Consider the following 71,633-nt stretch of genomic DNA (forward strand, 5'->3'; position numbering starts at 1 on the left):
TTTTTCAGGACATCCTATAAAGCACCCCCCCCCCCCCCCCCCCCCACCTTGCACACACACACACACACACACACACACAACGGCCTTGCCACCAGCACAAGAGCACAGGAGAGGGGAGCAGTCCTGCGGGGCACAGCGCCCGCTTGTCAGTAATAAGAGGAGCTGTGTGTAATGTATGCAGGCTGTTAGCGATGTTAAATGGAGCTTGAAGCCTGGCTGACAGTAGCATATCTCCACAGGCTCTGTGCTGAGGAGAGAGGAGGCGGACAAGGGCGACGTAATGGACTAGGAGAGCCAGGGCCTGGCCCAACGTTCACCGAGGAGGCCCTGGAGGAGCACACACACCATCCCCGAGCAGGAGAAACACCTCCCTTATTAGGCCCATTAGTGTCAATAGTCATACGACAAGGAAGAGCTGACACATAAACAACTTCATTACCATGGGCATCCTTTGAAAGATTTGTCTTTATATGTTAAATACAGCGCTGAAATAATAAGTCGCCACATCATTTGTCTTTTTGGATTTTTAGACTAAGGAGATCTCTGTGGAGAACAGTTTTTAAAGGAAAGGACATGGTTGACTGCAAATGTACAGTTTCTCATGTGACTACATCGTTTGTGGTAAAGAATGAACATAAAAAAAATTAAATACATTTTGTGCCTTTGAAAATACATTTATTGGTCAAAGTCCCTTTAGATCTGTCATCAGTCCTGCTTGGTGCACCTTCCAAAAATTGCTGATTTAGGTTCATAATATGAGTGACCAAATGAAGAATCCAGGAGAACTCCAGAGAAACCAAGGTTTTCATGAACATCCTTATTCCTCTGTGCAGTGACGAAGCATACATTTTCAAATGTAGATTTGTGTGAATGTGTTTTTTTTTTATTGTGCATTTAAATTCGCCATTAATAGATTATATCCCAGAATTCTTCCACATAGAAATTGACTTTCCATTTCATTTTTCTTTGGTCTGTAAAAAATAGATATCAGTGGAGTGCAAAAAAAGTTCAGCAAACTCCCTCAGGTTGCTCTTTCCCCAACAAAACGACCAGTCCAGCAGTGTGTGTCCGAGATTCTACAGTCCAGCAGTGTGTGTCTGAGCATCTACAGGATTGTCGTTTCTTAACAGTTGAGAAAATGTGCGTCTGCCATGATTAATGCTGTTGTGGAATCCATCTCATTGTCCACCAGAGAACCAGTGTCCCCAGTTCACCTTCAACACCACTGATGGACAGACGGACAGACTGACAGACTGATCGCTGTGGCCATCAGGTGAGAAGAGCAGCTTCTACCCCCCGCCACCGTCTCAGATGCGCCAACTCCAGTTGATGTCAGGACACCTGGAAAATGACCAGAAGTTCATGAATGAATAACAATCTCGATCAGATGAGACGGTCGTGACAACAAGTGGGTGTTGTGGCTTACGGTGGTGGTCTTCACTCTTCCCCCGGGCTGTGCACACCGCCAGCCTGATCTGTTTATTAATAAGTCACAGCCCTCGTCATCCAGACAGGGCAACATCTCACACCACTGTCTGCTCCTCACGATGTGAGCTGAGAACAACAACAACAACAACAACAACAACACTGCATTTATAGAAGAAAGGAAATATTTTATGTATATAGATATAAACACAATGCACATTGATTATATACGATATAATCTACAATATATACTATATACAATATATAATATATATCTATCTATATGTAATTTTTTTAATCTAGATTAATCTCACTGAAATCTTGAAATTCATCTAGATTAATCTAGATTAATCTATATTAAAATGGCTCATATGCGTGCTACCCAATTAATGACTAAAAGTCAGTTTTTGAGATAGGGTTTCTTAATACAGAGGGTGCATTAGACCAGGGGCTCATCTCCTGTTTCCAAAATGCATCAATGACTGCTTGAGGAAGCTGTTCTACTTTGATACTTGAAGAAAAAAACATGCTCAATAAAATGTAGGCTACTCGTGTTCAACGGTTTATTCAGTTAAACATGAATTTGTAAGCCTACATACTGTACATTAAAAGGGGTTGTGTCACGTATGACCGTGCCCCCTTCCGTTAGCTGTCACTCCGAACCCCTCGTATCTGTGTTCCGTACCTGTTGTTCCCGCCCCGCTCGTTTATCTTGTGATTCCCTTGTGTATTGCCACGCCCCCGTGTCATTGTTATCACCTGTTCCTTGTTTAGTGTCAATGTATAAAAGTCCCAGTATTTCCCCAGTCTGTTATCCGTGGTTTTGTCTATTCAGTTGTTCATGCTGTTTGTCTATGCCTTGTGCTTACGCGTTGTCTCTGTGTCCTGCCCGTTATCCTGTCTCGTGAGTACTCCCCGTTTGCTGCCCAGTAGCCCTGTTGTCTGTTTGTTTCAGTTACTCTACGTTTTACCCGTGTTTTGTTTTCTAGTCTCTAGTCATGTCGCTCCATGTTTCTCGTTCAGACTCCCTTTTGGCTTTGACCACTGCATTCCTGTTTGGCCCTGATTTTGGTATTCCCTTCATTAAATCTCGCTCATCTCAGCGTTTGTGTCCGTCTCCTCGCTCCGTGGCGCAAGCCACGTTACAGGTTGATAACATGTTTATTCAGCTAAACATGATATTTGAAATGTAAGCCAACATTTAGTACATTTAACCTCACGGACGTAATTTGGGGGGATCTTTTTCAAAAGCCGCTTTTGGTCCTCTGCAGTTTTAACGGTTAAAAAGAAATATTTAAATAGCGACGAATCTAGCGCTAGGACCATGCAGAAAACGACCGCTCCGAGCTCCGCTCCGGTAACACTTTACGTTCCTAAAAATGAATTTTCCATGAAGCAAACCTGGCGACTTCGTGGCCGCATCCATGTAAACACACGTACAATTTGTAATTCACATGTTTGAAAACTCGTTCTCGCCCCTACTGTGCAATTTGGTTAGGAATACAGCCGAGCTAAACTATCAAGTTGAAAGTCATCATAGTTTGCTTACCCATTTTGACCCAGTTCCCAACCCAACTTTAAGAATAGATTAACGGCGACAATTTTTATATCGCCCGATAAGAGTATCAAATTAACGAACGCCGTTAACGGCCCAGCACTAATATAAATACACACACACACACACACACACACACACAATGAACAACATTCATTAATAAATGCAGAGATGTGTAATGGACTTCACTAAAGCACTCTGAAGTCTAAAGGCCACTCAGTGATCTGCCTGTATGTAAACAATGTGAGCACCTTGTAAGAAACAGCACAGAAGGAGGGCAAGCAGGAAAAGCCTCTGTGGATGGAGGTGCACTGTATCACTCATCACCTCCTTACCAGTGCATCCTAACATCTCTACTCCTGCGCTTACAGTAGGTCCAATGTATATCCCACCACTTCAACACTTTGCCCTCTAGTTTTATTCCATGTTCTTAAAATGTAGTGCCAATTTCTACCCACCAACTATGATGACTACCAGCCACAGAGGATGACCCCACACACCCAGAGGGTGACCCCACACACCCAGAGGGTGACCCCACACACCCAGAGGGTTACTCCATACACCCAGAGGGTTACTCCACACACCCAGAGGGTGACCCCACACACCCAGAGGGTTACTCCATACACCCAGAGGGTTACTCCACACACCCAGAGGATGACCCCACACACCCAGAGGATGACACCACACACCTAGAGGGTTACTCCACACACCCAGAGGATGACCCCACACACCCAGAGGATGACACCACACACCTAGAGGGTTACTCCACACACCCAGAGGATGACCCCACACACCCAGAGGATGACCCCACACACCCAGAGGATGACACCACACACCTAGAGGGTTACTCCACACACCCAGAGGATGACCCCACACACCCAGAGGGTGACCCCACACACCTTGAGGGTGACCCCACACACCCAGAGGGTTACTCCATACACCCAGAGGGTTACTCCACACACCCAGAGGATGACCCCACACACCCAGAGGATGACACCACACACCTAGAGGGTTACTCCACACACCCAGAGGATGACCCCACACACCCAGAGTGTGACCCCACACACCCAGAGGATGACCCCACACACCCAGAGGGTGACCCCACACACCCAGAGGACAGCTGACACACAGTTGGCTGGTGTCACAGTGAGCGACGGGGCAGTGTCACCGTCCCCCCCACCTACAGACATACGACCAGTCTGGCCCCCGTGGGGTCCCAGCCACAGCTGTGACATCATCAGAGCTACCAAACTCCAGACGATGGGGCAAGTGCTGTCCTGCCGTGCCTCTCTGGGGCCTGACCTTAATGACATTTATAATATATTATATTATATATTACATTATATATAATATAAATGTAATATAAAGGTGTGAATCACACATGCTGGTTTATTACTCAGGAACCACTTGGCTAAAGTAATATGGCTGCTCGGATCAGCGGCAAAAAACATACTGAACCAGACATCTTCACTTACTACCACCTGACAATTTAATGGCTTAGATAACATTCATAGATTAACGGCATAGTTACTTATTATTACTAATTTATTTTTTCTTCGCATCAGTCACTAAAAACATGATCTTGTTTGCCTGTGCAACAAAAACTACATAAGCCTGCACTGGTTAAGATACATGTCTGTGATTTAGCACTACTGGTGTGGTAGTGTGCTGTAAAAGGGTGCTCATAAATTTATCTGAAAAAGCTGTACAAAAATCCACAATCCACTTGAAGGTTAAGACGAGGGTGAATAGGACATTCTTATAGTGCAGATAAAAGCTGATGAAGCCACACACTAAACCCACACTGGGCTTGATAATAAAAGTCTCTTTCATAAAATAGAACACGGTGGACCAACAGAGAACACATTTTTCCTGAGAACCAATTTTTCACATTTTTCACTTAATCAAACACAAATGTCTATTTATAATAACTAGGGCACCCATATATGCTAATTTGCATACTATGACATATTGTCCCTTAGAGAGAGAGAGAGAGAGAGAGAGAGAGAGAGAGAGAGAGAGAGAAGAGAGATGGAGGAAGTGAGGACTGTATGTGTGTGGTGTGCGTGTGTTTTTGTGTGTGTGTGTGTAAGAGAGAGAGAGAGAGAGAGAGAGAGAGCAAGAGAGAGAGAGAAGAGGGAAACAGGAAAGGGGCCAGTTATTTCTTAGAATAAATAAGCATTACAAATGAAACTACTTGCATGTAGTAAATAAGTAAAGAGTCCAACAAAGGTACGAGGATAAATAAAGACAGAACACTACACAGAGGGACATGCATGCTTATGAAGTACAGTCAGTACATTCTAGATTTATCTTGTCATTACTTTATGTTTTCCAAAGCAGATGCAACACCATATTTAATCTTCTGATGAACAGATGGTAGGAGGGTCATTAATCATACAGGAATTGATTTTTAATCTAAGATTTTTTTTTATGTTTAAAAACACTCCGGTTGCACCTTTAAAGAGTTTTTAGCACGCTTCAAGGCTTAATGCATTCTGCAAAGTCATAAACGCTTGTGAGTCGGGGGACCGGTGTCCCGCTGTGGACTTGCAGCATCTCAAACATACAGCCTCCTCCATAATGGCAGTGGAAAGATACTTTTTATGTCTGGCACATCTTCATTTCAGAGCTGTAACTGCAGGAACTGTGGATCATATGCAATGATATTCTTTCCTAAACAGTCACTTTAACACTGCTGTTGTCAGTGCTAAACAGTTTAATGCTTGTACCAATGTTTGTTATAAAAAGGAACACTATAGAATAAGCCTTGTTTTAATCAGACCCTAAGTAACCCAATCAACTTCTGGTTAAATATAAACTGTTATCCTGTTAGGTATAATTTTAAGGGAAATCAACATCTTACTGTCCATCAGAATTGCATTCATTTATAAGTATCAAAGCTTTTATTGTATGTGATATTGTGAACAGATGTGCATTCACACAAAAAATTTTTTTTATTGAAATGCAGGACAACCGCCCCCTTTTTGCAATTTTGCATTCTGAAACACAAAATTATAAAGAAGTTGTAGATCTCAAAGGAACACATGCCATATAAAAAGAGATTAAAAAAATACAGGGTGGTTCAGCAGAATATTACTTGTGCCTTTATAGTTCGCTTACCCATGTGATAGTAAAAAAATGTGCTTTAAATGCCATTTGAAAATAGACCACATATGCTCATAGTCACTGTGAGCTACTTTTAAACCTAACAACCCCTAAGCTCATGCAACCAGCACCCAACACAGAAGGCTTTCATTCCATAAACTTTTTAGGACTTGTGTCATGCTGTTAACAGTCACCCTGCTGGGTGCTGGAGTAAGGAATGATTCTGAGTAATCCAATGTATTTGATAATATCAATAATTACATTAGCAATGAGACCTTACTCTATGTAATCCAGGCACCACAAACATCCGCCTGGCATCACCCCAGTACTGTCAAATTGGGAACGCACAATCAACAAACCAACAATTGCCAAAGAGTGTCCCATTACCTTTCAGTGTGTAGGTGATGAGTGCTACTCTCACACTGCTCTACTAATGAGCCACAGGCTCTGTGAAGGGATGTGAGGGTACTGCTAGTCTTCTGCCGGGCAGGCACACTGTGGCAGAGTGCCACCCTGCTTTTCCACATCAGTACATCAAAGAGGCACACTCTCCCTGAACTTGGAACTGTCAGACAGTCAAGCCCCATGAACACCTCGCAAAGAGACACAGGAGACTCCGGCAGTCCAAACTCCAGGGACAGCGAGACCGAGCAAGAGAACCCTGGACCCTACCTTGCCAGCTGGGAATGAGTGTTTAAATTAGGCTCCTACACATGTAACTTGCCAACGTGAACCTAGTACATGTTTTGTAACAGACTGAGAAGACGCTAAGCTGAAGAGTGGAAGGTTTAGAAAGCTCATAGAAATTCCACATAGTTTCACCTTCACATCCAACAATGAGAAATCTTCTTATTGCACCCCCCCTGAGAATAACACTCCACACTGCACACAGAAGAGACATTTTTCTTTTGCTGGTCCCAATGGAGAAACCATGTTTTAACCAAGCATCTTAAAGAGTGGACGAACTTGTATTCTATTCTCTGTCATCACAGAACAGCTACTTTAAGCAACTACATACCGTGTTCTCTCATAATGCTTTCATTTATTCAGGAAAAGTGCACATGCAGGTCTGGTGTATCTCCAGTGGCTTTACTTGGATTTGAGAGTGGATAAAAAAACATCTTTTTTTTTTTTTACCAAGAACAGAGAAGGGAATATTATGGGATGTGAAAGGGGCCAGTCACTGCAGTAAGCTTTGCTCCACCCACTCCACTGAGACCAGCATTCTTTAGGCAGATGATGGCATATATAGTTTAAACACTAAAGCAATTTTGAAATGGTTTTGTGTGGTGTGATACCCACAGTAGCAGCTGCTTTCAATCCGTATATATATCTCCATGCCATTTAGCATTTAGTTTAGCGTTTGATAATTAATATCCCCCCTTAGATAAAAGTACAGATCCAGGGGTTCATAGACGAAGGGTTTTATGGTAGACTGGGGCGCTGGTGCTGTCGTCCTGTCACTGCTCGTGGTCACTCAAGTTTGTTGACAGTGCAGTGGACGGATGCCATTGTCTCAGAATGCCCCCAAGCCTATGTTACCTTCTGGTTCTGCCTTTTTAGCTAGGCTGTAATAATTTAACTAAATGCCGGAGTTGCTGCCACACTCCAGAAATGTTTATAATTTTACCTGTCCTGTATATGTCCTCATACAGAGCTAATTTTCCCTGTTTCATTTCTCCACATGGCTGCCCGCCTGCTTGAGGAATAATGAGATGAGGAGACCAGCGATCCATCCTGAGCCAGCCACCTCCTGCCTAACCGGATGCATACATCATGATGGACATTATTACATATTTTTCCTTTTCTTTCTCTTCTTTCTGTCTAAATTGTTGTTGTTGTCATGGTGACCGGTGTCGGCCAGAGGAGGATGGGTTCCCCCCCTGAGTCTTGGTTCCTCTCAAGGTTTCTTCCTCATGCAAAAAACTAGGGAGTTTTTCCTTGCCACTGTCGCCTTTGGCTTGCTCACTGGGGGCTAGGACTCGGCACTTGTAAAGCTGCTTTGTGACAACAACTGTTGTAAAAAGCGCTATATAAATAAAATTTGATTGATTGATTGATTGATTGATTCCATCGTACCTGTGATTGTCTGATAATGTCTGATGATGCTTAGACTTCATTGGCACTATCAGAATATACAAGCTCAAGCAGCAAAGTGAATTCCTGCTGTGCCGGTCACTGTGCTCACAGTGGTCACATGGGGCAAATATCTCTAGTACCATTAACTCCAGGGAGCCTAATGACACACACCACATGGTGGCACATGAGATCACAGGTTTCTGGGCTCTCGTGCTTCTAGAAGCTTCCTCTCCTGGACACAGGACCACTGAAAATGATGATCCGTTATACACTATTTATGCCCTACATGATATGGAGAGAGAACTTTGGCCTACTGGAGAAAATGCTTCAGCACAAGTAATCCTGCCTTCATTTAGCAGCGCATGGGCACAAGTGGCCTGTCAACACGAGCAGTGTATGTGTTAAATATCGACCCGCAGCACAATTACTTCAAACCATATTGCCTGGTTGGGATCTTATTGAGAGCTGTGGCTCCAGTGTTACTATGGTTCATGATGCTTGCTCGTGTAACTGCATTACTAATCACTCACGGCTCTCGTTTCCAGAGTGCGATGACCTACGTCTGAATTGCAGGGCTGCGGTATGATCTGTCATGAATGCCCTGCAGCAAAGTAACCTCCATCGTCTTGGTCAGCGTACCCATCCACATGTGCTAAGTGAGAGGAGCATAACCTCCCTCCCACTCTGAATACAGGGATCACTGGTGTCACGGTCAACTGCCTCTGCGGTCATACTGAGGAGGGTGTGACAGAGATGTAATGATAGATGTTCTTACAAGTTCTGTCAGGTTTGGTATTGCAGTGTATTTCTCCTAATTTTGTTCTCCAATAAACATTATTACAGCCCTTACTTGCAGGTAGTGGGTTTATATCAGACTACCTATGATCCAAAAATAGAGAACAGAACCATGGAAGATAATTAGATACTTTAATTGATGCTTACAGCAGACGCACCATGCATTATCTCCAGGAAGCACTGAGAGAAATGAGGCATATTAATAATCTGTTATTGTGTGGGCAGCACGCCTTAACACCTGCAAATACTTAATCATGACAGAACTGGATTAACTGTACAGGATGTATTCTCCATGTAAATAAAACTCATTTGTTTTTACTAGTGATCAACTATGTGTTGAAAGGAATAATCTGCAGAGTGAACCAGACATCATGGATATTTTCTAAAATAGTTTTCTGCGGATTTAATTTCTCATCAATGTGAATATGGCTTGCTAGTCGTGTTTTTCTGCTGTTAAAAGTGTTGAAGAGCCTTCATAAAAGTCTTTAAGACTGTGGTCAGAATGAGAACTGCTATGATCGGAATGATTATAATTAGAAAAGTCATTACAAACAGCATAGCTTACATAACAGTGTAAGCAGCACACCCATCATAATAGACCTTTATTTACGTAAGAAATGTTTCATGCGTAAATTCTGTAAAACTGCTCTGTATAAGGACAAGTATACCACAAGTACACAGAACATTTCAAAACTGATCACAGGTCAGATGCTACCATCACCATCACATGTGTGTACGTCTGCACTATATGCATCTACAGATCCAGAGCACGGCGAGTCTTTTGCATCAACACCATCCCTCCCCAAATACCCTCACTTTAAATCTCATTCTCTAAGCACGCAGCTTTCCCTAGAAAAAAAAGACTTCAGCCTAGCTTAAAAAACAAAACTGGTCTCCCACACTCCAAACCAAAGTGATTACTAATCAGTCTGTGTACCTTAAATAACCAATCATTGCACTCAGTATAAAACAACAGAGGCATGTAAAAAGTTGCAGATGACACATTTCACACTATACTAATGAGCAGGCCCGCTGACAGTCTTGCTGGGGCCCGGGACAAGAAAGTTTCATGTGCCGCTGAGGTCGTGCACCTCTCGAATTTTGTAACTTTGCGCGCGCCGCGCTTCAGTGCAACGAACAAAGTCATGTTTGCAGGGTTCATACATCTTTATAAGGTGGAATCAAAGCACTTGTACATCACTTTCAAGGTCCATTTGAATAACTCCCAGAACGTTAAATTTAATTAAGTTAAATATGTATACGTATACTCGAAATGATTCGAAATAATTCGCTTTTTATCAAATTACTTAATGGTTGTTTATTTTCAAAATGCCCAATCTTAACGTCTTCACGTTCTCTCATGTTTCGTCCTGGAATTACAAGAGGCTCGTATTTGTTAACGCAGGGTTGCCAACTCTCACGCATTAAGCGTGAGACACACGCATTTGACTGTCTTCACACGCTCTCACACCACACTTCAGATTTCTCACGCCGAAAAAAAAATTCTAGTTTATTTTACCTCTGATCCATATCTATGATTCAATGAGTTACTAGTTCGAGTTACTAGTGATCTTGAAAAGTTGGCCACCCTGGTTAACGTAATACAAGAGAACTGTTCAGTCAGACAGATATTTGTTGTGAAACGAAGTAGTTAACAATTTTCAAGTACTTTAGCCTAAATTCCAGCACTTTTCAAACCTGGAACACAATGCAACATTAAAATTCGTCAGGTAAATGTTTTTCCTTTCCCGCTGTTGGGCGGGTACCAACCGGCTACGGTTGGTGCTGGATCCAACCATTTTTCAGTGGGAGGCGGGGGTGTATGCACTTAATGGAAAATATGCAGATAGGTAAAAAACATATATATTTTAGCCACTGAGCTTATTTTGAGTACAGAGTTCAAGATTATTTAAAATGATAGACTTTAAATAAAAAATAAATTGCTGTGTTCTATGATGGGCCCCCTTGGCCCTGGACAACAGACCCGGTTGTCCCCCCCTATCGACGGGGCTGCTGGTGAGCCAAACACTTCAGTCATTGCCTATTGGGTGGATTTGTGGTTAGCAACCTAGTGCCTCGTCATCATTGTTTGGTCATCATCGTTTTAACCATGGTCCAGTGGACAATGAGAGCCCTTCGTTTTCCTCCTTCATCCCATCATGTGTGACTGAGAAATAGCTCGCCTTCCTACAGCAAGGCATTTTTACCTGCTGCCAGCCATCGCTTGAGTGAACCTGGCAGGAACTCCTGGCACAATGACAGAGAGGAACACCAGGTCTCCCTTTGACTCTAAAGTTGCCCTGATTGCCTGTTTTTCTCACCAGAATCAGATAACGCCATCGAACACAAAGATGAACAGTACACCTTCCTTCAACCACTCTGAAGAGCTAATCCAGTGGAGGACATCACAAGGCCACCAATCAGGCCACTAGCTGTTGTGCTTGTGGGACAATGGTGTCTATTCATCCCCTCTTACCCTGTTCAGAAATCAATAGCTTCACCCTTTCATTTTGTTAGAGATAGCGGAAGGGTCAGACTGCATGAAATTGCACCTTAGAAGAGAATGTGGTTAGAGAGCCTCCTAGCAAGAAATATTGCTTCTCCAAGATTATTACACACTTAGGTTTAATCTTAAATTGAGGAATTAAGATATTAGGCTTTAAAGAGCTGCTTTTTCTCGAAATTCATAGGTTTCAGGCTTTTACCTGTAGCAACGATATTTTGTGTCCAGCTATCTTGTTGGCAAGAGCCAGAGTAGTGTGACATATTATGATAATCCACAGAAGTGTTTCCTATCTTCAGTGTGACTGGCCAGAAATGGCAATATGGGATTTTCTCTATGGGATGTGACCCCCATGGTGATAACAGATAAATATGATATTGAAAACGTAACTACATTTCCATTATACTCAAGACTAATATATAGAACAGTAACTTTATATCTGCACAGCATAACATATAAAGCCTGTTATACACTCAATTGTAAAGCAAATATTACAGGGCAATAATACTGCACAATATTTCCAGTATAAAAAAACAGAGTCACATAAAAAGCTTCAGAAGCAATCTGGATCATGCCCCCAGCGAGCAGACATACTTTTAACTGGATTTTGAGAAACTCTTACCATACAAAACACTTCTCAAAGTTTGACACATACGATAACAAAAACTGACAAAGAAAAGAAAGATGAACACTTTCATCTTTCTGGACAAACTAACAGCAAAAGGACCAAAGAACTCATGCAATTGCAAAGAAAAATGTTCGAATTTTGGAGCACATTTTTATCCGTGTAAAAGGTTGCACTTTTAAGCCTGCTATGAACACGACCAACTGAACTAATCTCAAAAGCACTTGGAATGTATCACTTAAACACAAATAAGAATCCTACTGTGTATAGGAACCATCTTACTCTCAAACTGTTTAGCTCCAACTCTGCTGACATTCTTCCCAAACACTGAGGTCACATTGCATGGGTCCACGTCCCATCCCCACAACATCTTGATTTCCCCGGCATCTAGCACCTAGATACAAATCATCCTTAGGTGGCCACACTTCAGGAGACAGTGATGAAACCCACAGTAACTGTCAGAGTCCTATGAGTGCTGCTTCACACACCCTCTCACTAAGCAGACAGCATGATCTCTAGGATCAGAAACCACTCTGATGCGCTCCGGTCGGTTCCTTATACAGTGCCGCCTGCTTGCAGGTCCTGCCTCTTACCATCTACGCATGCCGGGGAGGCTCTGGTGGTGCCGGCAATCTGGCCCTTCCTGCAGGCACACCTGGCCGTCTGCCTGGCGATTGTCCTCCTCGGCTGGCTGCCGTCCCGGTCCAGGGTGACAATTTCACATGTGCCAGCTGCCAACTGACCTGAATGAAGAGACAACATTGATGGTAAAGATACGAGGTCCTTTTTTTTTACAGGATTACAACAGTAAACAAAAGGTTTGAGGTTGTCAAGCTGTGGAAATGTTTAGCCTATATTACACACCGCAAGAAATAACCTTCAGACCTGATTTCTAGCTTTATAAAAGTTTTGATTGCAATTTTTTTACTTCACTTGAAATGTACATCTATTTTCTGCTGAACAAATGCATTGCTTGCCATCGTTTTGATTAGCCTTCATTAACCTGCATATATATTAACAGTAATATACTTCTACGCCACTCAGATTTGCATCTAATGAACGCGGTATTGTGTAGTAAATCAACTCTTAATAGTTGCCAACAGCGCCAACAAAGACTGTAGTGCAAATACTCAACAATCAGAATAATCTGACATAAGTCAAACCAAATGGCAGCTAGCAGAAGGCCTTCTCTTGAGTCCAGCTGGCTGGTGGGTTAAGCAGCTCCTCAAAAAAAATGAACAAAAGGATCTAAATATTGACTTCTATATTCCAGCTTTTTCAGCTCTGTCATGCAAATAAGAACGAGGGTGTTTCGGGATAATTAGGATGTTTTAAGGATACCAACTCCCTTGATGAATGAGTATTGTACCATCTCCACAGTCTGCTCACAATGAAGGAATCACATACATTCCATGTTCTTCCTCTCTTTGCCTGGTTTGCCAGTTCAGTATACTTGGCCATTTAGGTAACACACAAGTCGCAGACTGTGTTCCTATGTTAGCTATCTAATGTCCCGTCGGGACAGTTAGTTTGTTCCTTGCTTTTATAGCGTGGCAGCTGACAGACTTATGCTGCTCAGGACTGCTACCCAAAGCCTGATTCAGTGATCCAGATTTTTGCCATATCCCTCCAGATTCAAATTTTTGATATCCCAAGAACACACACGTGCATAAGCTATGAGAGTACAAGCTGTGTTTTATATTCAGATATTTTACCTGTGTGTTTGTGTGCATGCGCACGTGTGTCCCTCAGCATTTTACCTAGTAAAGCATCCTAATTCCTCAGAGAGATGCGGAGGCTTCGCTCCTGTCCTACAAGAGAGCGCGCCCTCCTTTCCACTCCTCTCTTCCTCCATCACTGACTCATCAGGATGCAAAGCACCTTTTATGACACTCTGTATTTCAGGCTACGTTTTAAAGCGCAAGAGAAATATTGCAGAGCTTGTCAGAGCTGCCATAAAAATAAAAAAAAAACCCCTTAAAAAAGTTCTCTAGACATCCCTTGTTGCAAGCCACTCTCATCATTAAAACTGAAAGTACTTCTATCCAATCTATTTCAGGCAGCTGAGTTGCTTGAGCGCTTCAGTGATTATTGGAACATTTTCAAGAGTGATTTGATTCTGTCTTTTCCTTCTCCCCACCTCACCCTTCTACCACACGCACTTCCTCTGTTTCACTCTTTCTCCCAAAGCACCTCTCAAAGTTACGGTACTCTTCTACAAGTAAAGTTTCATGGTGCCCTTGGTGCTGCAATATTATACTGCAATGCTCCTTTGTCTGTTGTAATATAAATATCAATCAATCACAAAACCGAAGGCACCACTATTCCTGAAAGCCGTCAATTATCACTGATAGAAGCCGAAAGAGGAAGACATAGATTGAATAAATGTATGTTGTTAAAACTACAATATGGGAATTTTCATAATAGCACAAACTATTATGAACATTGTATATTACTCAGCTGTACTAGAGAGTGGTAATTAATGATGAAAACTGGATTTTCCTTCTGCATTTTTATTTCTTACATGACTCGGGCAGAACTTGAGGTTGCTTCTGGTCACACTCTGTCTCACACCCAGTGAAACACACGTACGTAGTCAATCACCCAGACAACATCAATCCTCTCCCCGACAGTCAGACACCTCCAAGCTCTCGGTCTCCAGCACGGCTTTCTTTGCTCCTGCTTTGTCTTCTTCTTAAGTTCATTAAAACGACCAACTTGTTACATCTCACGTGCTCCCTTGCTCAAAATGTCACACTTCTGGACCAGCTGAATTATATTTGTCTTACAAGCACAACAGCATTACATTTCTGTCAGTGCTCTGATTCATCCATCCAAAGTTGCATTGTGCCAATCCAGTCTAACCAGTTAATGCATCTGGATAATACTCTCTTAGCCCATCAGACTAGGAAAACAACTGTAAATTACCGTTCACTATTTCTGTGCACAGCTGTCACAAATGCTGAAGACGTGAGCCCCACTGTAGAAAAGCACTGTCACTCACTTATAATCGGCCAGCCCAGACAGGCTCTTGTGACGGGGGCCTGCTAGATGCTGGGCTGGGGGAGTCCAAGGGGCTATTCATGTAGCTTCATCAGCATGCTACCAGTGGAGCGTGCCCTGTGATTGAATTCAGACTTCAAGCACTCCTCCTTTAATCTCTCACACATCCATTGAGCTCAAGCCTGGCCCCTGCACTATGACAAACACAACACCCCCCCACCTCCCCACACACACGCACACACTTTCTTTCTCTTGTGTCCACCAGTATTTACTCAACCTCTTCCACCCACTATGAAAGAATGACTTACACAAACATGTATTGTGGTGGTTTGAAAGGAAAATAAAACAATTTTTTTACTGCCAAGCTAAATCCACATCAGTTACTGATATGGACGTAACGTATGGGTTGACTCGTACATACACTGGACCAATCTGCACGGCTACGTGCGACATGTTTGTGGCAGTGAGGAATCTGCTAAATCTGACGCTGCTTGGAGCTCAGAGTCTTGCATACTTCAGCCTTGCATTTAAGAGATGAAAGAGCTGCCAACCACGTATGTCGCAGAAGGACAGTGTGATTCTTCTACTGATCTGAAATTCAAAAGCTATCCCTTACAGACTGTCAACAAAGTGATGGAGTGAAAAGTGAATCTATCACCCAGGGACCAAGCCTAGACTTCACCATAATATCAACACATCAGTCCAGTGACAAACCATGGTTTCCATATATGGCCTCAAAAATACTGAGTATAAACAAAAAGCTTTATACTTTTTTGTGGGTTTTATTGAAACAAACGTATAATGCCATTTGATAGTATCTCCTATTTATTTATTGTAATAAAAAAATGTATCCAGGTAAATCTTCTAGTATTAAATGAACACATTCAGTGTTGGCTGACTTCATCTGCCAATAAAAGTTTAATCTGCCCGAACAGACATGAAACTATGCACAGACATAGCTTCTGCCATAATTCATGCTCATCTTTCTTGGGTCCCTCTCTGGTGTCTCTAGAACGTTCATCACATGCTTCTGAGTCCAATGGGCAAACCAGTTCACCTTAACCAGAACATCCAGGCTCTATGCTCTGACTAATATATCTTACTGGAAGATAAAAACTTCAGCTGAACAGAGGTTTCTTATTTTAAGAACTTTTAAATTAGTTCAGTGAAGATAAATCCCTTAACCTGCCTAAAGTCATAATCTTCATTAACTTCTAAATAGAGTGAATAATCATTTTTGGCTAGTATGTTAGTTAGTTTTTAAACAAATCTTATTTTTTTTACTGAAAAGTCAGAGTCACAGTGTCAGTAGGAAGCTTCCGGTGCCTGCCGTACTTCCTCCAGAAGAGCGCCCCCATGTGGAGTGGAGACCTTTAGCTTACACCCACTCAATGTCTTCAGCTACTGATCTGTGGGTGTGCAATTGGCTACAAGGGTAAGAAAGTCAGCTTTCAAGGAGCATTCTATGATCTCCAGTGATGTGTTGACATCATGGCCTAGATAAATGTTTGTTTTTGAAGCAGTTCGCTGTGATTGACAAACAGCCCATTTTCAACCTTTAATGTCCTACATAGATTACATACAATTAAAATAAGTTTAACAAGTTAATCTTTTTACTTTTTAAATTATTTTCACTATAATTGCTGCCATAGACATGTACCAAGTTGGAAAAAATATGATACAACAATTTGCTGTCCCATCCAAATTATCGGAATCAGGTGTTCCAATCACTTCCATGGCCACTGATGTATAAAATTAAGCACCTAGTCATGCAGACTGTTTTTACAAACATTTGTGAAAGAATGGGTCGCCCTCAGGAGCTCAGTGAATTCAGTGTTGAACCGTGATAGGATGCCACCTGTGCAACAAAGCCAGTTGTGAAATTTCCTCGCTCCTAAATATTCCACAGTCAACTGACAGCTGTATTATAAGAAAATGGAAGTATTTGGGAAAGACAACGGCAACACAGCCATGAAGTGGTAGGCCACATAAACTGATGGAGCGGGGTCAGTGGATGCTGAAGCACATAGTGTGAAGTGATCTTTAGATTAGCTCAAGAACAGTGTGCAGAGAGCTTCATAGAATGGGTTTCCATGGTCGAGCAGCTGCATCCAGGCCATACATCACCAAGTGCAATGCAAAGCGTTGGATGCAGTGGTGTAAAGCACGCCGCCACTGGACTCTAGAGCAGTGGAGGTGCGTTCTCTGGAGTAACACTTCTCCATCTGGCAGTCTTTTGGACGAGTTTGGCGGTTGCCAGGTGAACGGTACTAGTCTGACTGCATTGAGCCAAGTGTAAAGTTTGGTGGAGGGGGGATTATGGTGTGGGGTTGTTTTTCAGGAGCTGGGCTTGGCTCCTTAGTTCCAAAGAAAGGAGCTCTCAATGTTTCAGCATAGCAAGACATTTTGGACAATTCCATACTCCCAAATTTGTGGGAACAGTTTGGCTGGCCCCTTCTTTCATTATGACTGACTGTGCACCAGTGCACAAAGCAAGGTCCACAAATACATGGATGGCAGAGTCTGGTGTGGATGAACTTGACTGGCCTGCACAGTCCAGACCTCAACCCAATAGAACACCTTTGGGATTAATTAGAGTGGAGATTGAGAGCCAGGCCTTCTCGTCTAACACCAGTATGTGACCTCACAAAGAAGAATGGTCAAAAATCCCCATGAACACACTGCTAAACAAAAATCTCCATGAACACACTCCTAAACCTTGTGGACAGCCTTCCCAGAAGAGTTGAAGCTGTTCTAGCTGCAAAGGGTGGACCAACGTCATATGGATTAGGAATGGGATGTCACTTAAACTCATACGTGAGTCAAGGAAGGTGAGCGAATACTTTTGGCAATATAGTGTGTGTGTGTGTGTGTGTGTGTGTGTGTGTGTGTGTGTGTGTGTGTGTGTGTGTGTGTGTGTGTGTGTGTGTGTATAGTGCTGTCAATTCCAGATGCCGCGATTAAAAGTCCTCACCAGGATTTTGCTCAGGCTTCCTGGATTGTGTTGATTCCACTCATTTTACCTGGATTGCTAATTAGAAAATCTAGCAAGCTTGAGCAAAATCCTGGTGAGGACTTTTAATCCCAGCACCTGGAATTGACAGCACTAATATATATATATATATATATATATATATATATATATATATATATATATATATATATATATATATATATATATATATATATATATCTGGTGAGTATGTGCCATTAGGTTAGTGTGTATATGGTTCCAGGCCTAATTCAGCATTGTGATGTGAGTCTCTGGTGTATATGAAACAGTCACTTACTCCTGTTCTTCCCTGAACCACTGCGCTGTGATTCCTCCTGAATCTCTATGCAGATAACAAGCTGCCCTCTTTTTCACTGTACGAATACAACACATTTAACAAGCTACAATGATTTCCAAAACAAGAGTGGGAAGTATACCACGCACACGGAGCTCCACCTTAGACTTGGCAAGAACAGTGCTGCCAGCTTACCCACCCAGCAGTGCTCAACAGGAGCAAAGCGAAAAGTGTTTTGACAGTTGCCAGATATCACTACGCCTGAGCTCACTGTTTGTGTCCTCTGACTTAAAAAAAAAATGCAAATCCATGTATTTCCCATTTATCTTTAGTAAAAACCTTGTTACTGTGGCAACCAAGCCAACTTTTTTTTTTTTTACCATCCAACCAACACAGAAATGTAAGCTCAATTATGCCCAGTGGGCAATCACCTTCAGTGGTCATTCCAGGGTGTACCAAACCCCTGTGATTCTAATACACAAACTGCTGAATCCATCTGGCTATGATAGTTTACAGGGTGGTTATTGTCAGTTCAGTGCTAGCTGTAACAGCCATGCAGTGTGTATAGAGCTGAATAAACTATGACCCATTGTGTGACATTTTAAAAAGCTTTTGAAAACCTAAAAAGACATAATACAAAGCTAGACTAGCAGGCTGTCCCCATGGAACAGAAGATGTTTAAACCAAACAAATGATTTCTGCTTTCAGAATAATACTTGAACCAACAATTGTGTGTGAGTGCATTCTATCATATCTGGAGTCTGTTGGCCAAAATGCCTTATGTTAGAATTCACATTTTAAAGATTATATTGGAATGTGTTTCACATTTCAGAGACAAACACTGACAAAATGGTCAATGTACAGATGCATTGATTTCTCATAATTATACTGCCAATTGATAGTAGCACTTTACTTTGTACTAATTATAATCTTATGTATGCTTATTACATTCATACTTTAAGCTATTAGGGATACAACTGTGTACAGATATTTTATTACTCTACAGTTAAATTGGCAATTTAGGAAAAAATGTAAGGTTGTATTTCAAAGACTGTCGTGTTGGAGTGTCAATAAATGAAAAGGTATAATCAACAGAACCTTACATAAGGGGAACAGGGCTTGGGGCTGGGGGGTAAGTGTTGACACTGTAGTCACACTTCAGCCAGATTTGAGTGGCACTGCTCTGAATTATGATTCATGACATCCACAGCACACTGACTGGGGTGCTCTGCTATGATAAATGACTAGACGTCCATTACAAACTGAGATGACAGTTATTGCAGTGCTACTGTTAATGCAATTCATGTGATTTTTCTGAACCTTGGAAATCGTTTTCATTTTTTTAAGTGTACGCTCTAACTGATCACGTAGCTGTGATGCTTAATATACCAAAGCATGCAGCGTGTGTGTGGCGGTGTAATTTACCTTCTCCTAGGTAGTGTACTTGAAGGAAAACCACAATACAGAGGCCAGCTGCGGCCGCCGAAAGTGCCCACGCAACACGGACAAGTTGCATCTCTGGAGAATCGATGCGTCTTTAAAAGTACGAGCGCATCGTGCGTTATGATGACAGCTCCATTCTGATAGTGTGGCGTCGCACCGGAACCGTGTACAAATAAATGATGATCTGTGCTCAGAAACTTTCGTGTCTCTCTTTTTAGAAAATAAAAAATCAGTTTGCATAGGTTTTATGATTTTTTTAAAAGTTGAAGCTCTGCATAAACGCTACATCGTACAAAAATACTGAGAATTTGTCGTTTAGCGTAGGATACCCGTTTCTCCTCTAATTCCGGTAAACAAAAGAGACGAGAAAAAAACTTCCAGATATTGTCCATAAAGAAGCGCCACACTTTTTAACAATAGTCTACAGTCAAATGTCTTCGCTGTTTACACGAGAGCTCCGTCGGACTGTTTTAACCAACTCCGAAAAAAATCCCGTCAGTGCAGAATCTCCGCTTGTTCCGATTAGTCGGTCCATCAAACCTCGGTGGATAAACAAGTCCTCGGAATTATGTCTTTTTAATGGTCGGGAGACTTCAGGTGTGTCCAATATTACAGCACTATATGACAGTGCTTTTAAATATATGGTTGAATTATGCAAATCCTCAAATTCTTCAGATCGTATAGCTTATCCTTTGCCTCAGGTTGATCAAACGGTTTGGGCAACACCTCTTCTTGAAAAAAGCCGCAGGTTTAGAGTTTCGCATACTGCCCTTTAGGCGACGTCATCACTGTTTTAAACGTCGATCTACGGGATCCAAACGCGGAGGGATCAATTAACGCGTACGCGTAGGAGATCTGCTTTATGACGTCTTTCCTGTTACATTTACGCAAGTGGTGAGCTGTCCCCTGTATCCACAGTAAATTCTCTCTCTCTCTCTCTCTCTCTCTCTCTCTCTCTCTCTCTCTCTCTCTCTCTCTTTCTCTCTCTTTCTTTCTCTCTCTCTCTCTTTCTCTCTCTTTCTTTCTCTCTCCCTCTCTCTCTCTCTCTCTTTCTCTCCCTCTCTCTCTCTCTTAATTTTCTTTTTGCGACTAACGTAGCCTGTTTATTGGGTTTCACTTCGATCTCTTTCTAAAGATTGGACTTTCATATTAGACGAAAAGAAAGCATAATATTCAGTCACCGTGCTACAAGCGGCAATGAACAGCAGTCAAAAGCCCAGCCTATGCGTGCAAGTACGAGTGCTCGAAGTGGACCGGTACGCACGGTTACAGTACCGTTACTTTTTCTTGAGTCCGGGACTTATCCCAAGTTCACACAATATTCTTTTCTGTTCTCTTTATATCAAGTTACATTACCTGACACTCACCTGTCCTCTCTAAGTATAGTTGGCCTTTAAGACAAGTTAATGCTAGACAAGATAATGTTAGTCTACGCAATATTATTGCAAAATAACAATGTTAGCCTGGCTCCAAGAGGACACAGAACGTCAGACAATGAGTCAGACACATAGAGCTTCAGCCAGAACCACTACTAAATGCAGGTGCAGCAAGCTAAAGTTAGTGACACTCTGCAAACAGGAGCCTGTGGACATGGAAGTGACCATTACCGGAGCCCAATACAGATAACAATAACGTCCATACAGTTATGAATGGCCCGATTGTTGGCCATTATATTTTCTGCACACACACACACACACACACACACACACACAATAATTGACTTCCTGATACTGATACATGGCATCTTGTGAATTAGGTGAGTGCCAGCACTTTCCCCGCACTTCAATGTTAGCATTTAAAAAGTGCCAGACATCCATCTATTCAGACACTTCAAACACGTTAGTAAGTAAAAAGAGTCTACACGCTAGTGCTGGGATCATTCTTCAGCACCTACGGTCATGTAAAATGATGCCTCCCTTTACCTTCAGTTTCTGCCCATTCAGGCAATACACAGTTTATTTTAAAAGTAACTGAGTTGATAATATCTAAATTAATTGATAAAGTGGTTGTTGTGTTTTACGTCCCACCACTTCTGTGATGATAAAAAGTGGATGAGCAGTAGCGTGACCTGAGAGAAATTAACATGCCAGTACATTCATATGTGGTCATAAGCATTACTTACCACGGGGCAACTTGTTAATGAGCTATTACTTCAACACTGGCCCTTTTGTTTGAACAAGTATGTCCATCACAGCGTAAGCACCCTCTATCAACACCATATCCCTAAACTTTACATTTGAATCCAGTGTCCTGCTGTTCAAAGCACAATCACACAAAGTCACAATTTTTCATCTCACAAAAAGTGCATAGATAGAATCTACTCAAAAGTGCATAGATAGGATAGTTTGCTCATCCTGACTTATTTAGGACTACCACCAGTGCTGAGTTCCGTTATTTTATGAGAGGTCAACGATGGGGCTATGAAATGAAGTCTGGCACTCAGACCTATGCAATGTCTTCACCAAGCAGGAAAAATGTAAAATGCCAACTATTCATTAAGTGTTGCCTACTTCACAGTCAAAAGTCAAACCAAAAATTGCAATAGTCCAGTGGCTGCAATATCCAGTCTAACATCCCAGGTGTGTTAGAAACTGAAACAAGTCAAATGTGGTCTAGAATTGATCTCTTGCATCTGGTGTACCTTGGCCCTAGACCATATATAATTGCACAGATGTAGACAGTAATTATTCTGTGAATTAAAAAGTAATCTATTAATAAAAATATTTAATGATCAATAATATTTACTCAGTCTTAATCCACCTTGAACCAGAAGTGAAGTGCCTGATAGTCTGTATGGTTTTAATGTGAATTGAATCTGAAACTCAATTGAATGTATTATGAGATGAAGAAAAAAATTTCAACCAAATTAAACCCAAAAATTAAATCCAGGACCTGGTAAATGAAGTTTAGGTACTGCATCATAATAACAAAATTAATGCCCCAAACCACATCTATGAGCCCATTAATAAGTGTTGGGTGGAGTGTTGCTAATTATCAGTGGGCAGTGCCAGGGTGGAGAAAAAGCTGTTGTGACCCAATCCGGAGTGGAAGAGATGTTATGTATTCCTATCAATGAATGATTCAGCTCCGTACTTACACTGAACACTCACTTTCAGATGGCTTACTAGAATATTTACTTTAACTATGTTGTCTCAGAGCAGACACACAAATCACTGTGATTATAAAGATATTTCTAATCTTTATAACCAAATGCATACTGTCAGGGATCTGCATGTCAGAAAACATGGTGGTTTTCCAGGAATGGTGTTGCTCCACTGATAACTGTAAGGAGGCTTCATCCAGAGCCATTATATCAGCAATCATCTCCCAAGGCACATACCACTATGGATCCACCACAACGTTCACTGGCAACAGGCACTGTTGTGGGTTGAAAGCCAAATGTAGTAATGTCTGGATAGTAGACTGAAAGATGACTCAGATCCTATTCCTTTTCTCCTCTGCAAATATAGTCCATCTTTGTGAAGCCCATGGCATGTAGGCTGAGTCATAGGGGTGCATAGAAGAGTATCTACAATTTTTTTTGTCCTTATTATTGTGCGTTGACTTCCAACAAATTCAACCTATTTGCTAATGCAGTTGGTCAGTGTTTGGTGCTCATTTGCCTCATATTGCTTTGAAAACACAATAAAGCATGTTAATGTTTAGAACTGACACACTCTGCTAATTGGGGCACACGTATTCTTGCTATTGTGACTTAGTAATTTCAACACTGAACTCTCTCTTTATAGTGCTTCTGTGATTTTGCCTTTCCTCTGTATATGCTTCAAGTTCTGTGCTGCTAAACTTACAACTGGCCTTAGGGTGGTAAGATGTGTTAAACAAAAGGAACAGAAAATTGAAGAGATTATGGTGAAAGATGAACACTGATGACATGTTCAGCTGTCTTGGGGGGTTGGAAAGGATTTTCTCACAAAGGCATTCCTCATTTGCATTCAGTAGAGTCATCATTAGGTCTATGGTTTATGTGTGACCGACTAAGAACTGAGGTAAAGAACAAACATTTTCCAAATATAATTAATACTTAGGACAACAAAAATGTCAAGAAATAAATGAAGAAAAAATATAACTATTGATTTTACTTTAAACAATTAAATTGGCATTTTAAGTATGAATATTTATTTTTTTATGTTCTATAGAACACTACATGAACTAAAGTCCAGTCTATGTGGATATGACATTGATACTACTTTAGATTAAATGTTGTTTGAGTTAGAGATTCAATCACTTCTGAGAACTCCACAGGGGATAACTTTGTTTTCTTAGATTGGTACTGGCATTACCACCAGATTGAGAGAGAAGGTAAAGTACCCATGAAAGACTGGGCACTTTATGAATTTTACAGCCCTGGGGTCAGTTGGGAATACATTTTATTCTAAATTCAGCACAAATTTATACATGTTCACCACCATTGCTATGCACACCACACAAAGCCATTTCCAAGGCAAACCATAAAGCATCTGTTCCTGTGGAGATGGTATGAGTTTGTCTATATGTGTGCAAGTGTGCGTTTGTGTTTAGAATTCTCTACCCAAAATGCATTCAAAGCTGTCACACATTAAACTATAATGTAGTTATAGGTTCTCACAAACTAAAGTACAATAGATAGATAATTTGTACATATTTAGAAGTGATTTATCATTTACATTTATCTCCTTTCAGGGAGCTCCTGTAAGCTTCCTCATTTATGGTTCTCTCTTTTTTGTGTCACTGTTTCCATGATCATTTCCCAGAGTGAATGATGCTTCTCTTAAATATCAATTTTAGCATATTATAAATTTTAAATATGATCACGTCATCTGTATATCTGTACAGTAAACCCACAGGTAAATATATTGCTGAAGAATCAAACTGAGTTTCACCTGGTTAGAGTTCATTTGACTCTGGTGCATTCACTGTGTAGTTAGTACACACTTTAATATGACAATAAAACTATACAAGATCATATATAATTGCCTTCCTTCCTACGTTTGGCCTGGCCCCTCATCTAATATTGTGACAACTCTTTTTTTCAAGCTTAAACTTTTTTAATCACATTTGGTAATAGCATAGTCTCTGAGGTGGTTTTCATTTGAAAAGTACGTGTGCTTGAAATATTGGCATTTGAACATAGTGTATATTAAATCAAGTGACAACATGCAGGATAACAACACTGAATTAACATATTTCATATTTATAACAGTGCAGAGTTGTGGCAGTATTGTAAATGAATTCAACACTGGGGACAGAAAAATAACACAAGGTTTTGTATTCACATTACACTCTTACAACAGTAGCAGTTTATGATCATGTGAAATTTATCCCATCATCCTATTTCTTTTAGAAACTAATTCTACAAGCTTTTACAATATCATAGAATATTTAGTGTAGACCAAAACAAATGACTCATTTGACAAAAAATAACTGATTATCATCAGGTAAGTGATAATCTGTGGCAATACCCAGGAGAAGCATATAAACACATCTTCTTGAAAGTTCTATAATATAAAAACCATTGAAAAAAATATTTCAGCCACAAACACCAAGCCAAAACAGGTTTTTCCAACAAGCCAAAACAGATTTCTTTGCATTATTCAAAAGCTCTATTGGCTTGCACCCCTCATGGTTTCAAAATGAAGGTAATTTAGCCAGGCTTTTAGCAGGATGAGGAGAAACCTGCTAGGTGAATGTTAAGCAAAGGAAAACTACTGACTGGAATACAGCAGTTACACAAGGACAGTGCTACAGAGCTGAGAGGCCTGAATGACTGTGACAATGCTGCTTTTTATAAAGACATGTCTAGACAATGTACCAGCATACAACATTATATATATATAATGTTTCTTTAGCATACAACATTATATATATATATATATATATATATATATATATATATATATATATATATATATATATATATATATATATATATATATATATATATATATATATATATATTATCTCACATGGGCGATGGGCGGCAACACCTATTGTCTTTATTCACAGGCATGGACGAAATTTAGATTTCATAGGTGGGGGGGATACAAATGGCTTGAGAACTACTGAGGCGCGGGGTTTACCAAAACCGGCTTCTAAAAAAGTGCATGTCCCCCCCCCCCCCCCAAATTACGTCCGTGTTCACAGGTTAGTCTATTACTGTATTCATCTTTTATCTTTCCACACCCAGATCAGATTCTGGCCACAAATGACATATAAAAAAGTGAAATAGCAAAGAACAATATTTAGTCAGGCACTGAGACCTGTTTTAAACTTTTATTTGCCTGAATAACAATGTTCCACCTCAAAAAGTGTCTTCAGGGTTTCTTTTCCTCTGTACCTTTCGAATGAACTCTTGTAAGCTCTTCACGGTTCTCTTTCATATTGTACTGTTTCTCTTTCTTTGGGACACAGACCGTCTCTATGATATTATATTAAATTAAATGGTATTAAATAAAATAAATTATGCTTATTTTAAGTATTAATCTAGTAGAAATTCTGAAATAATTACTTTAGCTGTATGCAATAACATTACAGGAACATTTATTATAAGAGAATGAAATGAAGATTCACTTGCTAAGAGTGGATTAGTCTCTGGAGGCCTCACTGTGTAGATACATGGGTTTACTGTAACAGGACATTAAATGCTGGTCAAGCACTTCTATTGAAAATGTTCAGATTGTTGTAGATAGGTTTCAGATTGTTGTAGATTAGTTCCTCTTTAATTCCATCTGCTAGTCTCTATCCCATAATAATTTGTTTACTGCAATAAACTGTGGCTCAGTGGACCAAAAAACTGTGTCCTTCTGTGCATGTCTCTTTTCTCTTCTTCATCCTGCCTCTGCTTTCAAACATAAAAGCAAATGCAAACACCCTATATCTGTACTGCAGCGTTCAAGGACTTCTTTAAGGACATCTTTTTGTAGTTAACTTCTGTAACTAGAAAACTTCCTGAATATTTTTAAAAACCTTTACACCATTTTAAGAGTACACATGTGTACAAGACATCAGATTATTTGATATTTCATTTTAGGAAAACATTTGTTTTAGTTATATGTGTAAGGTTATTTGCATGGTACTGCTCATATAAAAAATAAGAGCCTATTCCAAACCATGATAAAAGCTTATACATTACAAACATTGCAAACAAGAAAGAATGTCTGTGCTTTAGCTCAGAGAAACATTTGATGCGGTCCAGGGGCTTAGAGAGTCCAAACAACCTGAAGTAACTAAGGAGGTTATTATCTCTCCCACAAACCAAAACGCAGAGCCTCACTCTGTGATCTTAACATTTTATCAAAGAACTATCTCTGGCTTTCCACCAGAAAACAAGCTCTTTTCAGCTCATATTGTAAGTGGGAATTCAAGTATTTAATCAAAACTTACTTTCATACAAAATGTCTGTGAAATGGGAACCTAATTAGTGCTTTGTGCATCCAATACACACAACCGGCTCCAGTAATCAGCACCTCATAGTCATCATCACAGACAACAAGTACATGATTCTCTCAGTGCTTTTCAATACTTTTGGGATCTACAGTCAAGAGTTCATACTGTGTACACTGTTAGCCACACCGATCAGCCGGCACATTTCTGCATGTTTTGCAGTGAGATTAGTTTGGGGAATATATCTTAGCCATGTTGTCTGATATGATTGAATTTCCTACTGACAAAAATCCATGTCTCTGTTTATTGAGTGATGATAGTTATTTCATTTTTACTCTAACTAAAAAAATATAAATCACCCCTGCTTGCTGGTCTTACATTGACCAAAGGGACAATTATGCATAACTGGTTCCCCTCAAGCAGACTATTGCAATGATAAATATAGCTAAATCAGCTACAGTTTTGGCCTGGGATGCAATCAATTTAGCTCTTAAAGATTGAATGCCAGTCCAAACACTCAGTCTATACCTTTTTCTCCTGTTTGACAGTGGTTGTGTTCATTGACTGAATTTCGATTGTGCTCATTCATGTTTGTACATATTGTACATAATGTTGAAAAGGAAATTTTATAGGTTTTCATACCTGTTAGAATTTATTTTAAGAAATGGTCACAAAAAAGGTTGTACTGTACATAATCCACTTCATATTGTTTTAATGATGGGTTGGAAATGCCACCAAACTAGAGAGCACCGTTCTATCATATAGCAGGGGTGATTCTAGGGGGAGGGGGTGTGTGCCCCTCTACTAAATAAGGAGTTTCCTTACTCTTGTGAACACACGGCCCCTCTAACATAGCCACACCCCCACACCCGTTTCAAATGGTCTACAACCACCGCTGAATGAAAAGCCAGACAGGACAGTAAAAAAATATGGAAGGACAATAATTGATTTGCTGTGTTGTACTCGTTATTGTGTTTTTGCTGTGGCGGTGTCTGCTGCAGAATCTCTTCTAGTGAACTCTAACATTTAAAGTGTGAATATCAGGGCGCTATTAATGAAGTGCTACTTTTGGTGAGTATTTGGTTCAACTGATGTGAAGTTCTGAGCTATACAGCATTTGGCAGGTTTGATCAATCACTACATAATGCATAAATAATCAGTAATTAATCAGAGACAAATAAAGTGTTGAATGCCCTGATGTTCATCACTGGCCCAGTGGACGTGCCCTGGGTGAAAGGATGAACTAAGGATGTACAATCAACACAACTCAGGAAAATGGAGCACTCTTGTCATGCGTCTCTCATGCCTCTGCCCTGACAAACCTGGGTTCATGAAGCACGTGGAGAATGGGGCCGTGTTCTTCATGGGTTCCTGTGGGGTCAGGAAGCCACGAAGCACATGGAATTCTAATGGACAGTGAAGTCTTCTTCAAGGGCCACACATTTAGCCATTTTAAGCATTATATCACATTATAGCATGTTAAGTATAATAACACAAATTAATAGAACTGGTTATTTAGCTGGATAGAAAGAAATACTCTACTTCAAGTAATTTCTATTGGGATGTGGGCTTCAGATAAGGCAGAATTAGTGTTTATCTGAACAATGAAGAGTATCACCTCCCTAAACGTCATGGTTAGGAGCAAACTATATGCTAATATACCAATACATTCACATTACATTAACGTGAGGAATTCTGGGAGCTGTGTTATAGGATCTGGATCAGGAGCTTATATGAAAGGTAGATGATGAAGAATACCACCCAGAGCTTTTTAGGTGTGTGTGTGTGTGTGTGTGTGTGTGTGTGTGTGTGTGTGTGTGTGTGTGTGTGTGTGTGTGTGTGTGTGTGTGTGTGTGTGAGATAGATGTTCAGCGTAAGTTGTAAGATAAAGGGAATTTAGCTTCTGCTGTTTGTCAGATATTACATATTAACAGGATCGTGGGCAAATATGAGCATGTGTACCGTGCACCGCCACCAGAAAGCACTCACCGCAGTGAAGGATCAGCAGTACCGTCAGTGCGACCGCAGCATAGGAAGTTAGGGGCATTCTCAGGCACGCGCTGGTATTCCTTCCTTCATTCCGCTTATTTAAAGACGAGGCCATCAAAGTCAGTCCGTTCTTTAAACAAGTTAACCGCTAAAAAAACTGATTACACAAAAGCAATTATCGCCGCCGTGAAACAACGTGGGGTTAAGGGAAGGACACAGAGGGCGTATGCGTTTAAGAACGCAAAGCTACTATGTAGACCGACGCTCTGATATTTCTGTACAGCTTACATGACAAGTGCTCACTGTTCAAAAATCCGATCCTCATATGAATTCATTATGTATATCGCAGTTAAGCTAGCCCTCGTCACTTATCAATCCAGTCGTAAAGCCGAATTTTGTCAGCGGAGAAAAGTGAGGGAGTGACAGCCCTCAGTCAGAGAGTTCAAAAGATGAAAGGAAGTATGCGATGAGTTTGGTAAGTACTGGAGATTCAGTGATGCGGTTCTGAAGCTATTCCTTCCCACGAGTACAGAACAGCGAGCTTAGAAGGGTAAACACTTCTTTACTTGAGGGGGTGCATCGAGTTGCCTGAATGCGTGTCATTACAGTCTCTCTCTCTTTCTCCCTCCCTCTCTCTCTCTCTGTCTCTCTCTCAATATTCAGAACCTAACCACTTGTGCATGCACGTATAGCAGTGGTCCTCTCTCTCTCTCTCTCTCTCTCTCTCTCTCTCTCTCTCTCTCTGACCTAAAAATGACCCCACAGTCCTATACACTGTTTGTGTGTGTGCTCATGTTTGAAACCCTTTTTCCCTGGTCTAACACGTCTGATTTCCCTCATGAAAGGCTTGATAATTACCTAATGAGCTCAATTAGAAGTGCAGGAGCAGCAAAGGGGTAAAGAGAGTATGCGTTTTCTCCAGTTTTGGGAAATGGATGTGCTGTAAAATCTGTAAAATCAGCTAAATAAAAATAATAATAAATAATCAGCACCCCATAGAGTGGACAGCAGCAGAATTTGGGGGGAATGTCACTTGTAAAGGATCAAGTGGGGGGGGGGGGGGGGGGGGGGGGGTGTCGGACCCAGGTTAAATTCATCTAGAACTTTGAAACCTTCACAATTCCCTCCTCTCCTGAGATTTGAACTCCTCCTTATTCTCTGTGACCCTGTCTCACCACCATGAGGACCAGATTAGTTTAGTCTTTCCTAAAGGGGTTCACCGCTGTGTGAGCTCCACCTGTGTGCGTGAAACAGAGCTCTGAAACGAGACCTCCCCAGAAGCTGACCTCCACCTTCAATGAATCTGAGCACCACTATTCAAGATACAGCCTTGAATGTGCCAGGCTGCCTCACAAATGTTGTTTTTGATGGTCACCTCATCACAAACCTGCACAGATTTCCGTGAGTAAAAGAAATGTTGTTGGATCCTGCATAAAGTGGTAAGAAACCTATACCCATTAATACTCTTTCACAGAAGTGGGGTCATGCTACATTAACAGGGTCAGGTGGAGTAACCAATGTCCTTGTCTTGTCTGCTGTGTGATGGTTGAAGCACTGAACTGTGTGACTGACATTTTATATTCAGCTTTTGCTTTAATGCCTGCCGTGACTTGAACTTGGAATGTACTACATAATCAAATTACCCATAGCACGTTGAACATTTCACGCAATGGCTTGGTGTTCATTATTGTGTAATGGGTTTTTTTTCTTATGCATAGAAACACTTAAATCTTCATTGACATACATAACAAAAGTTACCACGCTACACCTTTCCAGAATTAGGAAAGGTGATGTAATTGAAACATTAAGATTCTCTTTATGCACTGGTGAAAATGCACTGCATGCCAAAACTCTCAATTTCATGTAGAGAGAGAACAATCAGTCATCTGCCCAAAGCTTCAGAATGTGAGTGTTGTGTCATCTGTGTTTCCTGTTTGACATTCTAAATGAGTCTCCACATGGGAGTTTTACTGCCACATTCAAGTGAGCAGAAGCAGAAATAAAGGATCTAGGTGGGCTTCCATAAAATGTAGATTCTAGAAAACTGCAAGAGAAGAGGACCTCTAACTGTTCAATTCATTTATTATCTAATTAAGTATATTTGGTTTCTTTGTCATTTTATACGATGTTTTGCATATTGTTTGTCACAAAGGAAAATAAATGGAGCTAAAATACTATTATTATTTTAACAACCAGTCAGTCATATATTTGCTGAACTACACAACTACACTACATAGCATTGTTTGGACTGTAGCATCAGTTCATCCCCCTCATCACACATGCAGTGGGGCTACACAAGTAGCCTCTGTGCTTGGCAGCTGTGCAAAGAGCCCCTTTGATAGTGAGCAATGTCGGTGGAGGGGATCAGAGGGTTGAATTAATGGGGGCAGGATTATTCTGAGCCTTGTCAATGGCTAGATTCGTGTCTCTCTCTTCTCTCTATCTGTCTCCCCTCTATGTGACATAAAAAAATTTTGCTGCAGAGATGGATGGATGGATGGATGGATGGATGGGTGATAGATAGATAGATAGATAGATAGATAGATAGATAGATAGATAGATAGATAGATAGATAGATAGATAGATAGATAGATAGATAGACAGACAGACAGACACAGTAGGTGTGAGTGACCTGTACTGCTCCCTCCTACAGTGTAGCTGGAGCTGAAGGTTTATGATTATGTATGGAATATAATTAGCCATGGAATGGATAAGAAAAATGGTCTTTGATATTCAGCAGTTTTGCCAACGATCCTCTCCTGAACTACTAACTCAGTAGAATTCAGGTTGGTCCCAATAATGTCCAATCTTCCTGATTAATTAATTCAGTCTGCTGGACTCTTCAGCCTTAATGTCACTCCCCAGAACACTGCTACATAAATGATGGCACTGGAAACAACCAACTCCTAGGACTAGTAGTTGTGTCCTTCCTTCGAAAGTATAGTCCGTTCTGATCTTTCCTGTAGACTGCGACAGTGTTACATGTGCAGTTCAGTCTGTGGTACAGGAAACCTTTCAGGTAGCTGCAATGTCTAAATCTCCTTTCACAGAAAACAGCAGGGGTTGGCAGGGTCTTAGTTCTTCTCAAGCCCACCACTATCTTCTTAATGGCCACACTAAGATGTAGGTTTGTCCTCCCACACGATCCCACAAATCTGTTGATCACAGCCCTGTACTCCAGCTCTCCACAACACATATAACAACATGCAGAGGACGTAGTGCATCCCCAAGTTGCACCCAAAATAACATACAGAACAGAGAAAGGCAGCACCGAGCTCTCCTCTTCCTCCCCGAGCTGCTGTGCTGCTCACCACCTGATCCAACACAAACCAGGACCTGGACACCAGGCAGTTAGCACTGCAGGTAATAACAGTGCTATGCACCTGCATGTCGCAGCAGGTCTAATGAAGAGCCATTGGTCTGAGATGGGCTAGAACCTTCATTAAAAGAGATATTAGTGCTGCTGGTTTGCAGTAAAGGCTGTTGGGAAGCCGTTCCTTGGCTCTTCTGAAATGTGGGAACCTCATAATTTCTTTGCTGTGGGATAAACAGCCATGGTAGTACTCCATAGAGCTGAGTGGCACAGATCTCAAGGGCTGATGTCATCCGTTCCCTGAAGCCTTCTTCTTGTGGAGTGTTAAACCCCCTCTTTTCACACCATCTACTCTAACAACCAGTGTTCATAAGGATTCCTGGGTCCTAGTGGGTTCTAGTGGATTGTCAGTAGTCAGTAGTATGAGTTCAGTGCACCCCCCCCCCCCCCCAGGCTGAGGCTTGTTCTGTTGTTTTTTATTGTAGTTTTATTGTAGTTCTACCCTATTTCCACTTTTACTTCCCTCTGACATTTTTTCTGGATTTCCAGCACATGAGTCTTGTCCTTCTAACAAAGCTGTGTTATATTAACAGATTTTTCTTGCCAGAAGGAAGAACGGAGAAAAAAATCTGCCTACACAAGTAAAAGTTGGAATGGATTGAAGTGGATTTAACTTAACTAAATTAAATTCAATTAAATGTAATACTGTATTCATAGATGAAAGTCATATAATGTGCATTCTAAGCTAATGTGCAGCAGTAAGACCCTGATATGTGAAAGGGTCACTTTAGGTCTCCATTTTATAAGACTACCATTCAATAAATGAGTTATTTATCTCAGAGGACGTACAAACGCTTACTTTACCACGCAGTCTCACCAGGTCACTTGTCAAAGTGTGTTTTAGGATCAATTGGCTGGTAGTTTATAGTAATCTGAATAATGAAACTTCTCTGTCTACAGCTTAAGCTCCTCCTCTGCTGTTAATCCAGCAAGACCCCCGTGACCAAACCGAATGACATGGTAACAAATCCTCATGTTATCACGTGCCTTGAAGCCTCTTCTTGTGAAATAAGGTTCAGAATTAGACTGTATTAGACTGATTTTGTCCTTGATGGTAACTTCAAATGACTAATCTCTGTTTATTCTAAACAGCAGGGTCACAATATTTGAAGTCAAATATGATTAGCTGTAAACTGTAGGTCCATGAATTAGGCAAATATGCGTATTTGATATACTTGTAAGTTCGACGCTAAGAGAGGAAGATACAAGCGAAAGGAGACAGAGCATCAAGGAAGTGCACAGGGAGACAGAAAGCAGAGCAGAGAAAAGCTTCTTCTGCCTTGTTGCTCCAGAGATTCATGGCTCATGTCATCAATCATCAAGGGGCTGATGAAATTGTTCCTCTTCTGAACGAGCCCTTCTGCAACATGTGCAGAGCTGGCATAAATCCTGCAGGCACAGCCTGGACCAGAAGTGGAGGTGGATTGTATTGGGTATAAGAATGGTTGTATAATTTTGCCATTTTTCCTGTCCTCCTCTGTCAGCCTGGGAAATAAGCCCAGATTATTGTTCATTCATTGGATGTTGTCCTTTCGGCCGATTCCCTTATTCATGTTTTCTGAAAAGGTTACAGATTTGTGGTATTTTAAGAGAGATATTCCAAAAGGTCAACTGAGGTCAGTTTTCCCAATAACAATGCGTGCTCTTTTAAAAGCATTCTTTGAGTGGGTTTGGGGGTTCTTTCTCTTTCCTGCTCAGAGGTTTCTAAAGCAGTGAATTTCTCTGCTAGTCCTGGAGAACAACTGCTCTGCTTGGTTTGGTTTGCCCTTGTGTGGCTCCCTCACTGATGAAAGCCTGTCTTAGGATATGTTTAAGGTTTAGACAGGCTGCACAGATGGACAGTACATATGACATTTCATTATTTCACTAAGGACCTCTGTTGAAAAAGGCTTAAAATATTTGACAAACCTTCTTAAAAGGGCACCTGGCATGTTACCCTATGAAGAACTCATTCAACAGCCCTTTATTGGTTTGATCTTGCTATGCCTTGCTGTGTTTGTGTGTGAGAGAAGGTCTTTCATAATTAGTGTTGAGCACAGCACTCCTGTTGTAGTCTGTGTGACAGTGTCACCCTGAGTGAGATGCCATGTAGCCAGGAATGCACGAACACGTTCAAGCATGCACACACACACACACACACAGTTCACTGTCTAATAGAGTTTGTTTTTAACCAGTCACACCTGGATCACTAATCACAAGAAGGAGCAATGAGTGTGGATATAACTCTGAACAATGGAATTCTGTTATTGTAGTACCACTAAAGTTGAAAACAAAAGTTGTTATTGTTTAAAAGTTTATATAGACAGATGTAACACAGGCATATAAAATCACTGATTCGTTCATGTTCTCACTGTTTTTCTAAAGCAAGCAAACAACAAACGTTTTCTCACTGATTGAAATACAATCCTCAACAAATGATGAGTCATATCGAACTGTCCTGAAAGCTACGAGAAACAAAAAGCAACTTAAAGTTGTTTTATGCTGCCATCTACAGAGCATCATGGGGTATTACACTGCAACGGCTGAATTCCGCTCTCCCTACATATTACCGTGCATGTGCGCATACGATTTTATTTGAAAACTTTAAATTTCTAGTCTAATTAATCTTTTGCGCTCATTATATTGTTCAATGTTAACATTGCAAAATAATCTGTAGAAGTGACTGATGACACCTGACATCGTTGCATTAACATGGGTTTAAAGTTTTAACAAGCCTTTAGGTTCCTTTTGGTTTCATTTTGTTGTTGGTGCTGTTTTTGTTGTTTTGTTTTAGCTTCTGTTTTTTCCAGTGAACTATGAATAAACTTCAACTTGCCAATAAGAATGTAGTCACACTTAAGGTTAAGTCACAGCCAGTTTAATAAAGTTTAAACAGAAGTCACTTTTGAGTGCATGCTGTATTCTCAGTCCTATCTGCTAAAATCAGTCATATTGTCATGGGTTTTGACCATTGTTTTTGGAACTTCCCAACTTCACATTTACATGCACAAGAAATGTGGTGTTAATTCCTCAAGGAAAACTGACATCCGAATTCTCTTTCTCTTTGATATGCACAAAAAAGGGATATCAAAAAAGGTTTCTATGACAACAAGTATTGAGTATTTCAAGGTCCTTTCCTGTGTGGTTCAAAGCCCAGCATCCTATTAAATGTTGCAATGCATAGCTCTAGTGTATCAATTTACCATGCAGTTCATTGCTAGAATGTCTCAGGGCTAAATGATTCTATTGGATTTCCTCATTTACAGTTCAGGACCAAAACAGCTAAATCCTTGCAACCCCACCCCCCACACACCAAATGAACAGCTCAAATTACCCATATTCTGTCTCAGCATTGTATATCTGTCTCATTGGGAGCACAATATGAGTTGCTGAAAACAAAAACAGTTGCCCTCCATAGTCTTTCCTGAGCCTTTCCATCCGTACGCAGCAGTGTAGATGGTTCTCAGTAGAACACCAGCACTGTGAGGTTCACACGTTGGGTGGGATGCAGTAACGTGGACTACATTTGAAATTCCTTCTGTTTCACCTTTTAAAGCAACACTAAACCTCTTTACACAGAAGAGTCTCACACCCTGGCCTCTCTCTCCAGAGATATGATACTTCACATCTGGTTTGTGTGTGTTTTCATTTGTGTTGCACCAGCTGTCTTCCTGTGTATCCTATGACTGTGTTCGCTGCCTGTGTTCTGTCTTCTGTTATGATTATGCATTTTATCTTTATCTGAAAATGGCTGCCAGCCAACACCATTTAGCAACTATTGTGTGACATGGATGTGACATGGATTTTGCTCCAGCTACCACTGCTTTAAAAGGAATATTTAATGGCAGGGTGTCAACCACGTGCACCAAATATGTTAGCCCAACAAGACTGATAATAAGCAATGCTTAATTTTCATTTGTGCTAATGCTATAATGTTCTTCTGTCTAAAATAGGATGAAAACTGATGTCTGCAGCACCTTGACTACAGTACACACATAACAATCTAAGCAGGTTCAACTGGCTAATGAAATTATGATGCTATCTATAAATATATGAATAGGGAATACATCATTATTTTATATATGCTGAAACTACTTGCATATAGCTATAAAGATATATGAACCTGCAAGACCCATATGTCTGCTCCCCGATCTCCTCTGCACATTCTATTGTCATCTGTTAAATTCTGTACATATAGTAAGAAAATGTAAAACATTATAAAGGTTTTTAGCATTGCACTTTTTACTGTGTCTTCCCTCTGGAATTGATAGAAATAAAGATGACAATTTCTGAAACCTATGGAAGAAAGAAGAAAGAACTTTCCAACTGAGCTGCAGAAAGCATATAGATTGCTATAGATTGCTGACAAAAAAATCAGTAGAAATGAGAGAAGACACAAGCCATATTCACAAGTACAAAGATGAACCAGCATCGCAGTGAAAAGTCAGGTGTTGAAGAGAGGACGTGTATACTTAGATACCAAAAATATAGCAAAATATACTTTGCTATATTATGTAAAATGTTGCTGTATCCAACATTTGTTTAAATGGTACATTTAATTAATGTGCTTTAAATCAATTTTCCCTAAACCGACATAATATTCCAAATATTCCAGTTTTATTCCAAAACTAACCCATGGAACCCAAGAAGACGTAGCTCTCTTTTGTCAATTTGGATTAGCCTACAGATGAGAATATTTACAGATGTAAATAGCTGTGGCAATGGGCTGGCAATGTAACCTAACTTATTAATGTTTGCTAAGTAAACATGTTGTTTAAATGTTTATGAAATCTAAAAATGATATGGTAATTAAAACCGCAAATGAACTCGCCTAAGGCGTATACGTCATCAAAAGTCACACTTTTTGCGTGTGAACGCGCTAAACCGGATTACACTAACTCCTCCCATCGCCCCGCCCACAACACGCCCTCGTGGTCGCGGGTTTTCACCTCGGGGGATTTCAAATCTCACCTCAGCGCTTTTCCATTCTTCACGCATTCTCCAGCAGCCTTCCAACTGTTACTCGCCTAATGGGGCGTCGTTGCTTGAACACAGTCAAGATATTGCAGAAGATTTAAGGAAATGAGTATGTGGTGACCTAAACCAACTTTACCTGCGCTTTCGTGGAACAACTGGAATCCCAGCGATCGGTGAGATGTTTGCATGCATCTATCTTCTCATCCAAGCGTGTTGTCCGAGATCGTGCACGGAGTTATACTTTTTTATTATGAAGGTTTCTTTCTTCAGTGAAAAACGCTGTCTATAAAAACGTACGGTGACGGTATTACTCCAACCTAGACTGAAAGATCACACAGTGCCGTGTTTTCAATACAAAGTGACTTGATGTGTTATTGGGAGCCACGATGCTTTCTGCCCCTCACCAGGTTCATGCTGCAAACTCCTGCAGCTCTTGGTGCTCTAAACTTTGTGTTTCTGCGTGTAAAAGAAAAGTGAGTTTTTTAGATTTAAAGCCTGACTGAGCCTGTGGGTGATTCCACGTGTTTGTTTCCTGTAGTATTAGGTAATGCGAGAAAAAACTACATCCAAAGAGCTTGGACCCTGCATTAATGTAATCAGATAATGATTATTTTGCCATTTGAAGCGCCGCCAACAGCTCAATGCCCATTTAAAGTGCATCCGCTCCACAGGGCCTGAGAGCTTCATTGCATTAGTTAACGTAACACTCTTGAGTAGTTTCCCATGACATTTCTGCAGTATCACAAGATAGCAGCTATAAACGGACTCTTTAAGTTCTGTAAAGTCCTCGACACAAAGGTCCTGACCAAAATAAAGTAGGGTTAGAATATGTAATAGAAATGTCTTTGCAAAGACGAGGACATAAAGTATGTCCCAAGGATCTCTAGAGCCAGAATGCTGCTTATTAATCAACTCCAGTTGGGGTAATCATTGGTGCTCAGGTTAATATGACCGTATGAAACAGTTGGCAAACATAATCAACAGTTTGTGTATTAGGACTAATTAAATCAACAGTACAGGCTATTTCCCTCTGTGAAATTGTTGTCTTTTTTTGTAAGTTCTGGAATGGTCAAATATAAACCAATATTACTATTATCCAATGACTGCAAAATTCAGATGTGCTAAAATATGCCTACTTTTATTAGACTCAGTCTTAAGGATCCAGGTGAATATTTTTGATAGAAGTGTGACAGTGTTGTAAACCTTTTATTTTGGGATTTATACTGCAGTATCAGATGTGTGTGGGACTGAGCTGCAATGTGGCCAGGAGGGAACAGCCTGGTCATGTGTGAGCTGTGTAGCCTGAGTCAGAAATCTACAGAACACTCATTGACTATGCATGTGAGAGAGAGAGAGAGAGACAGGCAGCTATTGCCATCTTTACAGGCATTAGTCGCCTCATTAACAGATGTTATCACAGAACCCTTTTCTGGGTGGACTGTGTCATTTGCAAAAGCTTGCTAAACTCTGCCCCATGGACATCAGGAAATGTATATTTACATGGTGCACATGTCAGTTGTGTACAAAGTTTTGCACTGGTTTCACAGGAAGTGCGAAGACTGTAGACCAAAGGAAGTGAGCTCAGTTGCATTGGTGCTGTCTGTGGCTTTCACTGTGACACACAACTGTCTGTTTGAGTCACCAAAAGCAACATATGCTGTAAACAACTCTTTTTTGTGGGGAGCTTCTTGAAATGTTCACATTTGTCTCCTAGGTGGACCTGTTAGAACATGGTGGGAACATGTTTTCTGGCAGGGTGATTTGACTGCTCAATGTCTTTTATCTCCTGTGGAGCTCTGCTGTTACCTGGCGACCTCTCCTCCAGATGAGCGATGGGGTCATATCGGCGACCCAGACCACGATTCATGAGCTCTCCGGTGCTGTCGGATCTGGCCCGCTTTCATGCCAGCTCCCCTACCCTGCAGCTATCTAACGCCAGTGTCTGGAACAGGTGGGCGTTAGATTTTTCACACATCCAAATATGTGTTCAGACCGGCTGTACCAAACCGGCTGTTTTTGTGAAAGTGATCTGGAGTTCAATAGTATTGCATATCACCATTTCACTGCTCTTGATGGGGGGGGGGGGGGGGGGGGGGGGTGTCAAAAAAATTGCATTACATGTCTGTCCATGTATGTGTGGGGAAAATACCAGAGATCCAGGAGAGAGTCACCAGCCCTCCAGGAGATGGGGGAGCTGGTGGAGCTGGGGCTTTGCCCTGTGCACTTACCCTCTCTCAGGAAATGTGCTGCAGGATGTTTTCAGACGTGGGGGATTCTGGCCTGTCGAGGACATGCTGACGAGGTTTCAGATTTTCAAACGGAAACGTACATATCGACATTCATTCCAAGCCACAGAGAAAACCTGCATTACTTAATCAGGGATGTTCTGAAGGAAGTTATCTCTGTGTGCAGTGATGCAAACGTGGCTGCTTGTTTGCTCAGGGAATTTCCATATGAACAGAATGAAAGTGCATGCATAGTTTGCTTTGTTTTCTAGAGGCTGATTGATCTGATGTGTTTGCAGTGTCCAAACTGCAGTCATAAAGGTCTTCCAAGGGGGAGGGCTCCAGAGAAACGAGCTGCACAGTCTGAACGAGAGCATCAGGTGAGATGAAACATCCAGGCCGATGTAGTAATGTAGCTCTGCGTTAGCACCTGTGTTTCACTTTTGCAGCCGGACAGGCTTTGGGACCCGCATTCTGGCCATTTTCACTGTATGTGTTTCTTCTCAGGTGGCTTCAGAGGACAGAACTGGGATCATTCATGCCAGAGTACTTTCAGGTGAAAGTGATCACAGTAAAAAGTAGAGATATTGCAGTGTTGATATTGAACCATTTTTTGTTTACAGCAGCATGGTTTAACATTATTTCACTGATTTCATATAGGATCAGCTCTTGAACAAAGGCCTGGCTCATATATTGGAGAAAATTCAGCTCCATGATTGTGAGTGCTAGAATATATACATTTACACATTAGCTAAGCATATGCTAACATTGCTCTTTCTATATAGGTGACAGGGGAGCGTAAGTGCATATAAAATGAAATGCTCATACAAACTCCATCCACTCCACAGAGCCTGTGAGCTTAATTACATTAGCTAACTTTTTTGTGTAAATTTGTATCTCAAATACATTAGGTTCATACATGTTTAAGTGTGAGCAGTTTGATGTGGGGAAGGCTGTAATACAAGCTAAGCTAATCTGCTCTTTGTTGATTTTTTTTTCCTTCTGGCCAGGTGAAAACTTGCTCCAAGCTCTGTCTGAGATGTGGCTCGCATTTTTCACTGAAACTCTGCCAACACTTCAAGCCATATTCTACCCTGTGCAGGTAAGTGGGGTATGTTGTCTAATATGTGGTTAACCTGAGCAGAGTCAGCAGACAATGTCAGCTATTGTTTTGGGTGATTGTGTGTGTGTGTGTGTGTGTGTGTGTGTGTGTGTGTGTGTGTGTGTGTGTGTGTGTGTGTGTGTGTGTGTGTGCGTGCGTGCAGGGGCAGGAGCTGACTGTCAGGCAGATGGCTCTGCTAGGTTTCAGGAACCTCGTCTTGCTGAAGCTTCCTCTGAAGAACATGCTGAACTCTGCCTCTCACCCCCCTGCTATCACACAGATGCTGCTCATATTACAGGTGAGCGCTTCAGTATGCTGCACCTGAACTCACAAGAGCGATGAATGTTTCACTTGTCTGCAAAAAATGAAATTAGTAGAATGTTTCTGTTAAATATTTTGTTAGTAATGTGGTTTAAAAACATAAAATACTGAAGTAGAATATTACAGCAGATAACCAAAATGCTAGCAGTAGGTTTTGCATGTAACTGCCTTCCATAACTTTCCAGTTCTTTAAGTGTCTTTGTGAAAGTCTTGGGTGGGACAGCGTTTTAGAAAAATATATTCTTACCGATGCCACAGGCATATTGATGAGAGGTTAAAGGATGAATGGCTCACCTCACACATGCATGGGCACATGAAACATTTTAACTGTGCGTTCAGGGTTACCATTTATCATCTTTCAGAGAACTGCAACATAACCCTAAACATGGCCTGGATTCGTGTGTGTGTGTGTGTGTGTACATAGGGAATTCATGAGCCCAGTGGGCCTAGTAAAGAGTACTACCTTCTGGAGAACCTGGTGGACATGGTTATCTCACCCTATCTGAGCAACTACCTCTCCGTGAGCCAGATGGATTCCTCATCAGGTGATCCTTCGCTTTTTACAGTTCAACTTGCCGTGTCCATGTCATGTCGTATTCTGTCTAAACGTGCCCTGGTCTTTTAACCCTCACACCAGAGTGTCAGCTGGAGCAGTCTAAATCGGCAGCCGGTCCACACTTTGGCCGGCCCGAAATCACGGTCACACACTTTGCTCCAGAGTTGCTGCTGGCACCCCTGGTGGAGCAGGAGGGCGAGGCCTACCTGGAGAGAACCGGGGGCGGGCGACGCCACACGGTCGCCAACGTCCACTCGGACATCCAGCTTCTGTCCGTCACAAGCAGGATGTACTCGGCCGATGCCGGTGCTGGTGTCCGGGGATGTAAGGCGGGGAGAAGTGGGTCTCCCGGGCCGTTCTGCAGTGACGGTCGTAGTCCTGGACCCAACATCAGCTGCAGCCCAATGGCTCAGACAACAAGGCGCTGCTGAGATGAGCTGTGATCTGGCCAGCTAGCGTGTCTTGGAGCACTCTGGAGCTCCCCAGGAGGCCGGCCAGCGTGTCTGTATGCACACGAGTGGAATTATAAAGAGGCTCCACAGCAGTTTCAGTGCCACAGGGGGGGGGGGGGGGGGGGTGTGTGTGTGAACTGCTCGCCCAGAAAAGTGTCCAGTGGAATTCAACTTAACAAACTTTGTGAAAAGTGGAATGTACGGGTGTTTTAAGTGTACTAGTTTTTGGACATAAATGCATTAATACCTTTCATCAAGTGCATTAAAAAGTGGACTATGCAGGGGACAGAGCAGCAAGCTTTCATCTCCATCCAAAGGCAACATCTATACTTGCAACGTCCATCCATGATGTACACGGACACCTTTAGGTTGGTACCACAGTGGCGTATTCAGTGGAATATTTAGTACATGAGGGACAGGGTGGTCTAAAGCGCGAATGGAACATTTAATGCGCTTTAGTTGTCTTCTGTACTGTGCTCTGAGGGGCGTCTTTTTCCACTGAGAAAATGGCAAAGCTGTGTGGAATTTGTCCTGCTGAGCTAACATGGGCATGGTGTTAGCCAAACCCTCCCTCGGCTCTCAGCTTTATGGAGTAAAGGACTCAAGTGTGCGATGTCCCCTCTCTTGATTTGAGCATTGTTCTCTCTTGATCATATCTTGGTAGTGGGCCATCTCGGGTAATTTTATTTAAAATATTTTAATATTTGATGTAGCAACAGTAAATGTTTCTTACAAGAACTGTGTTTAGCAATGTGTACAATATTGGATCATTTTGTAGTAATAAAGTTTAAAAAAGTGTTGCTTTGGGTTATTCTGTAATCTTGGTTAGTCATTTGGTTAGCCTATGTAATGTTTGTAGGCATTCACAAGTGGGGGTTGTTCCTTTAAACCAAACCATGTTTAAATGTTGTGTTCCTAGAATAGACAGGGCATTAAGGAGCTTTAGTGGCCTTATTTGAATACTGATCCCCTCCAGGGAAAACATTTGTGTAGCACTGTCAAGGAGCCTGACCCTGCAGAGAGGTCAGAGGTTGCTGCTCAGCACCATTAAGCCCATAGCTAAGTGCTTAGTGGTGCTGTTACTCCAATATGCTAGTTCTGTAGTGATGACCAGTATCAGATCTTGTACTGTATGAAGTCAATATACTATAATGTTATTACTAAATTAGTAATAATAATAAAATAGTATTATAGATTATAAAATGTGGATTTTTTTTTTTTTGAATGAAAATGTATACTCCAAGTGTTTTCTGGTATTATGTACACTTACATGTGGCCAGAAGGGTCTTTAGATGCACTGCACCAGCACCACAGACCTGCATGTGTTTAAACCAACTGCTTCCTGCAACACCATCACAGACCTTCAGGAGTACATGTACACTGTTTTGGTCTGCATCACCAAGTGTGTTGATGTAACTGACCTGAAGACCATCACTGTTCATGCCAATCAGAAACAATAGCTGACAGGTGAGGTCTACAGGCTCCTGAAGGCTAGGAACACTGCCCTTAAAACAGGGTACCAGGTGGGCCTGAGAACAGCTAGGAACAACCTACCCAGGGGCATCAGAACAGCTAGGCAGCAGCACTTCAGGGGGCTTGTGGACACTCAGAAAGCTCCCGGCCCTGACAACATATCTGGTTGTGTGTTGAGGGATTGCAGGGGGAACGCATGGATGTCTTCACAGATGTTTTTAGCACCTTACTGTTGTCTCCACGTGCTTCAAAGCCACCACCATCATCCCTGTCCTGAAGAAGGCATCACCCTCCTGTTTTAATGACTATCGCCCGGTCGCACTCACCTCCATCCTCATGAAGGGTTTCGAGTGACTGGTCATGCGGCACATCAGGTCTGCCTCCCCCTCCCTCCCTGGAGACGTCAGGTCTGTCCTGAAGAAGGCATCACCCTCCTGTTTTAATGACTATCGCCCGGTCGCACTTGTTCTCAATGGGGTTTAAGTCCGGACTTTGGGAAGGCCATTCTAAAACCTTAATTCTAGCCTGGTTTAGCCATTCCTTTACCACTTTTGATGTGTGTTTTGGGTCATTGTCTTGTTGGAACACCCAACTGCGCCCAAGACCCAACCTTCGGGCTGATGGTTTTAAGTTTTCCTGCAGAATTTGGAGGTAATCCTCCTTCTTCATTATCCCATTTACTTTCTGCAAAGAACCAGTTCCACTGGCAGCAAAACATCCCCAGAGCATAATACTACCACCACCATGCTTGACAGTAGGCATGGTGTTCCTGGGATTAAAGGCCTCACCTTTTCTCCTCCAAACATATTGCTGGGTGTTGTGGCCAAACAGCTCAATTTTTGTTTCGTCTGACCAGAGAACTTTCCTCCAGAAGGTTTTATCTTTGTCCATGTGATCAGCAGCAAACTTCAGCCGAGTCTTAAGGTGCCTTTTCTGGAGCAAGGGCTTCTTTCTTGCACGGCAGCCTCTCAGTCCATGGCGATGTAAAACACGCTTGACTGTGGAGACTGACACCTGTGTTCCATCAGCTTCCAAATCCTTGCAGACCTGCTTCTTGGTGATTCTTGGTTGACTCTTGACCATCCTGACCAATCTCCTCTCGGCAGCATGTGATAGCTTGCGTTTTCTTCCTGATCGTGGCAGTGACACAACTGTTCCATGCACTTTGTACTTGCGTATAATTGTCTGCACAGTTGCTCTTGGGACCTGTAGCTGCTTTGAAATGGCTCCAAGTGACTTCCCTGACTTGTTCAAGTCAATAATTCGCTTTTTCAGATCCACACTGAGTTCCTTTGACTTTCCCATTGTAGCTTTTGTAGCTGAGTCTAATCACTGGGTCAAATGAGCCCTATTTAAATGGGCTCATGAGAAGTCAACAGCTGTAGTCAATCAGAATCACTTACAAGAAGTGAAGAGGCCATGACATGAAGCTAATTTGACACGTTAGGTCTGTCCTCCCCCCTCCCTGGACACGTCAGGTCTGTCCTCTCCCTCCCTCCCTGGACATGTTAGGTCTGTCCTCCCCCCTCCCTGGACACGTCAGGTCTGTCCTCTCCCTCCCTCCCTGGACATGTTAGGTCTGTCCTCCCCCCTCCCTGGACACGTCAGGTCTGTCCTCACACCCTCCCTGGACCCCTTTCAGTTTGCGTATCGACCAAACCGCTCGACCGATGACGCCATCTCTACTGCTCTCCACTCAGCCTTTACTCATCTGGACACAAAACACATGTCAGAATGCTACCTTTAACACCATCATCCCCCAACAGCTCATTCAAAAACTGAACAGGTTGGAGCTAAACACTTCACTGTGCAACTGGCGGCTGGATTTTCTGACCGGAAGACCGGAGGCAGTTTGACAGTAAACCGTCCAACACGTTCACACTGAACGCGGGGGACTGCACAGCGTCACACGGCTCTAACCTTATTATAGAGTTTGTGGATGACACAACTGTAGTGTGTCTCATCAGCAGCGATGACGAGGCAAAGCACAGGAGGAACGTGAGCCTTCTGGCCTCATGGTGCAACAGTTTCTCTCTGAATGTGGACACCCAGCGTGCTCCTCTGTTTATTAAGGCACTGCTGTGGAGAGAGTGAGGTTCCTGAGTGTGAACATCACAGAGAACCTACTGAACCAGCAATACGCCATCACTGGCCAAAAAGCTCATCAACGCCTCTATTTTCTTCGCAAACTTGAGAAAAGCTGGTGCCCCCATCCCCGTCATGTGCACCTTCTACAGAGGGACGATCGAGAGCATTCTGACCAGCTGTGTCGCCATGTGGTTCGGGGCCTGAAGAGCTTCCTTACACAAGTCCCTCCAGCACACAGCTTCTCAGTGAGCTGAGAAGATCGTCTGCATCTCTCTCACATGCCTTCAGGACATTTACAACACCCGTCTCACCCGAAAATTCCTCTGCACTGTGGGTGATCCCACCCAAGCCCTGCACAGTCTCTGGGCCAGGAGACCAAACGACCAGAGGACTGAAGGACAGTGTTAGGATGCTGAACTCTCTTCCTGAACTACCTCATTCTGACCTTGTAATTAACAATATCAATAGCTCAGGATCCTATGACTTTGAACTGTGACTTTCAAGAACTTTGTACTCGTTCACTTACATACAATCTGGTTTTCAAGATCTGGTTACACACTCTGTGGAATTTTCCACTTCAGACAGCCTATAAGCCTCAAACTTGCATTATTTATCAACAGGTCATACATGTTCTTAAATTCTGTTAGCACATTTTGTAATTTTTTTATACTGGCCATACTCAATCTTTTACTCTGATAGCACATATGCCACTTTACTGTACTTGCACCTTACTGGATTATACTGTATTATATTTTACACTTGATTATAGTCTTTTACTTAGTTAATGCTATAGTGATAGTTTGTTTTATTTTGTTTATTAGTTTGTGTCTATTGTGTAGTTTATTTACTGTTGCAGTCCATTTAATTTACATAGTTTCTTTTGTTAATGTTTAATGCATAATTTATTTAATATTTAATGTTTACTGCTGCATCTAGGTAGGAGAGTGACACAATTTCAATCCTCTCTATGTCCTGTACATACTACATACAGTACACTGACTTCAAATGTGTATAGTATAACAGCCTAGCTTGTTAGCGCATTCCTTGTATTTCGTATATCTGATATCTGACATGTTTTATCTGAACCGATAAAACAAACGTGACTTTCTCGTCTCGTCATGTACCGCTCCTCTTCGCTGGGGGGCACACTACCAACGAGGACGTGTGTGTGTGTGTGTGTGTGTGTGTGTGTGTGTGTGTGTGTGTGTGTGTGTGTGTCACCCCGCGCCAGTTGGTGGCGCTATAACCTTCACCTACTGACGGCAGCGAGAACACAAACACCGCGAAGAAGAGCGTCGCGTCCCCCGCGCAGCACCACGGACGAGTCGGCGTCTACGACACTGCTAACCCCGCCAAGCGACGCGCCCGCCCCGTTTCACGCTTCACTAACTCTGATGTTGCGCTATTTTCTGGGGTATTTAGGTTCGTTTTGGGGCGTTTGAGAGGAAATAGCGCGTGTTTATTTGAGTCTCGTGGACGGTGTCGCGCGCAGATGGCGGCTACGGTTGAAGAGCTGTACCGTAACTACGGGATCCTGGCGGACGAGAAGGAGGATCTGGGCCAGGTTGGTGTTCACCTCCCCGACCCGCTTAACCTCACGAAAACACACTTAAAAACAACATAAAAAACAATAAAAACATAAAACAACACAAAAGGCGTCAGGGTCGCCAGGCTGGCCGGGTGACTTGGTGTCGAGGCCTAGTCGTACTGGCTGATTGTGCTAAGCTAACGTGTGTTAGCTGCCGTGTAAACCGCCCCGGGGGCCGAAGCGCTGGGGCAACTGCTGGCTTTAATACCCCGCCTGTCACGGTATTTTTGTTTTTTTTTTTGCAAATTGTTACTATGAAAGTGATGGGTGAATTTTTAAAAAGGTGGTTCGTATCATTGTTTTAAATACAACGTGCTGCGGCTAACTGGCTAAAGTGATTCAGTGGTAAGAATGTAGTGAAGGTGGAAAATGGCGTTTTGTTTAGTGCTCAGACTCTTGATCTCTCTGGTGTTTTTGTCTCTCAGCATAAAGATGCGTACCAGGTCATTCTGGATGGTGTTAAAGGAGGCCCGAAGGAGAAGAGACTGGCTGCCCAGTTCATCCCCAAGTTCTTCGCCAGCTTCCCAGACATGGCAGACGCGGCCATAAACGCGCAGTTGGACCTGTGTGAGGATGAAGATGTATCTGTAAGACTTCATTAACTCAACACCTTGACTCCCGTTTACTAGAAGGCGTACAGCCGCCAACAAATGATATTAATTGCTGTGTGATTTGTGTTGATGTGCACCGTAGATCCGCAGACAGGCCATCAAAGAGCTTCCACGTTTTGCTGCTGGGGAGAATTTGCCCAGAGTAGCAGACATCCTTACACAACTCCTGCAGACAGGTACTGTACAAAATGACGCCAGAGTTATCATTCAAATAATAAAATGTTAATCTTGGCTACTTATGGCAAAAAGCTACAATTAATTGCATATTGAAACAGATGGTTTTAATGAGAAAAATATTAACAAATATAATCTCATTGGTTTTATATGGGTTCCTCAGAATAGCCACTGTTTTCCTCTTTAGATCAAATTGTTTCATAATCAGATCAATGTCCCAAACGTGAATTAAGATGATCTGACACAACACTTGTGAATTGTTAAGGCTGTAAGCAGTCACGTGTGTTAGAAACGTGTAGGTATCTCTTAGTATGCAGCCCATATGTTTCCATGTGCAGTCTGTTGTAGGTGAATGTACAAGGCAAGTTGATGGTGAAAGTAGTAGACAAGTTCATTTCTTGATTTAATCCATGTGTACTCACAGCTTTCAGTGCCAGTTGAGAACCCAGAGAAACTAAACCACTGTCTTAACAATGACTTAAGTGGTCAAAGTGCAGCTAGTAAAGTTGAGCTTTGCTGAAGGCAGTGCATACAGAGTGAAAGTAGAATTGGTTAATGTTTGTTGTCACCATATAAGATGCATGCTGGTATTATTATTATTTTAAATTTTTTTGCATTTTTTTCATGCAAAATCTTTTTCTCCCTATACTCAGATGACTCTGCAGAATTCAACCAAGTAAACACTGCGTTAATCTCCATTTTCAAAATTGATTCAAGAGGTAATCGGTCTCCTATTTTCAGTCTAAGTTGTGAATATTTATAGATAAATGTAAAGGAATAAATGTCTATATTGTTGAATAGACAGAGTTTCCCAGTTCATGTGCCAACTATGCCTCAATAAATATTTCTAAGGGACTCTTGGAGGCCTTTTTAGTCAGATTCTGCAAGGAGAGGACGTGGTAAGAGAGAGAGCAATAAAGTTCCTCTCCACCAAGCTGAAGACCATGCCAGAGGAAACCATGACCAAGGAGGTAGAGGACTACATCTTCATAGAAACTAAAAAGGTAATGTAAATAGACCTTCATTTTTGGTGATATTCTTTGTGTAAGGTTTACAAGGCAGGTTTATTTACGTAGCAGATTTAATATTCAAGGCAGTTCATGCTGCTTTAGCTTGAGGTTTGGACGTCTCCATTCATGTTGAGCCAATTAAGCGTTTCATAGATTGTCAGGTAGAATGTCTCCAGGGTTGGGTGGAGAGAAGCTTCTTACCCCGTTACTCCATACACAAGTAACCATCAGGCAGCTGTATTGTTGTTTCTCATACTTAAGGTGTCGTATTACAATATAAACTGAGCTAATGTAATTAACCCTGTACATTGGAACGTAACGCTTCCGTTTGTCGTGGAAATATTCTGAAAATGGATGAGGACTCGGATGTGGTTAAAATTATTAATTTATTTAAAAATATAAAAACATTAAAAAAACAAATCACACAGACACGAGAGTCTCATCTAAGCATGACAACTCTGAAATCTAGGGGACAGTCCCCCTTATATACAATCCTAAACACAATTCAGCAGTTCTAACAAGCAGGTTATCTTTAGCACAGCATGTTCCAAAACATAAGCACCCAGCAAGCTGCTTTGTCTCACGTGTGTATCTCCTAATATGGACTTCCCTAGAGTTAGCGAAAGCAACTGATGTATCAGTTGAACGCAGAGACAGCTGAATGACCCAAGTATAGTAGCCTAGTGACTACCAGTTAACAGAGTGCTCTTACCCTTTGCACTCCCCTTGACCTGGGTCACAGTATAGCACACATGCATAATATGAACTAAACATAAGTACATGATTACACTGAAACACACTACTTCATTATTGTCCAATTAGAATGACGTGTACTAAATCCTAAAGTTCATAATGATCTCTTATAAGAGAGATTGTTCTGAGGAACAACCCCCCATGGCCAGATTGCCCACTCTGGTGCCGTGTTGTGCAGGTTCTGGAGGATGTGACGGGGGAGGAGTTTGTGCTGCTGATGCGGGTTCTGTCCGGCCTGAGGTGCCTGCAGACGGTGAGCGGGCGGCAGCAGCTTGTGGAGCTGGTGGTGGAGCAGGCCTTCCTGGAGCAGGCGCTCAACCCGGCCGACGCCGACAGCGTGGACCGTCTGCTGCAGTGCACGCGCCAAGCGCTGCCGCTTTTCTCGGTGGGTTTGACCGGGGCGCCTAAGACCGAAGTCTCTTTGCCCCCCAGACTTGCTCCTTGTCTGCTGGAGGTGGTGTGGTTGGAGCACATTCTTAATGTTTGGGGGTTTTTGGTTTGTCTTTTTTTTTTTTTTCCTTCCCACAGAAAAATGTACATTCCACTCGTTTTGTGACGTACTTCTGTGATCACGTCCTCCCCAACCTCAGCATGCTCACCAGTCCTGTGGCCGAACTGGACATTCAGCTTGAAGTGAGTGACGTCAAGTGTGATTCATGGATTCTTTAACTCTCTTTAACTCTCTATACTGTTTATACGAAACCGTATAAATTGCATATAGTATGAGAATAGTTTGTCTTGCGCTGCTAGGCTGACACATTGTCCTTCTCATATCAGGTCCTGAAGTTGTTGGCCGAGATGAGTCCGTTCTGCGGAGACATGGACAAACTTGAACCCAACCTCATGATGCTGTTTGAGAAACTGCTGGTAAAAACTGTTGAACGTCAGCAGTTGCAAGTGAAGTTTGCACCTTGAGTACCCGTAACATGAAGATGAGGTGTGTGTGTGTGTCTCTTCTGTGTTCTTCAGGAGTTCATGCCTCTGCCTCCTGAGGAAGAGGATGGTGAGAATGCCGTGAGTGAGGAGCCCAAGCTCCAGTTCAGCTACGTGGAGTGTCTGCTCTTTAGCTTCCACCAACTTGGGAAAAAGTTACCAGACTTCCTCATTGACAAGATCAATGCTGAGCGATTAAAGGACTTCAAGATTAGGTGCGTGTTTGTCTACTACCAAGGCTCCGTACAACTCCAGCACCTGGGCTTGGAAAAATAGTTCCACGTGGTGTGAGAGTCTCCAACTCGTGTCGTTGAATCTGTAGGCTGCAGTACTTTGCGCGAGGCCTGCAGGTGTACATCCGCCAACTCCGCGTGGCGTTGCAAGGCAAAACCGGCGACGCGCTGAAGACTGAGGAGGTAGGGGGCTTATTCGCTTCACACCTGCACCTGCCCATTTGTTGATAAAATACTGCCATCCTTAATCTTGACGTCTGAAATCTTTTGAGACGTCAAAAAATTCATGGGTGTATGTCTTGTTTTTTCTTAGAATAAAATCAAAGTCGTGGCTTTGAAAATCACCAACAACATAAATGTCCTTATTAAGGTAATGTTTGAAATGTTTCACTTTATCCAGTCTGTTTCATATATGTTGAGTGGTACGTTTCTCTTGTTAACTTTGCTGTTTTGGGGATGTTTGTTTGCCTTTGTTGTTTGTTTGGGGGTTTTTAGGATCTTTTCCACAACCCTCCGTCCTACAAAAGCTCGGTTAGCCTGTCCTGGAAGCCAGTGCAGAAGACAGAGGCCCCAGCTGCTGTTGGGTAAGCCCTTCATCCTTACTGGACCCCCCCCCTTTTCTTAATTTGTTTCTTGTTTCTTTCCTGTTTCATTTGGTTGGTGAAACCTGTCTGTATGTCCTGTAGTCAGAAGCGCCCATCAGGAGATGACCTGGGAATGGCAAAAAAGGTTTCTCCGTTGCCGAGGAGGGATGCACGGCAAATATACAACCCCCCCAGCGGGAAATACAGCGCCACCATTGGCAACTTCTCCTATGGTGAGACTGATTCACTCAACAATACAGTTTTACAGTGGTGAGAGGGATGGGATGTGTGCACACCACACAAGGGAACGTGGCAGTAAATCGTAATAGCATTTCTGCTATGCGGAGGTTTGTGGAAGACCTTCCCCTGTCGAGTCCCAAGCGGTGCATAAACTTTGGTCCTCTTTCAAACCGTATGAATGTTTCACCGCCGCAGTGCATTTAAACTTCGTGTGACTGCGAAGAAGAGCCGCGCTCTGGGTTTGGCGACCGTCTGAGCGCTGATGGGCGTGAGGTGAAGGCGGCGTGTGCCGTGGCCCGCGTGTGCCCTGTACTCATCATCATACCACACTCTGGGAGTTAAACACAAGTGTGCTCGTGTCTTTGCAGAGCAGAGAGGTGGTTTTCGTGGTGGCCGCGCTCGGGGCTTCGGCGGCAGAGGAAGCAGAAGTCGAGGGCGAATCTACTGAATGGCGACGCCACACGTTTATACACATCTGTGAACACCTGCAGGACTGTCACGTGTCTACACCTTTACTGTTCTTAAAGCATTGGCTCATTTCCCCACTTACCATTTAGTGTGCTCCATTCATCCATGTTTAGCCCTCATATCTGTTCAGAGTGTAGTTAGTGGAATTCTGCACCCCTCCTGCCCCTCCCTGAGGGGGGGCGGGTCTTCATCATGTCCTCTCTCTTTACCAAACCGTGTTCTGGAGCAGACTGCAGACGTGTCGTTTTGGATTGGTTTTTGTATGGTGACGCATCCTTTGTACTTTTTTTTTTTTTTTTTTAACCTTGTAGTTTTTCAGCGCTTTTGTTGGATAAATTGTCCTCACATGACTTTGTAAGATACAGTAATGTTTTCTTTCTGCATTTTATTATAAACTAGTTTGAGTCCAAATTCTTTGCTGTCCGTGTTTGGTAATTTTGGAAAGAGGTATTTAAGTTTGTACTAGCTCTCCTTTCTCGCCCTGATCTGGGCTTTGTATGTGAAGAAAATTATTTTTAGCAATGTAATACTTGATGACATTGTCCTCATAGATAATTAGCTTCTTGACTCCATTATAGAATGGAAATCACAATCACTAAATTCCTACATTTTTAGGCAAATTTTTCATGATCTGGGATTTTTGTTGTTTTTGCATGCATATTTTACAAAAGTTTGAAAAGTTATTTAAGTGTTTTGGATTAAAAAAATCAACATGTTGTTGTATTACTATTTTTTATTATGATTAACCGAAAGTAATCGGAAATTGTCTCATTTGCTTCTGCAGTACCTGTTTGCAATTATTGTACATATGTTGACAGGGTTGCCAACTCTCACGCATTGAGCGTGAGACACACGCATTTGACCGTTTTCACACGCTCTCACGCCACACTTCCGATATCTCACGCCGAAAAAAAATATCCAGTTTATTTACCTCAAATTCACATATATGATTCAATACATTACTAGTTCACTAGCTCTGGCGCCATCCACCGGCGATATAACACTGAATCTGTGTCCATTTTACCATTTTATGTTCGCCACCGGCTCCAGGTTAAAATCTCACTCCAAGCGAACGTCAAAAGTTGGCAACCCTGTGTTGAGGTGACCATCAGTTAGATATACACAAATTTTACTGTCTTTCAGGGATTACACAATTGAATACTGCATCATTAAAGTGCCCAGTATCTCATTGAAATTTCACCCATAGTCGAACATTTGATCATTTTAATCTGTTTAAAATCAATTTAACAGTTTAATTTTAAACTGTTTCAAAAGGTTAGTAAGTAACATGCAGTTCATGTGATTCTTAGATTCTTATAAAAATATAGCGGTTAACACACAAAAAAAAACTACCATGGTACACAGGGTTGTCTTAGAGAACTATACGCTTTTGTATCTATACGCTCTTATTATAGTTCTCTATAAAAGAGAACTAGCTTTTGTAATAGAATAAAATCTTCCAGTGAAATTAAGAGCGTAGGTAATTCAGGTAGAACCCTGTCAGTAATAGTCATTAGCACATGACTAACTGCATGACTTGCAGGCGCATGAATATAACCCCACGCCCCGTTCATCATAATGCAGTACTGAACGTGGCCGTGCTATAACCCACAATATTTAGGACAAAGAGCACGTGCTCCTCACGCCACTAGATGGCCATACAAGTTCACGGATCGTGCACTGCCTCTACTTCGTTGATAAACCAATCTCATATTCACCTGTTAGATTACATTGGCAGGTTTTTAAAAAATATATCTTACGTTATCTTCGCTTTCGTATCATCTGCGGACGAATGCGCAAATAATACGCACGTAAGTTTTAATTTTCGTTTAATTAAGTTTACTAAACGACTTATTTGATTTTCCTACCCATACTGATCGATGTCCAGCATTTAAAAGATGTTCTCGGTTTTATTTTTTTTTCACCATTTTAATATCATACACTCCTTCGCTAAAATCTGTCGTTGTGACGGTAGGTGGCGCTGTAGATCCACGGAACAACTGCTTTGAGCGCTCGTGACCAGGTATTTCCCAAACCAGCCACGCGACGCCTTTTACGCGCGCGTCCTCACACGCGCCCTAGAAAAAAAACATTATTGTAACGAGCCAGAGGAAACGCGCGTGTTTCTGTCACGTTCGAGACGATTAAGTCGATTTAAAAAATCATTCGAATCACGCAACCCGATGTCGTGAAACTATCCTAATAGACATTGTCGCCGTTTCACGCGTCGTTTGAATTACAGTAGATATAATTTCATCATATTTTTCATTGACCTTATCTTCCGTTTAAGAAAGGCACTGTAACACAATTGTTTGTTGACCTTGATCATCTAGACTTGTACATTTGTGGTTTGTTAGTGAAGGTGGGTCAAGAGTATCAATGAATCCTAAAATGGATTCCACACGGTGTAGCTGTGCTTTTAAAAAAGCAACAAAGTAAAGAATAGAGCCGCAGGATCTCGAAACCATGTAGTACGTTACGTCAATCAATGTTTTTATCACCCAGTGCCAGCTCAGGCAGGGGTAGAAGTTATAAACGTGATGGTTTGATCCTCACATTTTCATTTCAGGTACATAAAATTACGCACGATTTTTATTTCAGTCTTTATTTCACACACAATATAAGCGCTTTGGGTCATTTAAGGTACCTGATCTGATTACCTGAGCATCGAGAATTGATTTCTAAACATGGATATGCTTAAAATATTGAGGAGTGTCGTTAAATTGGACAGATTTTTGCTCTTACAGCCTACAGAAGGAGGCGACATATGAGTATGGCTTAAAACTGCGAGGAAAAGAATATCCTTTTACATGAGCGAGTATCATCCGCCCCCACATGTACAGTGCCTGGAATAGTAACGGCACTGGGAGGCTTACTAAATATAGAAACCAGTGAGTGTTAACATATCAACCAGGAACCAGAAAGAAATGGTCTCAACGCATGTAGTCAGTGTGGTAAGATATATAACGATATTATTATATGGCACATGCTTGAGATAAAATGAAAGATGCGCGTTTCAGTCGTGACAGATGTGTATGTGCAGTGGGGGAGTGTGTGTCAGTGAAACGAAAGGACGGAACGTGGTCTGTAATATGAATCTCCACTGTTTCTGTCAAAGGTGCACATGCGACCTTTGTGCTGCTGACCATCAGACTGTTCGTGGTTTCTTATCTCGCATGCAAAGCTGCGGGCAGCTTTAAATGGTACGCGAAATTCTTAGTCGGAACCGTCCGGCGAAATGTGTGCACGCTTTTTCAAAGGGAGGGAAGACATGGACCTATTACGTAACAAGCCTGCGTGTAAATGGAAAGAGCAGGTTAGGATAGTAGGAACGGGTCGCACATCGGTCCAAAACGGAACCGGCCATGGAAAAGAGTTTTTGTTTTTCATTCTGTTTTTGTTCCGTTAACTTTTTTTGTGTTTTTTGCTCAAATCATTGTAGAATTAGAACCGTAGTTTACCCACGGTGTAATAAATACACGAATATGTATAAAAACCGCGGGTAAAACATAAAATCACTGCAGAAAAGGGGTATTTCAGTCGCTGTATCACTTTCCAACTCGAAACTTAACATGTTACGGAGAAGGAACATCATGTGACATTCTGCCCGTTCATAAATATTCACCGTCTCTATTCATGCAGACTTCTCTCTTGAGGTAGTTATTGTGCTTGGGCTCTGAATCACGTGATTCTGGTGGGAGGGGGGGATTCTATAAATATCTCTATAGCTCGCGCTTCCATTGACATCATTTAGGCAGGAGAGACGGAAAAATAAACAGAGAGAGGGTTATAAGGGCGGAGATTCTTAATCTAAGCTTGAAATTCAAACAAACCCTCATCAATTTTGATTCTCTCTCGGCTCCTCAATTGAAACCGCCAGAGCAGTGTCCGTTTCCTAGAATGTGTCTGAAACGAAGGAGCAGATGGAAGGGGGGGGGGGGGGAGGATAACAAACAAAGGAAAAAGAAACACGTGTGAGAAACCCAATGCAAATATTTTGGATAATGTTTTTAATGGGACCTGTAGAGAGCCGCATGGTCCTCTCTACCTAAGCAAGCCAAACAGTAGGCGGTGTCCTTTCTGTGTTGATATCTCGCAAGCCTTTATGCACCATCCAGATGGACTAGACAAGTCAATCTGATCAAATAAACTTATTTTCCATGTGAGTTTTACAAGCAAAACAGGCAGGAATTCTGAAGAGGTTGTTGGTCATTTGTAACGTGATGCTATAAAGGCCTTTTTGCGATTGAAAAGATTGGTCTGAGTGCCATTGTTGCCACTCTGTTCAGTTTACACCGCCCACATATAATAGCTACACGTGTTTTAAGACATGTAGTGTAAGATGTATCTAGGATGTGAACGGGACACAATCTAAGGCTCACGCGAAAAACGAAGGTTCTTAGCAGTCTGGTGCAACATTATGACTGTCCTGTTTTTCAGATCTGTTTTAAAGTGACCCTAAACAGTACGGCTGTTTTACAAGGATGCACATAATAGGAGGGTTAAACAGTCCTACGATGCTGTCCATGGTGCTGAAGTCGCATTTACGTGGCAGCCATCCGCCAGGGTGTGGGGGTGCTGTCCATAGTGTAGACTTCTGACTTTTCGCGCAAACGAAACAGGTTTAACATTATGATAAACAGAAGGCCTTTTCTGGGTTTTGTGTAGTTGTGTATGAATGACTTCTTAAATATCACGACTGTTACATAACCGCATGATCAGGCACTACAGAAAAGACACATACATTTTTACGTGAAAAACAAGTGAGTTTTTCTAACCTTGGGTGCAGACTTCCCACATGTGACCTGTTGCATGAAACCCTGAATTACTTTAAGCCAACGAGGGGTACAATAAACATTCTCACCAATATGTTGTTCTTGCAATTAAATTCTTCGACTAGGCCTGTTAGGATTCTCACGTTATGTCCCAATGTTTGTTGGAACTGCAGGACAGAAATCCTCATTTTATTTGAGTTGAGACACAATAAGTGAGATGAGGAAATGCTGCGAGCGTGTTCCAGCCCAGAGTCCAGCTGAATCGGGTATATTTTTAGCTTCAGTGGTGAGTGGAGAAAGTCCAGCTTAGTCGCGAGATCAACGCTAACGCGTTGTGCAGAGCACATTCTAGGTTTGTAGCTAAATATATTGCTATATATTACATATATTATTCCTGGACGCAAAGTTCACCGAGTTGATTGTGTAATGATCGGCCAAAGGGCCATTGATCAGATACACAGAAAACCACTCGAAACACTCGAGTCGTGCGATATAAGGTACAAAATGTTTTTTCTTCGACAACCGATGTGTATTGTTTTATGCATCTGCTTTCATTAAAGTTCCATCGCGCTTTTCCTATTAACTCTGCTATATGTAGATCTGAATTTCCTGGGAGCCCCAGTTATGCGTGCATCTAAATTCGCGCCTGGTCTTCATTAGATACTCTCTCGTGTGATAAAAAAAAACATGTAGCTGACATTTTCATTAACCCGGCACGGTACACAACTGAAGAAACCGGTGGGTCGAGGGGCTCTTTGGCGGCGTTTGGCGACACCATGCGGTAGTCTGTTCAGGCAGTGGATGCTAAACTGATATATCTCTTTCACTGGTTGAATTAGTCTTTTCGAGATGCATATTGCCGTATTTGCTAAATTCTTTGCATCTAGGTTTTGTGACTATGGAACGCAACATGCTTGTAGATATCGTTGTATCTTTTTCGCAAAACAGTGTGTTGGTTTTTCATGTCGAATCCTGAAATTAATAGTAAACATTAATCCACTAGTAATGAGCGACAGTATCTTGTAGCATCGCACGGGCACACTTGAATTGCTTTTGGTCTTTAACATTTCTCACATTGGGTTGAGTTTTCTGATGCAATCTGCTTTGCAGTGTTCGTGCACTGTACTTTAGTGCAACTAGGCGAACGCTTTGGTTGAAAAAAAAGCAGTTTAAATGAGCACCCGTAGTCTGTTTAGAACAATATGATACACGGTGAATCCTGTGCGGAATCCATGGCTAAACGAGTTTGTCGTGACGGTGGACTACAAAACGAAAGGTTTCGCTAAAATGTTGAAGCACTATTACGAGAAAGCAACCGATATCTCACCCTCTTGTGAATTATACTTGACCTGTTTTTAGTTTGTTAAAGGCCATTTTCATTACCGGGAGCCTGTCTGCGACGGTTGTAATCAACGGCCATAGACAGTAAAGTGGGAAAACCTAAATGTGACGTCAATGCCTAGTAACTGACGCAGCCCCGAACAGAAAAAGACTGCAAGTCTTAATTATTATCGGTTTTATGCTGTTTTTATATGTATATGTAAACCTATATATCAATACTAAATTCGTAGCGTACAACAGATTATTTCTTTCTCTCGTTCTCTCCACCTCTCTCTCTCTCGTGAGCAGCGAATCCGTCCTGAGTTTCCCAGCGAAAGTTGCATGGAGACACACCGCGTAAGACGCGTGTAATGAAGAGAATGGAGAGAGAGAGGGAGAGATAAAGCAGAGGGAGAGCGGGAACAAACTCATAGCAAGAGAGATCATAACGAATCTCCTCCACCGATCAGTGAACGGGTGTTTTTGGGCAAAACAAAGATGGGCACTCAAGTAGTTTGTTAAACAAAAATCACTGCAACAATGCAACGGAGGCGACTCGAAGCCCTTGCACGGAGCGGGAGAGGCAACATTAATGTACAATGCATGCACTCCACGTAACGCTCCTGAGCGATGCCTTTGTGAGTGTTTTTTTCTTACTGCGAGCTAAAAATAGCTTCAGTGTTTGATCGCGCTCCAGAAATAGGCAGAGGGGTAACACTTGTATAAAAAGGACTTCAATTCTGGGAACCCTTGGACATGTTGCTGAGGTTAGATATGAATCAAAGGCAGCATTGATTCTCATCTTGTGTTTGTGTAATGTGGTCACGTTTTGCTGATTTAAAATATATATGTGTGTGTGTGCTTTTCCCCTTTCAGCAAGGGTTCGCAGCATTGGTGAGTACGTATGAGCAGTGTTTGGTTGAATGTACTTCTCCTGTGTTTGATTATTGCATGATTTGGTGCATGTATGGTATTGGGTTATACAGTATGCTATTCCCACTACGAAAGCGATGCTGGGGTAAACAACTACATTTTTTATTCTAGTGGCATGGGCTTTACACAAGCTTAGCTTACATATGTTTTTTCTCCGCTACACACAAAATAAAAACCAACCTCTCTCTCTCTCTAGAGCAGGAGTATCGCAAACGGTAAATATGAGAACCAAAACGCAAGACCAAACTCGTTGGTCTGACGGCGCTGTCGAGTCATTTTTCGCTTTTTTCTCTCCGTTACCACTGAAAGTTCGCGAATGGAAATCCCTAACATAAGAAGAATTAGGGGTAATATTGGTTTAAGCTGTGAAGAGGGCATTAGATAAAGACACGTTTGAGGAAGAAGGAGTGCCAAAAGGCGATGAAAGAGAACTGCACCAGTGCCGGCGAGAGGGAAACCCGCAGATTGCACGGTTGTGCTGAAAATACAATGTGGCGTCAAGGGGTGCCGTGCACCGGCTCGACCTGCAACAAAATCGCCCTTACCTTGTTTTGAACATCACCCGTGGAGGCGTGTAACAGTGCAAGTAACCTGCTTTCCAAGCTAAAAATACAATTTTAAGTTTCGTACTCATAAGTCCGTTTGGCAGCCTTCCCGCCTGTGTTATTTGAACAGTTCTTTCAGTTGCAGTTAAGATAGAGACAATGTGGCTATAGGTGGACTCGCTTGGATTAGCTACTCTTCCGCCCACGTCATTATACAGTGCTGCAACGGACCGTTTTCCGTGGCCATAAACTGAAATATTACTTTGGTGCCAGTACACATGTTTATATTTTGTATTCATCAGCATTATTCACCGGCTCTCAACGACAATCACACATTTGTATCTGGGAGTGTTTTTGCAACCTATGATACTCTTGATAGGTGTGTAACTTCAGACTGCAGCGCGCAGGCTTAGTTGAAATTTGGCACAATTTTTCGAAGTACGTGCTTTAGAGTGAGAATACTTGAGAAGATACACGAGTTGGCAAGCGTCGCTATACCGTTATCTTTATCTTTCGCAGCAAATTACTGACAGTTATATTGTACCTATACAGATGATCAGAGACGACTTGGATAACAGATACGCAGTTTATACGAGAAAAGCTGCGCCTAAAATCAGCGTTTTGTACTTGATTTCCCATTATCGTATTAATATTTGTTGAATACTTACCATGATATAGCCTACAATGAAATGCCAAACACTGAAATAGCCGGATAGCTGCCGTTAGGATTGTAAAGGGTTGTGTTCTGTGAATATTGTGCTTGTTCGCATGGGAGGGAAACGCCGCTGACTATCGTGACCTTTTCAAAGACCGTGTGGCTTTCTTTGTTAAACGCACCTTACCCAGACATACCAAGATCCTCTTAAATAATTCAATACTGGCGGTGTAATTTTAGTGGCAACACGGATTTCTCCGAGTCGTGACTGCTATAGTGAGTAATATGTGCGCGTTGGCTGCGTCAGGAGATGCAGTCGCTGTGCGGTGCAGACGGAAGGGGGGGAATCGTGACTGACTGGAGACGTCCGCAAATGAAACGACCACCCAATAAAATCCTCATAATGGTGGCATCTGGGCAAGATATTTACACGTTATCTCTCTAGCCCTAACTCCTTGCCTTGAGCCACCTCAACCTCCCCTTGCACCAACGAAGACACGAGAAGAATATCAGTGATTAAGGGACGGGAGGGGGATCTTGCTTTGGGATGAGTTCAGACTGGTGTGTGTGTGTGTGTGTGTGTGTGCGCGCGCGCGCACGCGCGTGCACGTGAGTGTGTGTGTGCGTGCGTGCGCGCGTTTGGAAGTGGGGGAGGGGGGGGGTAGTCCAGATATAGATCGTGACCCTCCCACCTAGTACAGTCTCTTGCATAGAGTTCCAAAAAGGGATTGCCAGAGACTATGGTGCATTTTGACACATGATTGCTATGTGGATATAGGAACAGAACTATCCGGGTAAGTAAAATTCGTCTACCAATACTACATATAATAGATGTTTTAAAAGAAGTAATGACTGTATATCCATCTTTAAATGACTTTTATATTGTTATGTAGGATGACTCCTTGGTGTAAAAGTCTAACGATAGACAAATAGTCTATGGACCTGCTGTATTTGTTTTTGTTGTTGTGGCAAACTATGTTAAAAATATTTATTCTTTATTGTAATATTATATTTGTAAAACTAAGTCATGTATTTTATTCAGTAGTGGGTGACTGTTGCTCTAAAGGTTTTATGCCACTTTTATGAAGGGAGTGTGAGGTATTGTAAGGATAGCCTATTGAGACCTCACTCAGTGGTGTCAGCAATTGAACTCTCTGTGGTCACTCTGAGATTTCTCTCTGAGGTCTTTCTCTCTGAGTTCTCTCTCTGAGGTCACTCTCTGTGGTCACTCTCTGAGGTCTCTCTCTGTGGTCTCTCTCTCTCTCTGAGGTCTCTTCTCAGAAGCCTGCCATGTTGTTGTCGTTGTATGGAGGGCGATATGGTGCTCTCTGTTCTCCAATCACTTCTACAATGTTGGGAATGTGGGACGTTTCTAAATATCTATTGATGGTCATTTGTTTCAATAAGCACTGGCAGTGAACTGGCAATGAGTGCAAATTTGAGCACATGGTACTGGGCTACATGCTTTATTAATGCTGATATAACTACCCACTCTAAGATGTGACTGGAAAATAATATATCCTGTATAATGTTACTGTTTTACTGGGAATTTGGCTGGTCACTTGTGCCAACTAGGATACAATTTGGTTTTCCCTTTTTCTTTCTCTATTTTTTTAAAGGGGGGTCCCTATATGAGCTCGACACCGATTGGTGGATGACGGTTTTTGTTCGGTCCAATAAGATCCATCGCTGCTCTCTATTTATTGCGAGCAGATTACAGACTGCTCTCTCCTCACCCAGATCACTCCAGCGGCACTGTCTGCTTAGGCTCCCACTGAACGATATCGCGAACGAGGGGATTTATGAAATTCACAACAAAAGAGTCCTAATGTTAAGAGAAAGAAAGACTATGTAGATTTTATTGTATGTGCGCATTTTTGTCGAGGCGTATCTAATTAAAAGCAGGTTGGTAGACAGAAATGTGGAGAAAAAGACCGAAAATAAACTATCGGGAAAGGAGTAAATTCAGGACCACGGACAGCGCTCTCACACAGAATACAGGCATTTGGACGCTGGCCGCTCTGAAACCCCCGTGCTCGTAGAATGTGAATGAGTTGGAATACACTTCAGGCACGGAAAGGCTTCAGTGCCTCGGTTTCCCGATGTCTGGATACACAACACGATTAGGAAACAAGCAAGACCATGCACGAGCCACCTGGATGTCACTGTTCGATGTCATGGACTTATCTGCACACGGACTGCGATTTGTCTTTCGCGAATCTTTTTGCGGTCTGGGCTTGCTGTTCATAAGTATCTAGCTGGGAAGCCCTTACCCCAAAAAGCATTTGCGGAAGGCGCATTCAGCGAATTCTCATCGGAAGACTTCTTGGACCTAAACCGAAATACAACATTTATTATTATTATTATTATTATTATTATTATTATTATTATTATTATTATTATTATTATTATTATGTGCTGATTTCTTGTTCATTTTGTTTGAGAAACATGTTTTAGCCGCTATGTGTTGCGGCTCAAGTGTGAAAGCTGAACTTCTCAACCAGTCGAGAGTTATGTGGCGTTTCTTTTGCAGAACGCTTTCTCTCGTAAATACGATTGCAGAAAGTAACCCAAACAACATCACAGTTCCACCAACGAGGTTTCAGTTCGCACGTGGGAAAACACAGAGATCCATTCGAAGGGGGGAGGAGAGAGGGAGGGAGTGGGCATCTCGTTTGTGTACTATTCACTTTGAAGCCAAACACTGTAGAAATGACCCCACCCCTTTTTCAACCTCACATAGTTTACACACTTTTTAGCTAGCATTGTTGATATGCAGATAGGGCCTTATTGTAGCTTGAATTATTAGCACATAAATCATAGGGTGCCAACGTGCGAAAATGCGAGCGTCACCGTGTACCAATACGTCATAGTAGGGGCCCTCAGAATATCCCCCCTTTACAATCTTTCATTTTCATAGACACACACACGTTCACGCGCAGTTGTAACATCGCTATGAAATCTCACTTTTCAATTACTCATCATTCACTTGCTATCCACAATAAAGATCTTGATAACTACAGAAAAATAACTACTTCTGATCAAAAAAAGCGACCGTGTGTGTGTGTGCCTGTCTGTGTGTGCGTGCGTGTATGTGCGCTTTAATATATCATAGCTGCAGTAATGTGCAGAGCGTGGCCTTAACAAACGTAGTTGCCACGACTTACGTAACTAGTGGCTATGAGTTTGTAATAAGACTCGCTGTGTTTTCAGATGTTATATCTCTGTAGACAACACTTAGAAATAAGAAGTCACGTCATTTCTCAAGTTCAGAGACAATGAAATGCAGTGTGTGATTTCATTGCAACTGGAGGCTGAGCTGTAACGTATCTACGTATGAAGTCTGTGCTCACTCATGTAACTCAAGCCTCTGACCCTAGTTCTGAAACTAAGTTCTGAAAAATCAGTTTGCCAATTTTGTGACTCACACTGTTATATTAGCGTATTTGGTTGACTTCCTTCAAACGGACAATGTATAAACCTAATGTATAAACCTAATGTATTACCTTCAATAAGCTGAGTTGACTTTGATTCATTTGTGTACGTTTTTACCTTTATATTGGTACAAGTTTGACAATGGAAAGAAATGGAGGCATCTCAAGGTACTGAAGGTATCTCAAGGTATTCTATATATATGCATTTGACTAAATTCGACCAATCCTGATGTAAACTTTAAGAAACAAAACAGTTATTGAATATACAAAATAAAATAGGCACTTCCTTACGTTACACCAGAGAACCCAATGTGATAAGAGCACGCTCTATAGAAGTTATCAGTAACTTTAGTTTAGTTTAGTTTAGTCTCTTCCGAGTTGACGAGATGCCACTGACAACAGAATAGTTTCAAAACTTTAAGTGAAAGCAATACAAGAAAAATGCATTTAAATCTAACTCGTCAGTGGCGAGCAGAGAAAAGGCCCTTTAAAAATGAGGTCTTTTAAAAAAAACTCCAGGACGTTCCAAACTTATCAGAACCAGAAATAATGTAACACTTTTAAATGACATTTTTTCTGGTAACAAGCAAGTTTGTTGGTTTATTAGTTAAATTTTAAAAATTTTAATAGATACAAACGGACATTCGTGAAACTTCACGTCTGACGAAGCGGAGCAATGTAATGATTTTTGACTTACGTGAGCATATAGCGAGCTGCACATGACACAGATGCAGTATATTATTGTTATTTATATAATCACTAATAAAATCTTATCTTGTCTGGCGTTAAACGGTTAAAATAAAGTTATTCACAGCCGCTCTATCAGTTCGCCTGGTCTCACGGCGCTCGTAACTCTACGTTCTTTCTTGGCTAAATTTTTTTTACAATAGCTGGAAAACTTAGTAAACCGAGTAATAATGATATAATATCATGCACTACAACTGTCTGAGTTAATTATAGAAATCAGAATGACAGTTACTATTAAAAAACACACATTCGACAAATAACAAATACAATATTATGAGATATACAAACGTAACAGCATGTATTTTAATATAATACCAAAATCAAAGAACAGGTCAGTTACTTAATAATTCTGTTACACAAAAAAGCTTAAATGTCAGTTAATGGGTCCGCACATCTTGTCAGCAACGCATTTTATGACGCACGGGCTGCCTCGTGGCTGCAAGCACATGAAGCCAGTCAATAAATTGTAACATGTACTAGTTTGCATGCTGTTCGTGTGTGTATGTGTGTGTCTGTGTGTGTGTGTGTGTGTGTGTGTGTGTGTGTGTGTGTGTGTGTGTGTGTGTGTGTGTGTGTGTGCGTGCGTGCACGTGTGTGGACAGAGAGAAAGAGTCCTTGCATGTACGTGATATTCTGAAGTTAGTGATCTGTGGGTAATGGTCTCTTCTTTCTTATGTGTAGCCACACCCTTGGGTAGCCTTTTTTATGTTTGTTTGTGTGTGTGTGTGTGTGTGTGTGTGTGTGTGTGTGTGTGTGTGTGTGTACGTGTGCATGTGATGAGGGATAGGCGAGGGGCATTGTTCATGATTTTTGTGATATGATGTCATATTCTATGTTCACACAAACATATCTAAAATGGTGATGCTGTTTTTGGTGTGGGGTCAACAGATAGAAGTCTACTCACCAGTAAAGAAGTTACAGTCAGGTCTTTCAATGAGGCTGAAATGAGCTGTCTGATTCACACTGTCCACATCAATCTCAGTAAGTCTTTCCATTAACAAATAAATGGAGATATTATTGTTCTTGTACTTAAACCCCACACCTATTGTTTTAGTACTTCTTCTGTTAGTAATGGTTCTGATCTGAAATGATGCCATTTGCACTATGAAACCTCTATAAGGCCACTACCATTCTAGAAACCAGTCAGTGAACGTCTCCAGCCTGTTACACTTTTCATTTGTTTAAAACCATGACGTCAGGATGGTTGTGCTGGTTTACAAGGCCCCTCGTTGTGAAGGAGATGATAAGAGATTAATGGTATGGAGCAGGGTGTGGTCTAGATGTCCTGTTTTGTAATGTCTACTGTCTGTGAGGTTTCTATAGTCAGAAGAATGTCTTGATATTTTTGGTAGCAAACTAATAATGCAGACATAACAATAATAATGTGGGCATCCATTGTAGTTAGAGAGAGAAGGCATGCTGATTCAGACAGTGCTCTGTATCAAGTCTGACCTTGATATTCCATACAGATTGTATGCATTTCTTATATGAATTTTGAGACAATTTATGTCAGTGCATTTGTTTATTACTCTCACAAATGTGCATAAATGCATACATAGGCACACACATACATGCAAGTTCAGGCAAACATTCATACACACACACATACACACACACACACACACACTCATACACACACACACACACACACACATGCATGCGCGTACACTCACACACGCACGCGCGCACACACACGCACACACACACACACACACGCACACAATTTAAACTGACTACATGTGTCATGGTGTCTGGGTTGGATGATCTTAGAGCCTACACAGCTTTTACCAGCTTTCTTGAAGTTTTTTTCCTGAAATAGGTTGTGTTAAACACAAGAACCATTTTCTCTTGTTTTATTAGAATAGGAACTAACTGGCATAGTTGAGAGGATTGACATGTGAACTCATCACAGTGAATGGTGTATGTGTATTTGGCTGTAGAGTTGTGCTTCATTTGATCAATGCTGTACATGTCAGAATTTCTCATTAAAGGTATGAGAGTATTTCACTTAAAGGTTTACTTAGGCTAAAAACACTTCTGATGCTCATTCTCGAAACAGAGGCTTTAATAAGAACAGGATGTAGGCATGACCAGCTTTAGTACTAGAAAGACCAGCTTTAGTACTAGAAAGACCAACGTTAGTACTAGAAAGACCAGCTTTAGTACTAGAAAGACCAGCCTTAGTACTTAGTGGTTCACTTAAGGAGCTCGGCCAGTTTGGATTGTGTGTGACTGTGCTGGTATCGTCATCTATTTTTGCACCAATTGATCTAACCAGATTGTAATTGTTCGGATGTGGATCAGTTTAAGATACTGACACTTTAAGAACCACCTGTAGCCAGTGAATACAGACTGAAAGACTGGCGTTGTAGATTCTTCCACACAGACAGATCTTTCACTTTTCTCTTTCTGTATCCCACTGCTGTTCAACTCAGTGGGTACAGTTCAGAGAGTTTAGAGAAGCGTTCCTGAGTGATTATTTAAGTCTTGCAGAGACAATTGGAAGACCATCAAGTACTTGCCCCAACCTCCATTATAAAACTACTTTAAAACTAGTTCCAAGTGCCTTCTTGCCTTTCTTTAGGGTATTCAGTTTACTTTCTTGCAAAACTTTGCATAGTTCCAAGCACACACGCACGCACGCACGCTCGTACACACATACGCACGTTCCAAGCCCTGCCTAATGAGTAAATGAGATGACAGGTTTTCATTCATGCTCTGCACACACAAGCACACTTTAGGCAGGTTGGTGTCCTTGTAAAAGGAAAACTTGGTATTGTAGTCATTAGATCTACTCAGAACCCAATATAAAAAAATGACTAACAATAATGTTGAAGGCTACTTTAACGTGAAAGCACATTCTTGTCTAAATATGCTCTTTTTATGTTCCTTTTATATCTCAACATTTAAGATGGTTCCTTTCTGAGATGGCCAGACCTGGGGGACTGAAGAATTAAAATATTTGAGCTTCTTCTGCCATTTCTTCCATCTCCACAGATGGGTATGATGATTATCAACATCTCAGTGGATCTACAAATGTTTTGGGATTTCATTTTACCTGTGACTTTTAAGCGGTATTTTCAGTATTTATGTATTTTTCAGAGCAAAGACTGTATTAATACACCTGTCCCCACATGTATTATTAATTTGCTATTTTAGCTGTTCATTCATACATTGACAGGATCCATGGACAATGTATTAGCTGTCACAGACATGTTTATACCCCAAGTTTAAGATGCTGATTCCGAAGGGGTAATCAGCCGACCTGGACAACAAATAATAACCAGGTACAAAGAACACAGTCCCGAGCTTGCTCTGCTCTGCACTACTGTAAGGAGTTGCTGTCATAGAGTGAGCTGGTTCCTACCACTATAAAGCTGATACCCATATTGACAGCTGGTTGCCAGATTGCTTGCTACACGTTTAAACATCATGTGTGAGGCAAGGTGTGAGGGATGAGTCAGAGCCAGGAGGGGCAGTAGAGGGGAGGGGCTCTCTCTGCTACCTGTGAACGAGCCTGTGAAATGGCAGGATCGAGAGTCCTAGACTAAAATGGTCCACACACCTGTCAAATATCATGTGCTTGCAGTAAAAATGCCACTTCACACGGGCGGTTTTAGAGTTCATACATGCCATTTGTTTTGTTGAGTGTGTTGCATATTTGTGTTGCATGTTCGTGTTGTATGTTCATGTTGTATGTTCGTGTTGCATGTTTGTGTTGCATGTTCATGTTGTATGTTCGTGTTGCATGTTTGTGTTGCATGTTCATGTTGTATGTTCGTGTTGCATCTTCATGCTGTATGTTCGTGTTGTATGTTCCTGTTGCATGTTCGTGTTGTATGTTCGTGTTGTATGTTCCTGTTGCATGTTCGTGTTGTATGTTCCTGTTGTATGTTCCTGTTGCATGTTCGTGTTGTATGTTCCTGTTGTATGTTCCTGTTGTATGTTCAGCATGCTCAGCACCTTCATTCTTTTGTCTCACTGACATGTTCATGTAATTTGTCCCTGTTTCTTTTCATACTGAATGACTTGGGAGAAGGAGCTTCATTGGTATTGCATGTCTGAGATTGGAATAGCCGTTAAAACACGTCCAGATTACAGCCAGAACTAGAAAACATATAGAGTCATATAAAGCAGCAGTGGATGTATATGTTTTTAGATTATAATCTGATGTCAGACTACAGATATTATTTTGTTTCAGTAACATTCCTCTAGTGTAAGGAATACAGTTACCAATTAAATTTTGACATTCTCTTCTCTTCATTATTACACATGAATATTTAATGATTACACAGTTACATAGTTTTCAATCCCACAGTTCAAAGTTCTATGAAAGATGTGAGTAACATCACACACACATGCGTGTGAGTAACATCACACACACACACACACACACACAAACACACACGTGTGTGTAACTTCTGAGATCATTCAGGGTGTCTCACACACACTCCAGACACCCCAACCCACACTGTACACTTCAAACATGGAGTCATTTAGATGTGTATTAGTTGTATGGATTTTAATGTTTTATTTTTGTTTGTTTGTTGTTGTTTGTTTGTTTTTCTAAGGAAAACCAATTAAACAAATACTCACACTGTATTGAAATCAGAGCAGTGAAAGTTAAATTCACAGGATGGCACGAGCAGTTTATGATAACATCAGAAGCCTTTTTAAAATACTATAGTTTAAAAATACTATAGTTTTTATTTGGATGAGATGATTTTATGATAAAATATGTGTTTATAAATGGGATGAAAAATGTTGAGACTAAATGACTATTGAATTTGAGATGTGTGTCTAGAGAAAAAGAGGGAAGAAAAAAACAGCAACTGTTAATTGTCTGGATTTATAGAAACTTTACCTCTTTGGGGCCATATGATGTGATACGCATACATGAACTTCCTAATGGGTGTTTTTCAGTTTTAGGACATTTGTGAGTGACCCAGACCACGTCAAGATGTGTGTGTAGCCAGAACACACTTCTGCAGAGAACAGTCAGCCAGAAGGAGACGGTCAGAGGCAGGAAGATATGGGCGTTTGCTGAGATCCAGCATAAAATGGATGAAGCAGTTATCACAGCTAGGTATTACCTAACAACCACTTAGCTTAAAACTAAAATAGGCGAGGCTTTAAAAGACTTTAAAGTGTGTTGTGGTTTCCGTTTGTGAGCCTGTCTAATATTCATTGCCAGTGCTCACTATTCTTTGACTATAGAATTTATTAGAAATGTGAAAATAACACAAACATCAGTGTGTTCAGTGTTACTTTCTCTCTACATTTAATTTAAATGTATACCAACTCTGCTTAGGCTCTGAAACATGATTCAGTTCATTTTACATTTATATAACTATACTGCAGTATAATTTAGATTTATATTCCATACTGATATTTTCATACTATGCAGGTTACTACTTATATTCTGTCATTTCTGATATAGACACAAGGGCAGTCTTAGCAACACCATTTGTTTGTAACTACCAGGATATTTACAGTAGAGAATGGAAAAAAAAACATCACACAAATGCCGTGGCCTCGGGCCTCCAGAACAAACGTTTGATTCGCTCCATTCAGCATTTTACTGTCATTCCAATTTTCCAGTTTTTTATGGGAATTCCCATAAAAGTACATGCAAGCTAGTGCGCATATACATTGTTCTAGCCAAAAATAAGTTAGTTTGATTTTTTTGTACAAAATTATATTAGGAGATTATAGTGACCCCCAAGACAAATGTATTTTAACATGTTTAACATTACTTAAAATTCAAAAGTTTACCAATTTCATAGTGGTTCTGATGTAGAAAACATAGGAATATAAAATTGGCTTAAAAATGTTTGTCCAGATGAAAGGAATATTAGAAACCTCCCAGGAAACAGTGGAGGGTAACATAAACTGAGGAAGGTGTGTGGTTACAAACCTGGCTGTCAATAGGAGTGAGATAATGTATTCAGCCTTACCTCAGGTAAAGCTAGCGTTTGGTATAACACTTGAATGAAATATTGTAATTATGTGTATGTTAAATGGGTTCAAGAACTCGGCATTGTCACTCTGGTGTCTGACGCATTTGTGTTCTGCCATGACTTAATCATGAGACATAATACAGTGTGAGCACACATGCTTATATATGGATAGAGTAAATAAATTAGATAAACAATTGAGTCTAAATGTGAGGGGTTTGAAGTGTAAACAGTGCATATGTAATGTATACTTAGTGTTCTGGTGACACACAGTCTGACCTGTTAGGTTACTTTGACACCATTCTGTGTCGTTTTTATTTGTGTTGGGACAGAATCTGAGTGTGAACTCATAACGATGGATTTGTAGGGCTCTTCAGTAGAAGAGAGAAGACTATGGCTAGACGGACCGTCATGTGCAGACATTTCAGCATGTGTGTACGTCTAAGTTTGTGTTTGTGGGGAAGGGGCAGTGATTACATAGAGACATGAGTGTGCATGCTCCGGTTCACTAGTGTGTGATTGTGTGTAGTTAAAGCAGTTAAAACTGTTGTCAGACGTACTTGCTGGTGCTTGTGCAGACATATGCGGGTAGTATTTCTCAGTGAAGAACACTATAGATTTGTTTCTATGTGAAATGACATTCTTATACTTGTGACTGCTTGATGGATAAATTCTATCTAGGTTTTTGGAAAAAAATATTTGTCTGCAGATGAGTCAATGCTCAAATCCATAGGGGTGTATGTGTGTGTGTGTGTGTGTGTGTGTGTGTGTGTGTGTGTGTGTGTGTGTGTGTGTGTGTGTGTGTGTGAGTGCGTGCGTGTGTGTGTGTGTGTGTGTGTGTGTGTGTGTGTGTGTGAGTGCGTGCCCGTGTGTGTGTGTGTGTGTGTGTGTGTGTGTGTGTGTGTTGTGCGTGCATGCACACATGGACACGCGCT

The 71,633-nt window shown here is 41.6% G+C and overlaps 3 protein-coding genes and 2 long non-coding RNA genes across 15 annotated transcripts in view; 4 read left to right on the forward strand and 1 right to left on the reverse strand.

Moving 5' to 3' along the window:
• Positions 1–837: 837 nt before the first annotated feature.
• tafa5b (TAFA chemokine like family member 5b) lies at positions 838–29,745 on the reverse strand. 2 transcript variants are annotated; one of them, XM_077007365.1, is made up of 4 exons: positions 29,193–29,745; positions 12,684–12,833; positions 1,427–1,554; positions 838–1,341 (listed from the first exon to the last, which is right to left on the reverse strand). In XM_077007365.1, the coding sequence occupies exons 1-4, from the start codon at positions 29,305–29,307 to the stop codon at positions 1,333–1,335; spliced, it is 402 nt and encodes a 133-aa protein (XP_076863480.1). In that variant the 5' UTR covers positions 29,308–29,745; the 3' UTR covers positions 838–1,332. The 2 variants fall into 2 exon arrangements, with proteins under 2 accessions (XP_076863480.1, XP_076863481.1); XM_077007366.1 differs by lacking the exon at positions 29,193–29,745 and adding an exon at positions 19,806–20,684.
• LOC143515243 (uncharacterized) lies at positions 1,798–2,698 on the forward strand. Its single transcript, XR_013131067.1, has 2 exons — positions 1,798–2,039; positions 2,574–2,698. It is a non-coding gene; the product is annotated as an uncharacterized LOC143515243 (long non-coding RNA).
• A 7,699-nt stretch (positions 29,746–37,444) lies between the features above and the next one.
• On the forward strand, positions 37,445–42,977 carry prr5l (proline rich 5 like). 2 transcript variants are annotated; one of them, XM_077007367.1, is made up of 9 exons: positions 37,445–37,694; positions 39,236–39,472; positions 40,046–40,126; positions 40,254–40,302; positions 40,407–40,464; positions 40,757–40,848; positions 41,012–41,146; positions 41,594–41,714; positions 41,807–42,977. In XM_077007367.1, the coding sequence occupies exons 2-9, from the start codon at positions 39,354–39,356 to the stop codon at positions 42,154–42,156; spliced, it is 1,005 nt and encodes a 334-aa protein (XP_076863482.1). In that variant the 5' UTR covers positions 37,445–37,694; positions 39,236–39,353; the 3' UTR covers positions 42,157–42,977. The 2 variants fall into 2 exon arrangements, with proteins under 2 accessions (XP_076863482.1, XP_076863483.1); XM_077007368.1 differs by having other exon boundaries at positions 39,316–39,472.
• Positions 42,978–47,009: 4,032 nt separating this feature from the next.
• On the forward strand, positions 47,010–53,048 carry api5 (apoptosis inhibitor 5). Its single transcript, XM_077007369.1, has 14 exons — positions 47,010–47,302; positions 47,752–47,913; positions 48,020–48,113; positions 48,765–48,830; positions 48,964–49,115; positions 50,053–50,259; positions 50,403–50,507; positions 50,652–50,741; positions 50,844–51,022; positions 51,130–51,223; positions 51,354–51,410; positions 51,536–51,624; positions 51,727–51,857; positions 52,233–53,048. The coding sequence occupies exons 1-14, from the start codon at positions 47,231–47,233 to the stop codon at positions 52,310–52,312; spliced, it is 1,578 nt and encodes a 525-aa protein (XP_076863484.1). The 5' UTR covers positions 47,010–47,230; the 3' UTR covers positions 52,313–53,048.
• Positions 53,049–58,733: 5,685 nt separating this feature from the next.
• Positions 58,734–71,633, forward strand: part of LOC143515246 (uncharacterized) — an 18,537-nt gene continuing 5,637 nt past the window's right edge. Inside the window, exons 1-7 of one of the 9 annotated variants that reach the window (XR_013131070.1) lie at positions 58,734–59,194; positions 59,304–59,321; positions 65,630–65,722; positions 67,653–67,742; positions 67,923–68,028; positions 69,665–69,827; positions 71,031–71,633. The exon at positions 71,031–71,633 is cut by the window's right edge and continues 1,484 nt beyond it. This is a non-coding gene — a long non-coding RNA (uncharacterized LOC143515246). Of the gene's footprint in view, positions 59,195–59,303; positions 59,322–61,310; positions 61,355–65,629; positions 65,723–67,652; positions 67,743–67,922; positions 69,828–71,030 lie in introns of those variants that run through there. The other 8 variants (XR_013131068.1, XR_013131076.1, XR_013131075.1 and 5 more) reach the window with 8 other exon arrangements.

The sequence above is a fragment of the Brachyhypopomus gauderio genome, chromosome 5 (genome assembly GCF_052324685.1).
Source record: "Brachyhypopomus gauderio isolate BG-103 chromosome 5, BGAUD_0.2, whole genome shotgun sequence".
Classification (NCBI taxonomy): domain Eukaryota; kingdom Metazoa; phylum Chordata; class Actinopteri; order Gymnotiformes; family Hypopomidae; genus Brachyhypopomus; species Brachyhypopomus gauderio.

Excerpts from the sequence above, each read along its gene's own strand:
- prr5l (XM_077007367.1), top strand. The coding sequence starts at position 39,354 with ATGGGGTCATATCGGCGACCCAGACCACGATTCATGAGCTCTCCGGTG. Across the intron at positions 40,465-40,756 it reads GAAAATTCAGCTCCATGATT|GTGAAAACTTGCTCCAAGCT; the intron begins GTGAGTGCTAGA and ends CCTTCTGGCCAG. Across the intron at positions 41,147-41,593 it reads AGATGCTGCTCATATTACAG|GGAATTCATGAGCCCAGTGG; the intron begins GTGAGCGCTTCA and ends GTGTGTACATAG.
- tafa5b (XM_077007365.1), bottom strand. The coding sequence starts at position 29,307 with ATGGCCTCGTCTTTAAATAAGCGGAATGAAGGAAGGAATACCAGCGCG. Across the intron at positions 12,834-29,192 it reads ACTGCTGATCCTTCACTGCG|GTCAGTTGGCAGCTGGCACA; the intron begins GTGAGTGCTTTC and ends CTCTTCATTCAG. Across the intron at positions 1,555-12,683 it reads CTCCCCGGCATGCGTAGATG|CTCACATCGTGAGGAGCAGA; the intron begins GTAAGAGGCAGG and ends TGTTGTTCTCAG.
- api5 (XM_077007369.1), top strand. The coding sequence starts at position 47,231 with ATGGCGGCTACGGTTGAAGAGCTGTACCGTAACTACGGGATCCTGGCG. Across the intron at positions 49,116-50,052 it reads TCTTCATAGAAACTAAAAAG|GTTCTGGAGGATGTGACGGG; the intron begins GTAATGTAAATA and ends CGTGTTGTGCAG. Across the intron at positions 51,023-51,129 it reads TTAAAGGACTTCAAGATTAG|GCTGCAGTACTTTGCGCGAG; the intron begins GTGCGTGTTTGT and ends TTGAATCTGTAG.